This window comes from Sorex fumeus, unplaced genomic scaffold, assembly GCF_029834395.1.
Source record: "Sorex fumeus unplaced genomic scaffold, SorFum_2.1 ptg000167l, whole genome shotgun sequence".
NCBI lineage: Eukaryota > Metazoa > Chordata > Mammalia > Eulipotyphla > Soricidae > Sorex > Sorex fumeus.
Window position 1 is genome coordinate 389838 of NW_026606224.1, and position 72089 is coordinate 461926.

Here is a 72089-nt window from a genome sequence, read left to right on the forward strand (position 1 = left end):
TTCTTCACCCTCTTAGCTATTTCTTCGAAGATCTTCAAGGCGGTCCAAGCAACTCTCTTCCTCCTGCGTAACTCAGGTGCCAGGTCATTTGTCATGTTGACTTCTAGACCTAGGTACACATAACTATTGCATTCGAAGATGGTCGCTCCATTGAGAGAGAATGGAACATCAGGAACAAGACTGTTTCTCATAAACATTGTCTTCAATAGATTCAGCTGGAGTCTGACCTTTCCATAGTCATGGTCGAAGTCAGCCAGCATTTGTGCCATTTGGCTAATGTTTGGTGTTATTAGAACGATGTCATCAGCAAAGCAGAGGTGGTGTAGTTGTTGAGCATATATCTTCACTCCCATTCCTTCCCATTCCAGTCTTTGCATTACATTCTTGAGGGTAGCAATGAAGAAGAGTTTAGGTGAAATGGTCTCACCCTGCCTAACACCTTTCTTGACATCTATGATCACTTAGAATGGTGAGATCCTGGTAGTGAATCTGTAATATAGCTCACGGAAGATACTGATGTATTGAGTATGAATGCCCTGATTGGGTAGGGCTTCGATGACCGCTTCTGTCTCAACAGAATCAAAGGCCTTCTTTAAATCAGTCAACGTTAGACAGAGTGGCATCTTGAACTCCCGATAAACCTCAATGAGCTTGATTATAGTGTGGATATGGTCGATGGTGCTGAATCCTTTTTGGAACCCCGCTTGCTAGCATGGTTGTCCTTCATCTAGTGCTTTGCACTCCTATTCAGTATGACTCAAGTGAACAGCTTATAGAAGACAGACAACAGGCAGATCGGGTGATAGTTGCCAATGTCGTGGATGTCTTACTTCTAGTACAGTAGTACAGTTCTGCTGGTTTTCCATTGGGTTGGATCCTTGCCCTCAGAAAGGTAGCATGAGAAGAGCCGAACTAGTGTATTGATGAGTTCCGACGGCAGGTTCTTCAGCTGTTCAGGTCTGACCTTGTCTGGGCCAGGAGCTGTTTACTTTTTTACTGACAAAATGGCGTATGGTATTTTGGAATGGAGAACATTGGGAACGACATATCCATTCTGCGGAATTTGGTATGTGGGCAGGTGGGTGTGGCTATTGAAGAGATCTGAGTAGAAGTCATGGATAATCTTCTCCATTGGTCTTTGGGAAGATGTGATAGATCCATTAGGACGTCAGAGGAAAGTCTTCTTGGTCTTATAGTTAGTGAAGAACAGGAGGGCATTGCAAATACTTTTCCCGGCTTCTGCCACATTTGCCAGCATTGCTGTTCTTCTCTCTTTGAGGTCTTCCTTGATATCTTCTTTGCACTTATTTGCGAGTGCAGATGTTCGCTTGCAGTTGCCTGAGACTTGCGCCAAGGCACGTTGGCGAATGAGCTCGAGAGTTTTCGAAGACAGGCATCTTTTTGTGGCTCTCTCAGCATGCCTCACACAGTCTTGGAGGTGCTGAACTAGTCGATCGTATTCCTCGACAATGTTGTCAACGACAGTATCCTCCCATGTTGCCGCAATAGTGCCAAAGAGCTCCCAGTTGCTGGTTATTCTGGGAGTTCTCTTCTTAAACTTTGCAGCCCTTTCTCTCATCTCCGTGAAGTAGAATTTTGCACAAAGGAGACCATGGTCCAATCCCATTTGGAATTTTGTGACAACAGCGACATTGGTCAGGCCATGCCGTCAATTGAATATGATGTGGTCAATTTCATTGTGGAATCGTCCACCGGGAGACTCCCATCTGCAACGTTTAGATTCAGCCTTCTCAAATTGTGAGTTACTATGGACGGTCTTGGTCGACATGATGAACTCAGACAGTTTCTCCCCCTGTTCCTTCCATTCTAGGCCATGGGTTATGATGTGGAGTTCTTTAACTGATCTTTTCTGTCCTATCTTGGCATTCAAGTCACTGACAATGATCTTGTAGAAGGTGTGGTCTTCTATATAGAACTCCTACAGCTACATGTAGAACTTCTCAATTTCTCCTTCTTCATAATTGAATGTTGGTGCATAGACAAGGAAGATAGAAACTGCTCGCAGTGGGCCACATCTATTCAAGTGTAATCATCGGATTCCGGTTGTTAGGAATTCGAACGAATCAATGCTTATGGCCAAGTTCGTGTTGAAAAGGACACCGACACCACTGATGCCTCTTTTTCGTATGTTCCAAGGAACAATTCCTCTCCAGTGTTGAAAACGTTGTGATGTGATTGATGTCTTCTCATCTCAGTCAGACCAATGATGTCGTACTTAAACTTTTGTGCTTGTACCATCAGGTCCTCAATAGATGCATCCGATGCCAGCATACGTGCATTGAATATACAGATAGTCATTTTTGTCATTTTCATTTTGGCACCCTAGGTTTGGCCTGGCCAGGTATAGGTTCTGTTGGCCAGACCAACCACACCAGGAAGGTCACCTAGGTTGAAGCATCTTCCTTGTCCCAATACAAAACCTTTAGGAGTGAAAATAAAAAAAAAACACCCTAAGAACTACATTTAAATTAAGGAGTAATGCTGCTTCAGGGTAAGAAATGTTCATGGAAAATGAGAAAGTAGAGTGAAAATTCATTAACCATGGATTAGACTGAGCCAAGCCAGAAATTCTTGTGACAGTTACACTGACTGTTACGCACCAGGTTTTCCATCTCAATGGGAGAACAGGAGCCACTACACAGAGACATGGAGGGGCAGGGACCTGCCTACATGGAAAAGAACCTGTGGGGGGGGGGCTGGGTTTGGTCATCAGGGACCTGAGACAGGGGGACTATCCTCCCTACCTGCCATTTCCGCCACACCCCCCCAGCAATTCCTGTTTCCTGAGAGCTCCTTAGCACGTTTCCTGTGCTGCAAGAAAAGGCCCGGCTCTGACAGGGCCCCAAGGACAGGCCTGATATCTCTGAGCCACAGTCAGCACCTCTTCCCAGGTAGCCCACACACCAGACTCCCCTTGGTCCCCTCCTTTCTCTACAGAGGCTCCCCTGTGCAAATCTACACTCGGGACCCAGGATTAAAACCATGTTCACACTATCCCCAACTTGCACTCCCTCTCCCCCTGACACAGTGTCTGAGATCATGCACCTCGTGCGCAGAAACGAGCATCAGTGCTGATTGCTCCTCTTTCTGGTGGAAGCTCCCGGATGTGAGTGTCCCTGGACAGAGACTCCACGATGGGCATGGGGCCTCTGAGTCCTTGATTCACTGTGTATCTTTTTCCCCAGGTGTCCTGTCCCATGTACAGCTGCAGGAGTCGGGGCCAAGCCTGGTGACACCCTTACAGAAGCTGTTCCTCACCTTATTAGTCTCTGGATTCTCTGTAACCAGCTGTAGTGTGAGCTGTATCTGCCAGGCCCCTGGAAAGTGACTGGATTGGATTGGTTGTATATGGGGTGTTGGAAGTACTAACTATAACCCAAAGCTTAATTCCTGACTCAGCATCACTAGAAACACCTCCAAGAACCACGTTTACCTAACACTGAGGAACTCAGTAACTGAGGATAGAGATGTGTATTATTGTGTAGAAAACACACTGAGGGCAAGTTCCTGTGAGCCCAGACACAAACCTGCTGAGGGAGACAGGGAGCTGCAAAGGTAGGTGTGAACAACAGGGGGAGCTCTTTGTGGGGTTCAGGGCTGTGGCTAGGGGCAGGGGGAGAGGCACTGTAAGGGGCCCATTTTTTTTTCTCTCTTGTTCACTTAAAAAAAAAACAAACAAAAAAAACACTTCTTTTCCCCCAGCTTTTTGTGGATCATCTTCTTTTGCCATTAAAATACATAACTAGAATTCAGTATACCAGGCCTATGTCTGAGCATTGAATGGGGGAGTGGGGATAAACTCAGCACTGGAATTGGTGCCTATAATGATTCACATTCTTCACAATTCCATATATGAGAATTCACCAACAATCAAGAATGTGTTTGCACCCAGCACAGAAAGTGACTTTGGTTTTGTGCGTGTGGTCAGCACGGGACAAGCATCGTGGATTTCCAACTACACACAGTCCAAGTCAAGCAAGACACGTGCTTCACTGATTTCTCTCTCCCCGGGCTTGCATGCTGGTCCTCCTGACATGCGTTTTCTACATGTAGACAGAAGCTTCAGCTCTGTAGGGAAAGTGCTACTACATACCTGCTTCTCACTCGAGGGCACACTTCGGTTCCATTTATCCTTGATGAACGTCACCACTGATCTCTGACTCCCCTCCCTCCAGCCCCCCAGGCCCCCTAAGCCCAGGACAGCACTGGCCCCTCTCGTGGTTCTGATGCGGCTGATGCCAACACTCTTCCCAGGAGCACTGGCTCCCGAGCTCAGGGTCTGCATCTCTGGGGTCATAGTGGAGAGGAACAAGGTGAGCCTCACCCTGGGGATTTCTCTGCCTTCCATCTCACCTTACAATGCACAGGGGTATCACGCCAACTCTGGGGACCACTGGGGACAGGGGGCAAGAGGAGGGTCGGCCCTGTCAAACACATGCCCCCAAACAGTTTCCCCTTCCCAATACCAGGCTCTCACACCCCCATCTGCTTGTGTTGACAGGCTTTTGGAGAGACATCTGCAACTGACTTATCCCAGGAAGGCTCAACTGCCCCCAGGCCAAGATCTCTTGAACCTGGGCAGGAAAAGGGCAGATCATTTCCCTACCCAACCAAAGGCCCAGCGTTTGACTCACCATCCCAGCTCAAAGCCTGAGGACTGCCACCACCTATGAAGCTGTGCAACAGCCTGAAACTTCACAGGGCTGCCAGCCCAGGAGCGACGTGGAAATTAGAAGGGAATATTGAGTGCAAGCCTGTGTAAACACACAAAAAGGATGGGCAAAGGGACAGCAGTGGCCTATCTCTCCCACCGTCCGTGTTCGGTAGTCTCAGGCAGTTTCTTCACTCCAGGGAGGTCGATGGCAATCGTCAGGCAAAGGAAGGAAACGAGGGCCTGTATGGTTGGTCTTAGAAACAGTTTATTACATGGAAGAAGTGTATGTAATAGAGGCCCTAGGTTATCTCAAGCACGTGCTCACCGTTCTCTCAGCTTCTGTTCCCATTCTCTCAGCCTGTGTTCCCCATCCTCTCAGGCACGTGTTCCCCAGATTCTCTCAGGCATGTGTTCCCAGAGAACCCTAAAATCTCCCTTATATAGATCATGGCACCTCTAAAGGGCGCAATACAGTGATGTCATCAAAAGGAGTTACAGAAAGAACATTGAGGTGGCAAAACATACATTGTTTCTTCACATCTGCAGGCCAGTAATTTTGGCCTCCAGAAAGAAGACACAAAACCAAGATTGAAACATTTCATAAGCTACAAGCACTTGGATTTGCATCCCAAAGACCAGTCTGGTAGAGCTTGGAATCTACATCCCAAATATAAGTACCTGAGCTTTGCATCCCAAAGACTAGCCTGGCTAGAGCCAGGAATCTACATCCCAAAGATCTGGTCTGGATAGCACCTGAGATCTGCATATCTAAGACCAGCTAGGTTTCTGTGAGAAAAGGGAAGCTGCCTCTTACAATATAATGAAATTATTTACTGAAGGCAGATGAAGGGGAGAAATATTCAGTCTCATCCAAGCTAGTCAGGACACACGGGAAAGCTGCTTCTAGGACAGATTCTCATTTAGCAGATCAATCCACCCTAGAACAGATTTCCCTAGATGTGATTCTCCTCTCCTTCTCTGACCAACATATAAGCATACACGATATAAATCATTTTGTATGGACACAGTAAGAAATACTTTAAGCATATAGAATTGCTCTCCTAGGGCCATCTCGATCTCACACTGCAGTACTACTCAGGCCAGATATCTTTCCTATTCTTATCAGGGTCCTAGTCTCGTCGTTACTTTTGGATCATGACAGCATTTGCCTATGATCAAACTCTTAACCTATAGTTAAGAAACGTGTCACCTTGGCGTGGCCAATCTTGATGTCAGGGTAGCACATAACTTACCGGCTTGCCCTGGTTCCATCCAGTCCCACGTCGGGACCCTGCTTTTGGGGGTGCTAGGAAGTGAGGGCAACTAAGGCTTAAGTTGAGAAAGCAGATTCTCTGGGGGTGATTAATATTCAAAGCCAATTAAATCCTAATTCACAAAGCATAATATTAATTGTCTCCCTGTTTTTATACAAAAAGGACATTTTATTAAAGTAGACTATTCAAAAGACATTAGGAGAGGAGAAAGGCAATATTAACTTACAGTGCAACTTCAGTGACTTAGAAGGATGAGACCTTACAAATTGGTTGGGGAAGAGAGCACAAAGAAGTAGTTACAGACAAAGTAAAGGGAATGACTCAGGAGCACTGTGATGGGTGTAACCCGACAAACCTAAGCTCCTTGTACTCCAACATCAGCCTACTGTGCTCATGAAACTCTACCACAGAAGGCCCAAGCACACCTAATAGCTCAGGAAATACTCAGGCTTGGATTGTAGCATCACCATGAGGAGAGAGATGCCTTAACAAACAGTGTAAGGTCAATTAATTAGTGGCTTACAGAGCAATAGAACCGGACCATGGCACTGATGGAGGGTGACAAAGGTAGGAACAGCAGGACCCCTGAGCAGGGATACCCAAGCTCTGATAGATATAAAAGATGTACAGATAAGGACAGAAGCAGAGTGACTTCAGTGGAAACATTGAGATGTGGCAGTTGTAGTTTTATTATTGAAAGTTAGAAAAACTACAGGTTCCATGAAAAATTTAAAGGAAGCATATGGAATAGTTTAAATATAGACTATGACATATGTCTGCCTCATTAGAACGCACGGTAGACCAAAATTCCAAAATTCAAAAATCAGAGAGCCAGAGTGATAGTATATTTCATAGGGTGCTGGCTTTGCCATTGCCAATTGGGGTCATCCCCAGCATCCCGTATGATTCCCCTGATCACTGACAGAAGTGACAGTTTTTTAAAATTTTATTTTTATAAGGTTGTTCACAATATTTGATTACATTTCATATTCAAACATCAATCTCACTACCATTACACATCCCCATTACCATATTTCCATTCAGAATTCCAAACCCTGCCCCCAAAGCAGAACCAGAATAATTTATTTTATATTGCTTGTTATGAGTATTCCACTAAATATGGGACAAATAAATTTCTAAAAGGAAAGTGTTTGAAGATCATTGTATTTCATCCAGGAGCCATTAAACCCTTCTATAATACATTAGTAACATGTTGTTGACGGTTGAGCCTTGTATACTTTATATAGACTTATCACTTATCACTTAACTTCCCGTTAGTCGTCGATTTGCTCGAGCGGGCGCCAGTAACGTCTCCATTTGGCCCTAGTGTAGCTCAATGGCAACTTTTCGCTCTGGGATCATGAAGAGCCTCAAACCGATCGTTCATGATCTTCACAAAGAAGTCTGACCATCTGGTAGTGGGCAGCCACGTGATCTTTTGACATCCCGTGGAATCCAGTCAGTAACAGCTATAGTCCAGCGGTCATCTTTAAATCTCATTACGTGACCAGCCCATCTGATTTTCGACACCTTGGCAAATGAGACAGCGTCCCTGATTCTTGATCGTCGACGGATGTCAGAACTCCGTATTCTTTCTCTCATTTGAGTGAAACGTGATATTCCAAGCATAGCTCTTTCTATTCTTCTTTGGGAGACCTGAATAGCATTCTCATCTTGTTTGCATAGGGCCCAGGTCTCTGAGGCATAAGTTAATGCAGGAAGAACAGTGGAATCAAAGAGATGTGCCCGGAGCCGGAGGTTCTTCGTCCTCTTAGCTATTTCTTCGACGTTGTTGAAAGCGTTCCAAGCCACTCACTTCCTCCTGCACAGCTCGGGTGCCAGGTCATTTGTCATGTTGACCTCTCGACCTAGGTACACATAGCTGTTGCATTCGGAGATGGTCATTCCGTTGGAGCGAATGGGGCATCAGGAACGAGGCTGTTTCTCATAAACATTGTCTTCATAAGATTCAGCTGTAGTCCTACCTTTCCACACTCACGGTCAAAGTCGGCCAGCATTTGTGCTGCTTGGCTGATGTTTGGTGTTATTAAAACAATGTCATCAGCAAAGCTGAGGTGGTGTAATTGCCGACCATCTATCTTCACTCCCATTTCTTCCCATTCCAGTGGACACATGATGTTCTCGAGGGTGGCACTGAACAGTTTCGGTGAAATGGTATCACCCTGCCGAACCCCTCTCCTGACATCAACGATCACTTCTTTGTAGAATGGTGAGATTCTGGTAGTGAATCCGCAATACAGCTCACAGAGGATCTTGATGAATTGGGCTTGAATGCCCTGATTGGCTAGGGCTTCAATGACCGCTTCCATCTCAACAGAATCAAAGGCCTTCTTTAAATCAATGAACGTTAAACAGAGTGGCATCTTGAACTCCCCAGAAACATCAATGAGTTTGGTTATTGTGTGGATATGGTCGATGGTGCTGAATCCTTTGCGGAACCCGGCTTGCTCACATGGTTGTCCTTCATCAAGTGTTCTGCCAATCTTATTAAGGATGACTCGAGTGAACAACTTGTAGATGACAGACAATAGGCAGATCGGGCGATAGTTGCCAATGTCATGGATGTCTCCTTTCTTAAACAGTAGTACGGTCCTGCTGGTTTTCCATTGGGACGGAACCTTGCATTCAGACAGGTAGCGAGTGAAGAGCTGAGCCAGTGTATTGATGAGTATGGACGGCAGGTTCTTCAGGTGTTCAGGTCTGACCTTTTCTGGGCCAGGTGCTGTTTGTTTCTTTACCAACGAAATGGCGTGTCGGATTTCGGAAGGGAGAATGTTGGGAACAACATATCCATCCTGTGGAATTTGGTATGTTGGCAAGTGGACATGGTTATCGAAGAGATTTGAGTAGAAGTCATGGATAATCTTCTCCATCGCCCTTCTGGAGGATGTGATGGATCCACCAGGACGTCGGAGGGCAGTCATCTTGGTCTTGTAGTTGGCGACGGACAGGGGGTTGTAACGAATACTTTTCCCAGCTTCTGACGCATCTACCAGTACTTCTGCTCTTCTCTCTTTGAGGTCTTCCTTGATCGCATCTCTGCACTGCTTTGTGAGCTCGGACATTAGCTTGTGGTTGCCTGAGGCATGCGCCAAACCACACTGGCGAATTAGCTCAAGAGTTTTCAAAGACAGGCATTTTGTTGTGGCTATCTCTCTCTTGGCGATCCTCGCACATTCATGGAGGTACTGAACCAGTCTATCGTATTCCTTATCAATGTTTTCAACAATGGCATCTTCCCATGTTGCCGCAATAGTGCCAAAGAGTTCCTAGTTGGTGGTCGTTCTGGGAGTTCTCTTTTTGTACTTAGCAGCCCTTTCTCCCTGCTCTGTGAAGTAGAATTTTGCACGAAGGAGACGGTGGTCCGATCCCGTTCGAAATTTTGGGACAACAGGGGCATCGGTCAGGCAAAACCGTCGATTGAATATGATGTGGTCTATTTCGTTGTGGAATCGTCCACCGGGAGACTCATCATAAGACACTAAATACCCATCTTCAGGAATTTTCGTACCATATTTGATAGGGTTCAAATATGGTAACACCTACAAGGGTGATTAGATGTCGCCACAAAAGCCTCTATCCCTCTCGGAAAAACTGGCAAGCTATTGAGAGTATTCCGCCCGCACGGAAGAGCCTGGCAAGCTATCCGTTGTGTATTCAATATGCCAAAACCAGTACCTACAACTGGTCTCATTTTATATAGACATTTGTAGAAATATATTTCCCACTGAGATTTTTGCCTTTTACTTTAAACCTTATCAAATTTAGTGTGATACTCTTGATATTTTGGTGGTGTTGTTGCGATCGGGAGTTCCCTAGCTCTGGGAGGCATGGAGAGATCAGACAGACACAATTTCTGCAGGAGTACAAACGGCGTTTATTTAGAGCAGCATGCTGGGGCTCCACAGCGTACCCCAGAGTGGGCAGTGGTTGAGAGCCCCGAGCTTCTTCAAAGGGGGTCTTATATAGGCCTTCACTGGTCGTTACAGCAAAGCCCGCACATTTCATAGCCAATAGATTTGTGACAGCATGTATTTTCTTAACCAATCCATTTAAAAGTACCTCAGTCCTTAGCCTATAGATTCAAAGATCAGCATTTATGTACATTGATTGTCAGCACAAGCAAGGTTATAGCTGGAATCATTAAGCCTTAGGTAATCTCCCTTGACCATCCACATTTTGAGTTATCCTTTACCCAAGTCTGTAGGGTGCCTTAGTGAGACAATACACTCCAGGAAAGGGCAATTTCCCCCAACCACAGCATCCTGAATTATCCTTTACCCAAGTCTGCAGGGTGCTTTACTGAGACAATACATTTCAGGAACAGTAAATACACCTGAATCCTGTCACACTTGGTTTAGAAAGAAGTTATGCCCTGTTCACTTTCCAAGTCCCCTCTCCCCCAGGTGCAAAGCAGCCAAGCAGTTTTACAGAAAGCAATGTTGCAAGTTAGCTGAAGCACGCAAAAATTTGATGCCCTAATATGGATTCTTTCAGTGTAAATTGTGCAATGTCCAGGAATAGATTCACTCCTGGGTGAGGACCATCCAAGCATGTGGGAAGTGGCTTTGAACATGAGAGCTATTGAATTCTAGAGATTTTCAGCTGCCGGAACTGGCTCCATTGGGACCTCACCCGCCCCACTCAGGTTGCCCTGAATGAAACAGCCATTACAGAAGTGATGCTTGAGTGCAAAACTCGGAGTTACCACCAAGCATTACTGACTGTGGCCCCAAAACAAAAATACAAAAATAAAATTCAAACAGGAATTTTCAATAAACTATGTACTTTATAAGAAATTATCAGATGCAACCATATCATAATTTCTTTTTTTAAATGTAGGACTATTGCTATTTATTCAGCCATTGATTATGCTAATTGAATTGGGCACAAACACCTTACTCCCCCCCTTTATTATAAATTAATGAATCACCGTGAAAGCAGTTACAAAGCTTTCGGGTTTAAGTCTCGTTCATACAATGATGAAGCACCCGTCCCTTCACCAGTGTCCATTTTCCACCACCAAAAACCCCAGTTTATACTGTTAGGTCCCTAGGGACACTGAGGGAGATTCAAGAGTTAAAACTCTACAAATTAGTAACTCTCCCTTTCCTGCCCCCTCCCTAGCAGAGCTTTAGAGTGAAACCATTTCTTATTGCAAATTCTGAAACCATTTGTTGACTCTTCCCTGCTGGGATGTAAATTTGGGAACCATTTGTTGGGCCTTCCTTATCAATTACCTCTGTTAGGAACTTTTCCCTTATCCATCTCCACCAGAATGCAGGGTTGAGAATCAAAGGAAGCCAGGTGATAAGCTAATGTCCAGTTACCAGATGTCAACTAGGCACAATGCCTATGTATGTAAATTCTGATCTTTGAATCTATAGGCTAAGGAATGATGTACTTTTAAATGGATTGGTTAAGAAAGTATATGTTGTTACAAATCTATTGGCTATGAAATGCGCGGGCTTTGCTGTAACGGTCAGTGAAGGCCTATATAAGATCCCCTTTGAAGAAGTTCGGGGTCTTGCCTCACCTAATTGACCTGTGTGTCTGTGTAGGTGGCTTGACCCTGGCTAGCCAGTCTTACAATAAATCTTTCTTGCTGTCTGCAGTCTCTGGAGTCTCTGCTGTCAAAGAGAGATCACGATCCGCACCCTAACATACACCCCATCCCACATGCTCCCCCTAACTGTGGGGTAGATAATTTCCACGTTACTCAATCTACTTTGTTCACATTCAATATTTCAACACCAGACACACCATTATTATTTGGGATTTTACCCCAACACTCAGATCTGCTGAAAAAGGCAACATTAGACAATTTGTTTTCTATTGCTGATTATGAATAACATATGATGTCACACAGACACTGTAGTGGCCGAGCAATTTTGGAATTCCGAAATTTTAACAATTAAATTGGACGGATTTCTGCCAATACCTGCTGGATTCTGAGATTTGTTCCTTAGTCTCTGGGATCATGGCCATCAAGCAGCTTGATCAGAAGCCAGAGAGGCCACTCATGGGCAGCAACCTGGGGTCTCATTGGGGCAGGGAGAAAGGGCCGGTTCCAACTCTATACTGTGAGGCCCCGTGTCTTGTTAATGCTGGCCCAAACCTGACTGTACAATGGCCTCTCAAAGATGGCAGCCACCGAGCGGCCAAGGGGGAGCAGGCAGAGGGACAGCACCCTTTTCCACCTGGAGTGACCTGGCATTGGTAACCTAATTTGGGGACAGGACACACATCTGCCAAAAACTGCTGGGTTCTGAGATTTCTGGGATTATGAATCTCTGAATCTCTGGGATTATGGCCGTTAAGCAGTTCGATCAGGAACTAGAGAGGTCTTGCTCCCAATTATATATCTGAGGTGGTTTGTGGCTGTGTCTCCCACATACCTAACTTTTGGCTGTTTACTTTCTTGGCAAATTTGGCCCCAGGTTGTTGGTCTGGCCAAAGGCACAGCAGCAATTTTGGGGTATCTGGACATCTGAAGGTGCTATCAGGCACAGGTACAGATTGACTGCTGGTGGCACCATACACCACTATGTGATAATTTCTTTATGAAAATGGGCACTGGTGGAGGAATGGGTATTTGATCATTGTATAATTGAGACCCAAGCACAAAAATTTGTAAGTCTGCAACTGTAACTCGTGATGTCTCACTAATAAATTTTTTTTTAAAAAAGAAAGAAATGTGTACTGGGAAGGGCAGTTTTTGTTTGGATATTATTTTATAGAGAAACAGATATGGAGCAAAGTTAACTACAATTATGATTATAAATATTCTAAATGGTAGTTATATTAAAAAGATTTTTGAAACATAAACAATACAAACTATTTTCATTAGCAACTTGAAATTGAAATGATTGTGATAATTTTAACTTATCTAAGACAGATTATTAAAATAAGTGAGGAGCCTCCTATGACCTGTTTTAATGCGCTTCATTGTCAAGTGCACAATCCACCAGACAGCGTGTGTGAGATCAGTGCCCCAGTGGGACAAGGAGCCCGAGGTAAGAAAGTTTCCCCTTATAACAGACTGGGTCACCTCATGCAAATCCCTCTCCGGCTCTGGGGTCAAATGCTCTCTGGGCTGTGGAGCTCACAGCTGTCTCCTCACTCAGGGCTGAGTCTCTGGGGTAGGCAGAGCTGTGGTCAACAAGATGGTTCTGTGGGGTCTTCTCCTATGCCTGGTGACAGCCCCCCTGTGTGAGTGTCCCAGATGTGACACGGTCTAGGGGACTGAGTGACTGCAGGGGCTGACAGTGACTGATTCTTCTTGTCCCCAGGTGCTGTGGGACCCTGCAAGAGTCGGGTCCAGGACTGATGCCCCCCTCCCAGACCCTCTCCCTCACCTGCTCTGTCTCTGGGGGCTCTGTCACCAGCAGTTACTACTGGAATTGGATCCGCCAGCGCCCTGGGAAAGGGTTGGAATGGATGGGGCTCTGGACAGGTGGTACCAGTTACAACCCAGCGTTCCAGGGGCGCATCTCCATCATGGCTGACACATCCAAGAACCAGTTCTCCCTGCTGCTGAGCTCAGTGACCCCCGAAGACACAGCCATGTATTACTGTGCGAGAGACACAGTGAGGGGAAGTCAGGGCGAGCCCAGACACAAACCTCCCTGCTGGGAGAGTGTGGACTGAAGGAGACCACGGCCAGCAGGTGGTGCTATGGCCACTACCTAGAGGAAACATCTCAGAGTAGTAGGAGCTGATGGGTGACTGTTTTCCTGCCTCTCATCTAAGGTCTATCCAGGGAACGTTTCTAGCATTCTGACTCTGTGTCTTCCACTGTTGTCTCCGAATTTGATACGGCACGTTTACTTCACAGGACTATATCAAAGAAATTCGGTACCTTAGGAATCACAAGAGAAACATGCCTGCTATTAACTAATTTTTATTTCTTTGTTTTTGTTTTACAGAACAAGTTCTCTCTGCATCACGAGTACATAGAGGTTTATCCCTCCAAAGAGCCAAAAGACAGTCTCCTGGAATCCTCAGGGCTACAGATGGATTAAGACGTGATGTCCTCAGGTTGCGGAGGGCACTTATTCTTCATGCTAAAAAATGAGGTTTATGATGGTCAGAGCATCGGCTCATCTTCATCCACCTCCTTCTCTTCATCACTTCATCACTATATCCACCATAGTGTTTTGCTGAAGCCTCCTTTCTTCTGCCATATTTTCCGTCATATATCACAAAGGACGTCACTTTTATGGTTAGAGTCCCCTTCACAACAGACGATGAGCCCATGGTTGTCCATCCCACAGATGGGCCAGGTCGGTGATACCCAGTCATGGAATATGCATGACAACAGCATCTCGTGTATCCTTGGGTTTCAGAGAGACATTCACTTAGAGTGTGGGCCCAGTGATCAATCTTTAATGCTGGTGACTTTTCCCATTGATACTCTATTCTTCACACGAGCAACTCTGAGGGATAAGCATTGCACAGAGAGCAGTCTCTTTCAGAGTGACCTAAGGAAGGGTATCAAGTTCATTTAGGTCACAACAACTGGCTACGGGAGCAGTCTCTTTCAGAGTGACCTAAGGAAGAGTATCAAGTCCACTTAGATCACAACAACTGGCTACGGGTAAGAGTCATCTCAGATGAACAAGGTTTATCCTTGATAAGGGGCCCTTGAACTTCCTCAGCTCCCTCCTCAGTTCTGGGCTTGAGGCTTCACATCAGAAAAGCATCCCCAGACTTCCTGGGGAGCAGGACATGGACTCTCTGTTCCTGAGTAGGGAACAGGCATTGCCCTCGCCAATGTTATGGAGCATCTCATCTTCATACTGTGGTGCTCACGGACCCCAGATACCTGCTGGGAATAGCAGCATCTCAATTCCTACATGCCTGTGTGTGAACATATGTGCATTCAGGGAAGGGAAGGGTCACCATTAAAGTACATACCTTCATTAACTTACCTGGCCTAAAAAAGACCAACATTAAACAGAAAATAGCAGTACTAGGTAGTAAGCTAAAATATTCATTATTTGATGTGAATGAATACCTCACATAGCAATAGAGAATCTTTCCCATAGTGAACAGTGAACATAGCAGCAGGATTCCCATGAGCCACAATTTCTCACCTTACTTTCCTCCATTCCTATGACTCCCCAGATCATTCTAGATCTACTAATTCCCTGGTGTTCCACAGTCCCAGTTCTAACGCATACTCTCTCTTCATGTGTTACCTATTGACACACAGCTGAGATCACCCCGTCTGTCTCAATCTCACCCCTCACCTATAATCAGCCAATCCCTCACTGTGACTCTGCTTCTCTCCCTCCGTCTCTCCTTCAGTCCCTCCATGGTCTCTGTTTTGCGTCCTCCAAACCCGTCTGTTATTAACATCAACAGCATGTCTTTGGAGTTCTTCAGAATTGCTGTCACTCACATCTCTCAGTCGATTCAGGTAAATGTCAAATTTCTCTATTTAAAACAAAATCAGTGAACAACCACTCAATCCTAAATATTAAGATAACTTTTAGAGATATAAGAAAATTTTGGAAATTCTCTATACTAAGAGCTATTGTCAGTGCAGCAACGGTGATTAATATTGGTAAACAGGTCAGTTATCTAAGTTACACAGGGGGAAGGATTAGTGAAATAATGATATTCCTGGTTATGCTGATGGGGAACACACAGACATAGAGGGTTTATACAGATATACAGGCCATATTAGTGGTCGTGCGACACCTAATCTAGCTACTGATGTACCAAGAGTAGCACACCACATTGGATGAGGTGTAAAGTAGAAGGTAACCTATCTCAGGGAGATAAAAGTACATATATATATATATATATATATATATATATATATGCACACAAGTCTCACCCTTTAACAACATGCTAGTAATCTCTTATGCAAGGCCTTATGGCACAGGGGGAAATACAACAATCTTTACACACTTTCTCTAAGGAAGCTTTTTTGGATCATTTTCAGTGGACTAATATAACAAGCAATCACTGTCACTGTATCACTGTCATCCCATTAATCGTCGAATTACTTGAGCAGGTGCCAGTAACATCTCTATTGTCCCAGCCCCGAGATTTTATTTTAATTTAAGTTTACTTATTTATTTATTAATTTTTATTAGTGAAACACCATGAGGTACAGTTGCAGACTTATACAATTTTGTGCTTGGGTTTCAATTATACAATGATCAAATACCCATCCTTCCACCAGTGCCCATTTTCCACCACCACGGATCCCAGTATCCCTCCCACCTCCATCCCTCCCATCTCACCCTGCCTCTGTGGCAGAGCATTCCCTTTTGTTATCTCTCTCCTTTTGGGTGTTGTGGTTTACAAAAGAGGCATTGAGTGGCAATCATGTTTGGTCTATAGTCTACTTTCAGCACGCATCTCCAATCCTGGGAGGATCCTCCCAATACACTTTATTTGGTGCACCCTTCCCTATCTGAGTTCCCTTTTCCCCTAGCATGTGTGGCTGGCCTACAAGTCTTGGAGCAAATCTCCTGGTACTGATCTCGGCTACTCTTGGGTGTTAGTCTCCTATTTTGTTACTTTATGTTCCCCAGTTGAATGCAATCTTTCTATGTCTATCCCTCTCTTTCTGACTCATTTTGCTTAGCATGATACTTTCCATATAGTACCACTTGTATATAAATTTCATGACTTCATCTTTTCTAACAGCTACATATTACTCCATTGTGCAGATGTACAAAGTTTCTTTAAGGAATCATCTGTTCTCGGGCACTCAGGTTTTTTTCCAGATTCTGGCTATTGTAAATAGTGCTGCAATGAACAAACAAGAGCAGATGTCACTTTGACTATACTTATTTGCCTCTCTGGGATATATTCCCAGTAGTGGTATTGCTGGGTCAAATGGAAGCTTAATTTCTAATTTTTTGAGAATCGTCCATACTGTTTTCCAGAAGGCCAGTCCTGAAATTTTAGCAGCCTCTTCTTATTTGTCTTTTCCCAACAATTGGAAGCTCTTTCAGGGTCAGGAGAATGAGACCTATTGTCGTTACTGTATTTGGCATATCGATTACGCCATTGGGAACTTGCCAGGTTCTGCCCGTGCAGGCAGAATACTCTTGATAGCTTACCAGGCCCTCTGAGAAGCATAAATGGGTAGGAAGTGTTTTATAATGTGTTGTGCAGCTGCAAAGCGGCCACGTGGTCCAGAAAGCGACTTGGAATGTGGCGGTGGTTAGGCAGTGGAGGTTGGCTGCCAGGTCCTTTGGGGTGGGGAGGGCTCTTACCCACCCCACAGCCTGGTGCAGAGTCCCACGGCATGGCTCTGGTAGCCTTCTTTTATAGCCCGGTCTGGGAAGAGCATCCGTGAGTTCTGGAGGGTGACCGATGAGACCATCTGGCACGAGGAGGGTGTGGCTTATGGGTGTGTTCTCTGAGCCACCCCAGACTGAGAGAAACAGGCAGAGGATCTCTGTTCCTGGTCCCGTTGAGTCTAGAGTCCAAGGTCACAAAGTTCTGCATTTGTGACCTATCCGATAACAAGCCAAACAAAATAAATTATTTAGGACCTGCCTTCGGGGCAGAGTTTGGGGGTCAGGGTAGAAACACTTAAAATATGGTAGTGAGAAGGTGTAATAGTAGTGGGATTGGCGTTAGAATACTAAATTTAATAAATTGTTGTGAACAAATTCATAAAAATAAAATAAATTTAAACAATAAATATAAACAAAACTTTTAAATAATAAAAAATATTTTCCTGGTTGTGCTGGTGGAGGCCAGGAGGCTCCACTATAGTTTTTGAGTTGACACACGTGTGTGAATCAGGTCAATATTTTGGGCCAACCCAGGCCCGGTCAGTTATCAGGGGAGTTGGGCCCTAACAGGGAGCTGAATGAACCCTTGGACAGCATCAGGGGCAGAGAATGCAGGGTGGAGTGTATGGCTGAGGCCCCATTCTGCTTGGCCCTTGACTTCCCTCCTGCTGTTCTGTCCCAGTAATGTTGAGAACTCTCCCTCTCCTTCCCCCTACGTGTCACCTCTGCGTCTGAAATAAGAACCATTTGTGTAACACCAATACTGAAGAAAGACATGAATTGTATGGTTGTGTCATCCGATATTTCAGATGACCTGCTTATGTATCCAATAAGGAAAGATGAGAACAAACCAATTCATCTACACTCTGGGCAACAAGAAAGACACTACAACAAAAATGGCATTGATAAAAAATTCAGTAGGCGAAATGAAAAACTCAGTGGCCTCAACATCAGTGACACAACAGGGGAAGCCAGAACCAGTGAGCTTGAAGCTGAGATGCAGAAAACCTACAAGAAACAACTACCACAGAAACCTCAAAATAACTCAAGGGCAGAAAAGAGAACTATGGGATGAATTGAAGAGCAGTAACATAAGAATCCTCAGAGTCCCAGAGAGACAGGGAGGTAACCCCAAAGAGGCAGTAACAGTTACAGACATCTTTACTGAACAGTTCTCAGAGTTGAAGAACACAGGCACCCAGATTCAAGAATTACAAAGGGCACCAGCTAGAAGGGACCCTAACAAAAAGGCTTCAAGACATATCCCAATCAGAAGGACTAATACCGTAGACAGATATACAATACTGAAAGCAGCAATCTCAAAGAAGAAAATTACAAATAGAGGAACTGCCCTTAGATTTGCAGGAGATAAATGGAATGAAACCCTCTGGCCTGAGGTCAATGGTAAAATACAGTTAAAAACAATGGAATGGAACTTCACCAAGAATACTTTACCCAGCTAGACTCTATTCATATTTGAAGGAATGATTCACAAATTAATTCAAGAATAAAAAAATCAGGAACGTCATATAATCCAACCCAATTTTGATAGAACAAGAGGAATTTCTGGGTAAACTGGTCAGCTATGTGCAATAAAAATGAACTCAGACTTTTATCAACATTATGCAAAGAAGTAATATTAAAATGACTTAAATAACTTAACATCAGATTTGAGAACATAAGACACATGGAAGAAAATGTAGGCAAAATCGTGAAGCTAAAGGCACCTTCAAACATAAAACACCACAGACCAAGCAAGTGGAAGCAAAGATAAACAAAGGGGACTGCTTTAAACTAATGAGACTGCTTCTGCACCTCAAATGAAATGGTGTTCAATATACAAAGACAGCCCACAGAATGGAATATTATTTATGCGTAACCTATCTGATAAGTACTTAATACCAAATACATACATATATATATATATAATGCAAGTTTGTCCAAACTTGCAGGCTATCGAATGTAGCCTGCCCACAGGGCAGAGTCTGGCAAACTGCCCGTGGCGTACCAAATATGCCAAATACCAGTAACAATGATGGGTCTCATTCTCCTAAATAGCCTTGAATATAATCTCAGGGCTAGGATGAAAGAGACGTTACTGGGGCCTGCTCGAGGCAATCGACGAATAACAGGATGATGAAATGAAAAATATATAATGCATTGTTGAGCTTTACAAGAAAAAACATCGAAACCCATCAAAAATGGGGAGAGAAAATGAACAGAAACTTTCTCAAAGAAGAAACTCAAATGGCCAAATGTCCCAAGGAAAAATGCTCTACATCACTAATCATCAGGTGTAAAATCTTATCACACCGAAGGTTGTGTGTTCACGGGCTCACTGGACGGCACTGTCTCACTGCCTGCATTCGGTGCTCTTGAGCCGCTCTGTGTGGCCTGAATCGGAACGGCTGTTGGCCAAGGGCAGACGGAAGAAGAAACAGGGTCCAGACCAGTCTATATCAATAGTAGTTTATTCCAATCCTCTGCACTCCTGTTTTCTCTGCCTCCTTCTCTCCTGGGCCCCAGTCTTGGAAGCTCTCTCCTTCTGGCTCTGACTCTGGAACTCTGGAGCCCGAGCTCTCGCTTCTGACTCCCTTTCCGAGCTTACGTCTTAGTTTATATAGCAGTCACATAAGGTGGTGACATAAAGGTGGGTTGAAAACTGACGAATCAACAAAGAGAGGTAAGACCACTCCTCCAGGAGATTAACTCAAGGATAAAATCTCATCTACAGAGATTACTTCAGATTACTAGGAGATCTACCCAAGGGTGGGATCCCAACAAGGGTGTGTTCTTCCCTCAGTTAGTAATCTACTTAAATAGTTGTAATAAATCTACTTCTAATATTTCTAGCAATGTCATTCTGTATGAGCACAGTAAGAGATATAAATTTAGTTTGGTTCTTCTTGAGAACATCTCACTATACATTTCGCAGTCCTCAGGCCAGGTTAATCTTCCTAGCTCCAGCAGGGACCTAGTCTCCTCGTTACTTACTTTTGGATCATAACAACATTTGTCCATGATCATGCCCTCAACTTATAGTTGAGTATCGTGGCTCTTTGGCCTGGCCCATTTCGATGCCAGGGTAGCTCACTGCTTTCCCTGGGTCCATTCAGTCCCTCGTCGGGACCCTGCTTTTGGGGTGCTAGGAACTAAGGGCAACTGAGTCAAGAAATCAGATGCACAGGAGTAAATATTATTCTGAGTCAATCAACTCCCAAGTTACAAAGCATAATATTAACTGTCTTCCTGTGTTCACACAGAAAGGACATTGCTTACAATACAAGTTCAGTGTCCTTAGATGGGTGTGAACTGACAAACCTAAGCTACCTGAGGAAGGACAAAAGAGTGTTATCCTACAATCAGGGAGACACAAATCAAGCAACAATGAGATATAATCTTACACTAAAGACACTAGCACACATGCAAAAGAATAAGAGCAACCAGTGCTGGCACAGATGTGAGGAGAGGAGAGAAAAGGGTTCTCATTCACTGTGGTAATACCAACGAGTTCATTATTTGAGGAAAACAATATGGACGTTCCTCAAAAAACTATAAATTGAGTTCCCATTTGACCCAGCAAAACCACTCTGGGTAAATACTCTGGGAGTCGAAACACACAGCAGAAATGCCATCTGCATTTATATGTTCACTGTAGCACTGTTCACAATAGCCAGAACCTGGAAACAACCCGAGTTTCCCAAGAACAGATGATTGGATGAGGAAACTATGGTACATGTAAACAACGGAATACTAAGCATCCACTAGGAAAACTGTTGTCATGAAATTTTCTTATAAATGGATGGACATCGACAGTGGCATACTATGTGAAATGATTCAGAAGGAGAGAGACAGACATAGAATGACTGCATTCATTTGTGCGATATAAAAATAAAATAGTATGAGCTAATATTTAAGCCCAGGAAAAAACAGGGGCCAGAACTGGTTCACAATTTGAAGACAGCCACAAGTGTGGGGACACACAGGGCAGTTAGGATAGAGAAGGGATCAGCATGCCAATAGTAGTTGGAATTGATCACTTTGAACAGGAACTGAGTATTGAAAGTAGGTAAAGAAATATACCTGATTACTTTCAGTATCTTTATTGAAGACCATAATTCCAAAAGGAGATAGAGAGACAGAGACAGAGACAGAGACAGAGACAGAGAGAGAGAGAGAGAGAGAGAGAGAGAGAGAGAGAGAAGAATATCGCCTGCAATACAGGCAGCTGGGGTGGGGGAAGGAAAGACTGAAATTGGCACACTGGTGGTGATAAGTGTACCCTGGTGAAGGAATGGGTGTTGGAACATTATATGAATGAAACCCAATCGAAAACAACTTTGTAACTTGTATCTCTCTGGTTGAATTACAAACTTAATACATTTTATATTTTTAAATTATGGATATCTAATCATTACATAAAAATTATTTCCAAATATTGATAATCTGTGTTTTTTTTTACTTGGTGAATACACCTGAAGTACTCTGTGTTTGTTTGCTATCTGTGCCCTGGTTCTACCTACAGTGCTCAGGTATCAATTTGTGGTCCTGGAAAATGTTCTTGGGACACTCATGTGGAAAGCATTTCATTGAAAACGCACAAATTGTCATTATGAACAAAATTAAAAGCTAATTTTTCGTGCCAGGAGCGTCTAAAAAAGAGAATATACAAAATGAATGATCTAGACTTTCATTCATTTCTAATTTATTTCTTGCTTTCTTTCTAATAAATTACTAATAATAAACAAGGATATTTTTAGCATTTATCTCTAAGACTTAAACACACAGAAAATGGGTCAAGAAGCATTGAAAAAAGAAATTAATCTTATTTATTATACTGAAAATAATTTTTAAAGTATTTTTTTCACGATCACCATCACGATCATCCTGTTGCTCATCAATTGTCTCAAGCAGGCACCACAAATGAGAGAGAGAACAAAAGGGAGTGCCCTGCCACAGAGGCAGGGTGGGATGGGGAGATGGGGGGGTGGGAGGGATACTGGGATAGGTGGGGGTGGAGAATGGGCACTAGTTGTAGGATAGGAATGCCCTGCTACAGGGGTGGGTTGAAATGGGGGGATGGGAGAGCGGGAGTATCTGTGAGGATTCACCATCCTGGACTTGCAGGCGTTCTGGGACAGAGCCACAGTGAGTCATGAGCTTTATATAGGAGAATGTTTATTAATCCTATTAGAGACACGTTCTACATGAAGTGTAATATTCATCCATCTCAATAATCTTGTAGCCTGAATTGCTTTTTCTCTATCTTTGTGTTTATTTTTAGTATAATTTTGTTGAACTAGTTTAGTGTTTTGAAAATTTTAATACTTAATGCATAAGTTTTTAAAACGTCAAATGATAACACAAACTCTCTTGTCCCCTAGATTTAACCGAACCCTCTAGTGTTTCATGGATTAGTGGTATAGGATGTGACACAGACTGTGTCTCAGTTCTATGAATTTGGGGGCAATATAGAGCCTCATGTGTCATTGCTAAAGGCTTGCACAGTGTACTTGTATAGATTGTGTGAGTCTTTGCACAAAGACCAAAACTCTGGCCCAGTAGATTGTGTGCTGAGGACCCTTTACTGTGTCTTTCTAAGCATCATACAGGGTTAGAATTCTTCAGTGAGGAACCCCAAGATAAAGGTCCTGAGGTTCATGATCATCTTTTGGACACTGAGTGGTACATAGGACAGAGCAGGTTTAGATGCTATTGGCCAGGGAAACTACACCAGGAAGGTCACTGCACAGAAACATCTTCCTTGTCCCAGTATAAAAGAGAAGAAACAAATCCACTCTAATAACCATCTTGGATAATAAGGATGAAACTGCCCCATGTGAAGAAATGTTTATGCAAGATGAGAGAGTAAATAGACTGAAAATTAAATAACCATGGATTGGACAAGAACAAGTCATAATTTACTGTGACAATTACACCGTCTATAATGTGCGAGTATTTTCTTATGAAGTAGGAGAACAGGGACCACACAGGGACACAGAGGGGCAGGGGCCTGTCTACAGGGTAGAAGCCCTGGGGGTGGGAGCTGGGTTTGGTCATCAGGGACTGAGACACAGGGACTCTCCACCCCAACTGCCATTTCCTCCTGAGAAATTCCTGTTTTCTGAGAGCTCCTCAGCATGTTTCCTGAGCTGGAGGAAGAGGGCCGGCTCTCACAGGGCCCTAGGGACAGGCCTGAGTGCTCTGAGCCACACTCAGCACCTCCTCCCAGGGAGCCCACACACAAGCCTCCCCCGGGTACCCTCCTTTCTTTACAGAGGCTCCCCCATGCAAATATGCACTCAGGACCCGGGGTTAAAACCACGTTCACATTCGCCCCCAACTCAGGCTCCCTCTCTCCCTGACAGTGTCTGAGATCATGGACTTCATGGGCAGGAACATGCATCAGCCCTGGTTCCTCCTCTTTTTGGTGGCAGTTCCCAGATGTGAGTATCCCCTGGACAGAGGCTCAAAGGCGGGTATGGGGCCTCTGAGCCCGTGATTCATTGTGGGTCTCTTTCCCCAGATGTCCTGTCCCAGGTACAGCTTCAGGAGTCGGGTCCAAGCCAGGTGACGCCCTCGCAGACACTGTCCCTCACCTGCTCGGTCTCTGGATTCTCTCTATCCGACTATAGTGTACACTGGGTCCGCCAGGCCCCTGGAAAGGGGCTGGATTGGATTGGTGTTGTATGGTATGATGGAGACATAAACTATAACCCAAGTCTTCAGTCCCGAGTCAGCATCTCCAAGGACACCTCCAAGAACCAAATTTACCTAAAACTGAGCAACTCAGTAACTGAGGGCACAGCCGTGTATTATTGTGCAAAGACACACAGTGAAGGCAAGTCCCTGTGAGCCCAGACACAAACCTGCTGAGGGAGACAGGGGAGCTGCAGGGGTGCGTGTGGCCATCAGGGGGCGCTCTGCTCTTGGAAATCCTGGCAGGTGGAGAGGGGCTTTAAAAAGGATCACTGTTTCCTCTTTTGTTGAAATATATTTTAAAAATTACTTTATTCACATAAATAAATTTTAGTCATTATTTTCTCTTCTAGTTCAAAATTGTTTATTCTCTGTCTCATTGTCTATTGGAGACATGTGTGTTTTTCTGTAAGGTATGTTTGATTTTCCTTCTTAAATAAATAGCTTTAAACAAATGACTGTCTTACCCCTTTCATTTTTGTTATTTTAACTTAGGAAATAGTCTGAGTGTTGAAGCTCGTGCATTCCAAACTCCCTGAACTTCTCCCATCACCAAATCCCCTCAGACCCCCACACTCTGTGGTGGCCCCTGTGCTCTGGCCTCTTCTTCCCAGTGATCTGAGCCCCCACCCAACTCCTCTCGGCAAACCCAGAGTGTGGTCCCAGATGCAGGGGACCTTATCATTGGATCCTGTGCATCCTGACACTCTGTTTTCTATGTACCACAGGTGAATGAGAATGTTTGAATTTTTCCTTCTTCCTGTGACTTAGTTCATTTAATATAATATTCCTAGTTTGATCCATGGTGCAGAAAACAATGATATTTTGTTGTTTATTATAACTGCACAGTATCATATTGTGTATGAATACCACAACTTCTTATCCATGAAACTGTCATTAGGCATTAGGATTATTTCCATTCGCTAGCCACTAAGCTAAATGTTGCAATGGACATATGTTTAGATATATTTTCTCAAATTAATTTTTCATGACGTTCATTGATTTAAAAAGGGCTTTAATTCTGTTGAGACTGAAGTGGTCATCAAAGCCCTAGCCCAAATAAGGCGTTCATACTCAGTACATCAGGTTTCTTCGTGAGCTGTATTACAGATTGATCACCAGGATTTCACCATTCTACAAAGAAGTGATTATCAATATCAAGATGAGGGTTCAGCAGGGTGATACTATTTCACCGAATAGTGCCACCCTCGAGAACGTCACGTGACAACTGTAATGGGAAGGAATGGGAGTGAAAATAGATGGTCAGCAACTGCACCAAATCTGCTTCGCTGGTGACTTAATCACTTAATCACTGAACTTCCTGTTACTCGTTGATTTGCTCGAGCGGGCGCCAGTAACGTCTTGATTTGTCCCTGTCGCGTGCTAGTGTAGCCCAATGGCATCTGTTCGCTCCAGGAACATGAAGGGCCTCAAACCGATCATTCATGATCTTGACGAAGAAGTCTGACCATCTGGTAGGTGGGTGGCCACGCGGTCTTTTGACATCCCGTGGAGTACAGTCAGTAACAGCTCTAGTCCAACGGTCGTCTTTAAATCTCATTACGTGACCAGCCCATCTGATTTTCGACACCTTGGCAAATGAGACAGCGTCCTTGATCCTTGATTGTCAACGGATGTAGAACTTCGGATTCTTTCTCTTATTTGTGTGAAACGTAATATTCCAAGCATAGCTCTTTCTATTCTTCTTTGGGAGACCTGAATAGCGTTCTCATCTTGTTTGCGTAGGGCCCAGGTCTCTGAGGCATATGTTAATGCAGGAAGAACAGTGGAATCAAAGAGATGTGCCCGGAGCTGGAGGTTCTTTGTCCTCTTAGCTATTTCTTCGACGTTCTTGAAGGCGTTCCAAGCCACTCTCTTCTCCTGCACAGCTCGGGTGTCAGGTCATTTGTCATGTTGACCTCTCGACCTAGGTACACATAGCTGTTGCATTCGGAGATGGTTGTTCCATGGAGAGTGAATGGGGCGTCAGGAACAAGGCTGTTTCTCATAAACATTGTCTTCGTAAGATTCAGCTGTAGTCCTACCTTTCCACACTCACGGTCAAAGTCGGCCAGCATTTGTGCCGCTTGGCTGATGTTTGGTGTTATTAAAACAATGTCATCAGCAAAGCAGAGGTGGTGTAGTTGCCGACCATCTATCTTCACTCCCATTCCTTCCCATTCCAGTCGTCGCATGATGTTCTCGAGGGTGGCACTGAAGACTTTTGGTGAAATGGTATCACCCTGCCGCACCCCTATCTGCACATCAACGATCACTTCTTTGTAGAATGGTGAGATCCTGGTAGAGAATCCGCAATACAGCTCACAGAGCATCCTGATGTATTGGGCTTGAATGCCCTGATAGGCTAGGGCTTCAATGACCGCTTCTGTCTCAACAGAATCAAAAGCCTTCTTTAAATCAATGAACGTTAAACAGAGCGGTATCTTGAACTCCCGAGAAACCTGAATGAGCTTGGTTATTGTGTGGATATGGTCGATGGTGCTGAATCTTTTTGCGGAACCCTGCTTGCTCACATGGTTGTCCTTCATCTAGTGTTCTGCCAATCCTATTTAGGATGACTCGAGTGAACAACTTGTAGATGACAGACAATAGACAGATCGGGCGATAGTTGCCAATGTCATGGATGTCTCCCTTCTTGAACAGTAGTACGGTCCTGCTGGTTTTCGGAACGGAGAACGTTGGGAACGACATATCCATCCTGTGGAATTTGGTATATCGGCAATGGACATGGCTATCGAAGAGATTTGAGTAGAAGTCATGGATAATCTTCTCCATTGCCCTTCTGGAGGATGTGATGGATCCATCAGGACGTCGGAGGGCAGTCATCTTGGTCTTATAGTTGGTGAAGGACAGGTGGGCGTTACGAATACTTTTCCCGGCTTCTGCCGCATCTACCAGTACTTCTGCTCTTCTCTCTTTGAGTTCTTCCTTGATCGCATCTCTGCACTGTTTTGCGAGCTCGAACGTTAGCTTCCGGTTGCCTGAGGCATGCGCCAAACCACGCTGGCGAATTAGCTCAAGAGTTTTCGAAGATAGGCGACTTTTTGTGGCTATCTCTCTCTTGGCGTTCCTCGCACATTCATGGAGGTGCTGAACCAGTCGATCATATTCCTCGTCAATGTTGTCAACAATGGCATCTTCCCATGTTGCCGCAATAGTACCAAAGAGTTCCCAGTTGGTGGTCATTCTGGGAGTTCTCTTTTTGAACTTTGCAGCCCTTTCTCCCCGCTCTGTGAAGTAGAATTTTGCACGAAGGAGATGGTGGTCCGATCCCGTTCGAAATTTTGGGACAACAGCGACATCAGTCAGGCAAAACCGCCGATTGAATATGATGTGGTCTATTTCTTTGTGGAATCGTCCACCGGGAGACTCCCATATCCAACGTTTAGATTCTGCCTTCTGGAACTGTGAGTTACCATGAATGGTCTTGGTCGACATGATGAACTCAGAGAGTCTCTCACCCTGTTCGTTCCATTCTAGGCCATGGGTCCCGATGTGAAGTTCTTCAGCTGATCTTCTCGGTCCTATCTTGGCTTTAAAATCACCCACAATGATCTTGTAGAAGGTGTGGTCTTCTTTATAGAAGTTCTCTAGCTCCATGTAGAACTTCTCTATTTCTCTTTCATCATAATGAGATGTTGGTGCATAGACAATGACGATAGAAACTGCAGGCAGTGAGCCACATCTATTCAAATGTAAACGTCCGATTCGGGTTGTTAGGCATTCGAATGAATCAATGATCTTGGCCAAGTTTGTGTTGACAAGGACACCGATGCCTCCAACACCTCTTTTATCGCATGTTCCGAGGAACAATTCTTCTCCAGTGTCGAAAACGGCATGGTGAGATTCGTGCCTGGTGACACGAATTCGTTCGCTGCTGACATTGTTCTAATAATACCAAACACTTAAGCTGCACAAATTCTGACCAACTTCGACCCTGAGTGTGGGAAGGTCGGACTACTGCAGCTGAATCTCATGAAGGCAATGTTCATGAAAAATGGACTCGTTCCTGATGTTCCATTTGCTCTCAACAGAACAAACCTCTCCAAATGTCGCAGCTATGTGTACCTAGGTCAAGAACTCAGCATGATAAACGATCTGGTACTTGAGCTGCACAGGAAGAAGACAGTGGCTTGGGAGCCTTCAAGAGCATCAAAGAAATAGCTAAGAGGATAAAGAACCTCTAGCTCCGGGCACATCTCTAAGATTCCACTGTTCTTCCTGCACTAACATATGCCTCAGAGAACTGCACCCTATGAAAACAGGATAAGAACGCTATTTGGGAACCCTAAAGAGGAATCAAAAGAGCTATATTGGAGTATCAAGCTTCACTCAAGTGAGAAAACGAATCTGGAGTTCTGATCTCTGTCTACGATCGAGAATCAGGGACGCTGTCTTTATTTGCCAAGGCGTCAATAATCAGATGGTTAGGACATTTAATGCTATTTGACTAGACTAGAGCCAGTATAGACTGGATTCCATGGGACGTCAAAAGAATGCATGGCTGCCCACCTACGGGATGGTCAGACTTCTTTCTCAAGACCCTGACTGAATGGTTCAACACTTTTCGTGTTCCTGAAGCAACCAGACATCATTGGGTTACACTCGCGTGCAATAGAGATAAATGGAGTCATTACTGGTGCCCGCTCAAGCAAATCAATGAATAATGGGATGTCAAGTGATCAAGAATGTTTTCATGCTTGCATGAAGGTTGCAAAAATAAAAAAAAATCTTTTAACTTGAAAATTTTTAGACAAATCTAATAGTGGTTTTTATTTTTTTATTATTTTTTTATAGTTTATTTCTTTATTGAATCACTTTGGGAAAAGTTACAGAGCTTTCGGGTTTAGGTCTCAGTCATGTAAGTATCAAACACATTTCCCTTTACCAATACGTATTTTTAACCGTGAACCCCAATAGAACCCCACCTCCCACCCCTCCCAATTCCTGTGAGGCAGATGAGTTCTAGTTTATACTCTATCTACTTTTGACTACATACATTGTTTCGATAGATGATGAACAATTATTGTTTAGAGTTTACGACCCCCCCTCCCCCAATCAGATATGCTGAAACAGCATTGTGAAATGATTTGCTTTCTACAGCTTTGTTTAAGAATAAAATGATGTCATCATTTTTGGTTTTGGATTTCTGCTGTTTTACTTATTAACCCTGGAAGTATTTCTATTAAAAGTTAGATAGTTAAGAGATTGGTCTCTGTGCTCTGGAGTCGTGGCCGTGCCGGTTTAACACATAGTCCATTTGCTTTTCTGCTCCAAGCGGCTGGCTCTCTGTGCTAAGTACTTGTGCCTCCGGGACCGTGGCCGTGCCGGAGAGCCGCTCGTGGGGGGCAGCTGATGACCTCGGTTGGGCGTGAAGGACGGCCCAGAACGCCCCTCTTCCCATGAGGCCCCTGCCGCCGCCCACCCCCGGCTCAAACCTGCTGTCCACAAGGCTCCCGTGCGGCCGCCATCTTTCTTTCCAGAGAGGAGCGGGCGAGCGGGACAACACCCTTTCCCCTCTGGGCAGGCTTGGTGGCACGGTTTAACACATAGTCCATTTGCTTAATAGTGTTTTTTAATAGATAAGTTCTCACAAACATAGAAACAGTATCTTCCTTGACAAAGTTCCAATATCAATTGTTTCCAGTATATTTGATATAAGCCACTCTCATTGAGAGATGATCTTCATTATCCTTTTTATTAATATTTCACTCATACTAAATGTTGATCAGCATCTTTTCATATGGTTCTGGGCAATGGGAATATTGCTTTAGGAAAGTATTGTTTATTTTCCACATCCTTTAATGGGGGTGATTTGTTCCAATATTGAGCTTGGTGAGTGCTATGAATATCTTAGATATTAGGTTGGCTCTGATGTTCGGTGGGCACACGTTACTCCCAGTGTGTAGGGTAACATAATTTTAATGTCATTTACGTGGCCTTTAAAATGTTTTAATTGATTTAGTCCCATTTATTTATTTTAGTCTCTTTTCTCTCTGCCAATAAAGTAAAACTGTGGATGAGCCCTCTAAGATCAGTGTCATGGAGAGACCGGCCAAGGTTTTACTCTGTATGTTTTAAGGATTCTGCTGTCAACGATGGACCATAAGCACACTTTTAATTAAATTCTGTATCTATTCAAATGTAAACGTCCGATTCCAGTTGTTAGGCATTCGAATGAATCAATGCTATTGGCCAAGTTTGTGTTGACAAGGACACCGACGCCTCCAACACCTCTTTTATCGCATGTTCCGAGGAACAATTCTTCTCCAGTGTCGAAAACTGCATGGTGAGATTAGTGCCTTCTTGTCTCGGTCAGACCAATGATGTCGTACTTGATCATTCGAGCTTGTACCATCAGGTCCTCGATGGATGCATCTGATGCTAGCGTACGTGCATTGAATGTAAAGATGATCATTTTTGTCTTCCTTCATTGTGGCAGCCTAGGTAGGCCTTGAGATTTTGTCAGCCTCTCCTTTCTCATCCTTCTCAGTGCTGCATGTCGGTGAAGCCTTCAGGGTCAGGTGAATGAGACCAGTTGTAGTTACTGGTTTTGGCATATCTTACGAAGACAATGTTTATGAGAAACAGCCTTGTTCCTGACGCTGCATTCGCTCTCAATGGAACGACCATCTCCGAATGCAACAGCTATGTGTACCTAGGTCGAGAGGTCAACATGACAAATGACCTGACACCCGAGCTGCGCAGGAGAAGAGAGAGGCCTGGAACGCCTTCAAGAACATCAAAGAAATAGCTAAGAGGACAAAGAACCTCTGGCTCCGGGCACATCTCTTTGATTCCACTGTTCTTCCTGCATTAACTTATGCCTCAAAGACCTGGGCCCTACACAAACAAGATGAGAACGTTATTCAGGTCTCCCAAAGAAGAATAGAAAGAGCTATGCTTGGAATATCACGTTTCACTCAAATGAGAGAACGAATCCGGAGTTCTGACATCCGTCGACGATCAAGAATCAAGGACGCTGCCTCATTTGCCAAGGTGTCGAAAATCAGATGGTCTGGTCACGTAATGAGATTTAAAGACGACCGTTGTACTAGAGCTGTTACTGATTGGATTCCACGGGATGTCAAAAGACCGCGTGGCCGCCCACCTATCAGATGATCAGACTTCTTCGTCAAGATCATGAACGATCGGTTTGAGGCCCTTCATGTTCCCGGACCGAACAGATGCCATTGGGTTACACTAGCACACGACAGGGACAAATGGAGACGTTACTGGCGCCCTCTCGAGCAAATCGACGACTAACGGGAAGTTAAGTGATTAAGTGTGATTAAGATGTGGCTCACTGCGGCGGGGACCTCATGGGAAGGGGGGCTTTGTGGGCCGTCCCCCACACCCCACCGAGGTCACCGGCTGCCCCCCACGAGCGGCTCTCCGGCTCGGCCACGGCTCCGGAGGCACAAGGACTTAGCACAGAGAATCAGCCGCTTGGAGCAGAAAAGCAAATGGACAATGTGTTAAACAGCGCCACCAAGCCTGCCCGGAAGGGAAAGGGTGTTGACCGGCCCGCCCGCTCCTCTCTGGAAAGAAAGATGGTGGCCGCACAGGAGCCTTGTGGACAGCCGGTTTGAGACGGGCTCGGCGTGAGCGGCGGGGACCTCATGGGAAGGGGGGCTTTGTGGGTCGTCCCCCATGCCCCACCGAGGTCGCCGGCTGCCCCCCATGAGCGGCTCTCCGGCACGGCCACGGCCCCGGAGGCACAAGGACTTAGCACAGAGAACCAGCCGCTTGGAGCAGAAAAGCAAATGGACAATGTGTTAAACAGCGCCACCAAGCCTGCCCGGAGGGGAAAGGGTGTTGACCTGCCCACCCGCTCCTCTCTTGAAAGAAAGATGGCGGCTGCACGGGCACAGAAACCAATCTCTTAACTATCTAACTTTTAATAGAAATTCTTCCAGGGTCAATAAGTAAAATAGCAGAAATTCAAAACCGCGTGGCCGCTATCGCGGCCGCGCGACATCATTTTATCCTTAAACCAAGTTGTAGAAAGCAAATCATTTCACAACGCTGTTTCAGCATATCTGATTGTGGGGGGTGGGTCGTAAACTCTAAACAATAATTGTGCATCTTCTATCAAAACAATCTATCTAGTTAAAGTAGATAGAGTATTAACTAGAACTCATCTGCCTCACAAGAATTGGGAGGGGTGGGGGAGGTGGGGGTCTCTTGGGGTTGGGGGTTAAAAATAAGTATTGGTAAAGGGAAATGTGTTTGATCTTTACATGACTGAGACCTAAACCCGAAAGCTCTGTAACTTTTCCCACAGTGATTCAATAAATAAATAAATTAAAAAAAAAAAAAAAGATGTGGCTCACTACCGGCAGTTTCTATCTTTGTTGTCTACTCACCAACATCCAATTATGATGAAGGAGAAATTGAGAAGTTCTACAAGGAGCTGGACAAGTTCTATAAAGAGGAACACACCTTCTACAAGATCATTGTCGGTAATTTCAATGCAAGAAAGGACCGAGAATCAGCCGAAGAACTCCACATCGGGACCCATGACCTAGAATGGAACGAACAGGGTGATAGACTGTCTAAATTCATCATGTCGACTAAGACCATCCATGGTAACTCACAATTCCAGAAGGCCGAATCTAAACGTTGGATATGGGAGTCTCCCTGTGGACGGTTCCACAATAAAATAGACCACATCATATTCAATTGGCCGTTTTGCCTGACTGATGTCGCTGTTGTCCCAAAATTCCGAACAGGATCAGACCACCATCTCCTTCATGGAAAATTCAACTTCAAAGAGCAGGGAGAAAGGGCTGCAAAGTTTACGAAGAGAACTCCCAGAAAGACCACCAACTGGGAGCTCTTTGGCACTATTGCTGCAACATGGGAAAATGCCATTATTGGCAACATTGAGAAAGAATACGATCGACTGGTTCAGCATCTCCATGATTGTGTGAGGAAGGCCAAGAGAGAGATACCTACAAAAAAAAAAAAAGAGCCTGTCTTCGAAAATTCTTGAGCCTATTCGCCAACGTGATTTGGCGCATGCCTCAGGCAACCACAGTCGAACATCTGAGTTCGCCAAGCAGTGCAGATATGAGATCAAGGAAGACCTCAAAGAGAGAAGAGCAGTAGTGCTGTTACATGCGGCAAAAGCTGGGAAAAGCTTTCGTAACACCCTTTCGTAAAAGGATTTAGCACCATTGACCATATCCACATGATAACCAAGCTCATTGAGGTTTCTCTGGAGTTGAAGATGCAGCTCTGTCTAATGTTCATTGATTTAAAGAAGGCCTTTGATTCTGTTGAGACGGAAGTTGTCATTGAATCCTAAACCAATCAGGGCATTCAAACAATACATCAGGATCCTCCGTGAGCAGTATTATGGATTCACTACCAGGATCTCACTATTCTACAAAGAAGTGATCATCAATGTCAAAAGAGGGGTTCGGCAGGGTGATACCATTTCACCGAAAGTCTTCAGTGCCACCCTCGAGAACATCATGCGACGACTGGAATGGGAAGGAATGGGAGTGAAGATAGATAGTCAGCAACCACACCACCTCCGCTTTGTTGATGACATTGTTTTAATAACACCAAACATCAGCCAAGCGGCACAAATGCTGGCCGACTTTGACCGTGAGTGTGGAAAGGTAGGACTACAGCTGAATCTTACGAAGACAATGTTTATGAGAAACAGCCTTGTTCCTGAAGCCCCATTCGCTCTCAATGGAACGACCATCTCCGAATGCAACAGCTATGTGTACCTAGGTCGAGAGGTCAACATGACAAATGACCTGACACCCGAGCTGCACAGGAGAAGAGAGTGGCTTGGAATGCCTTCAAGAACGTCGAAGAAATAGCTAAGAGGACAAAGAACCTTCGGCTCTGGGCATATCTCTTTGATTCCACTGTTCTTTCTGCATTAACATATGTCTCAGCGACCTGGGCCCTACAAAAACAGGCTGAAAACGCTATTCAGGTCTCCCAAAGAGGAATCAAAAGAGCTATGCTTGGAGTATCACATTTCATGCTAATGAGATAAAGAATCCAGAGTTCCTACCTCCATTGACGATCAAGAATCAGGGACGCTGTCTCATTTGCCAAGGCATCAAAAATCAGATGGGCTGGACACATAGTGAGATTTGGAGATGACTGACTGATTAGAGCCGTTACCAACTGTTATCCACAGGAAGTCAAAAGACCTCGTGACCGTCCACCTACCAGATGACCAGACTTCTTTGACAAGACCCTGAACGATCAGTTTGAGGCTCTTTGTGTTCCTAGAATGAGCAGAAGCCATTGGGGTATATTAGCACACAACAGGGACAAATGGAGACGTTACTGGCACCCGCTCGAGCAAATCGATGATTAACAGGAAGTCAACTCAAGTGATCAAGTGATCTGATGTGAGATATGAATTCAAGTATATTTTCTATTACTGTTTTGATATGTGGTGTTGTTTCCTAATACCATTTGTTGAAGAGATTTTTCTTTCTTTACTCCATAGTATGGAATGCTTTCCCAAAGATTTACCATAAAAGATCTAAGGATTTAGTCTGGGCTCTCAATTTGATACAGTTGGACTGAGAGTTTATATTCCTGAAACTAGAGGCTAATTTCTATAGCTTCATGATATTCTTGAAAATCTGTTTCCTAGGAGATGTGACAGGTCTCAGTGATGCCCGTCAGCACCAGAACCCACAGTTATTCCTGCCACCTGGCCTCTGGCCATCTCAGGCCCACTGAGAAAACACCAGAGGCTTTGTGGCTGACAGAAGTTACTGGAGTCACAGCCTTAGATGAATAGAGCGGTGAACTTCACCCAATCTGTGCCCAGACAGCCGAGCACTTACACCCTTAGCTCTCACAGAGCACCAGGAACAATGAAAACATAGTTGCTTTAATGAACGTGGACTGAATCCAGGTAAGAACATCAGAACATCCGATGCTCTGTGGGTGTGCATAGAGCAACTATCCTCTCAGTGCTCTCTGACCTGAATAAAACACTGACAGGGAGACTCAGAAATCTTAGGGAAAGAAGTAAGGAAACAATGATCACTGTCCTTGAAATAGAACTGAAGGAGAGAAAGAACGGACTCCAATGGTGAATGAGGAAACACAGACAGAAGTGGACGCTGCGGTTGTGTGTTGTGTGTGCATATTGGCTACTGTACTTAGTACTGCTGTGAACACGACTATGATCCTCTCTTGTATTTAATGCTTTGGGGTTTCCAGGAGCACATAAACTACTCGAGGCTCAGCTTTGTCTGAAGAGGAAGTGCTGAGACCTGGAGAATCTCTGAGAAGGCAGTGGAGAGTGAGTCCAGAGTCGATTTTGTTTCGCCTTGTGCTTGTGAAAGGAGGAACCACATCCTAGGACCTTGCTGTGTGCACAGAGACTTAGTGAGGCCCTGCACAGTGAAGACACGTGAGGTGTGTCCAGACTCTGAACCTGCAATGATCCACACACATTGATCACAATTCCACCTGAGGACTCACCAACTCTTTAGGCTGTTTGTACACCCAACTCTGAAAGTGACTTTGTGTTTATGATTGTGGTCAGCCTGTGACACATGTTTCATGTCAACAACACACAGTTACTCTCAGCTGAGTTGAAACACGCGGTCTATGTCTTCCTGATTCAATTTCCCTCCTGTAAACTAATTATTTGGGGATCAATGTTAAGCCAATGTTTTCATCCATTTCATGCCTTTAGTTTTTAGTCTTTCTGCTTTTAACAGCCCAATCATTGTAAATGAAAATATGGCCAGAATAAAAAGACAACAAAATAAGTGAGAAAAATATCTGCTCACCTCATCTGATGTAGGATAAATAAAACATATATCAAGCACATGTAGATCTTACAACAAAAAATGAACCCATTCTAAAATGGGGATTTTAAACAAATGCATCCTTAATGTAGACTTTGATGCAGAGAACTGTATAAGTTAATTCTCCCTAACACTATTCAGAGAAACGTAAATTAAAATAATTTTGAGATATCACTTCATACCAAGGGAGAAGGGCACAAATCTCAAAGAATCAAAATATTCTGTATTAGCATAGATATGGGGAAAATGCAATCATCATACTCTGCTGGTGGGAATGGCAATGAAATTGACCTCGTTTGAAAAAACTTGGATAATGCCCAACATACTAAGAATTGAGCTTTCATTTGACCCATAAATTCCTTCTTGACATTGACCCCAAAAGCCCCAGAATAATAATTTGAAAATATATTTGCAGACCCATGTTTACTGCATCACAATATTGTATTCAAAAGAGCCAAATCTGAAATAACCCGAGTGTCTGAGAATAGTTCACACGATCACGACCATCCTGTTGTTCGTCGATTGCCTCGAGCAGGCCCCAGTAATGTCTCCTTCATCCTAGCCCTGAGATTTTTTAAAAAGTGCCATATTAAAAGCTCTTCTAGGGTTAGGAGAATGAGACCCATCATTGTTACTGGTATTTGGCATATTGGGTACACCACGGGAAGTTTGCCAGACTCTGCCTTGTGGGCAGGTTACATTCGGTAGCCTGCCATTTTGTCCAAAGTAAGAATGAGATAATAAGGTGTCGCACGGCCACGAATGTGGCCGCACTTTTCTGGGAGCTGGGTTTTATAATCTCTGGGTCTTGGCCTTTGATGGGATTACACGGCGCCAGAGGGCCAGTTGGTGGGTGTGACCCTTGACTACTGGAATTTGGAGGATCTGCGTGGAGGATGTTCAGCCCCGATCAGAGCAGGCTTGGAGATCTCAGCCCCGGGAATAGTTAACTCTATGATATATACCACATCTACACAACGGAATATGATGCGACCACCAGAAAAAGTTAAATCATAAAATTCACGTATAAATGGATGAACATGGAGAGTATCAGGCTGAATGAAATGAGTCAGAGGGAGAGGCACAGATATAGAATAATTGTATTCTTTTTTGGGACTTAAACTTTTGCATGAGATTAATATTCTGTGCCAGGAAACACAGGGGCCAGAAGGACTTGTCAATGGTTGGAAGTTTGCTCCAAGTGTGTGGGAGGAGAAAGACAGAGAAGGACCAGTATGACAGGAATAGTTAGATATAGTCACTCTGGAAAGAACTGAGTATTTAAAGTAGGAAAAGGGAAATGCATGATAACATTTCAGTGTCTGTATTTAAATCAATAGATCCCATAGAATGTGAGAGAGAAGAGAGAGAGCAAGAAAGAAGAGAGAGGAGAGAGAGATAAAAAATGTATAGGATCCAAGGGATCAATAAAGGAGAAGGATGACTCATATGATAATGACAATATTCTGTGTGTGGGTTTTCTTTGTAAATCCTATGCCATCTCTCTCTTTCTCCTTCCATTACTCTAAGTAATTTTTTAAATAGTACTATTGTGTATCACTGAAAAAGTCAGAGTTCAAGTCATATATTCAATAAAACTTTATTTATTTTATCGTATTCATTTATTTACTCATATTTGTCCTACTAATACAGTTGCATAATAAACTTGTTGGCAGCTGTGTTTGACTTATGCCTGGATTTTTAAAAATTCTTCATGAATTTAACAAATTTAATATATGTTTGTTTATATTAAAGCCTTTACTGAAAGACTTAAATTCTCTTTTATTTTGATAGTTTTTACTATTTTTATTTGAGTGAATTAAGTGTTTGTTGTATTACTTTTACATAATCTCAGCAAAGAACACTCAGTGTCACCTTTCAATTTTTAGATACATAAGTACTTGATTTGTCAATATTTTCCTAAGATGCATCTACCTGAGCAATTCCAGAGCACAGAGCCAGAAGTATACTTTCAGAACTGCCTGCTGTGGCTCAAAACCAAAACAAAAGGCCTAGAAAAGAATATGACTCCTGAACAAGGCTTCTGAAGTGAAATTCCAGGATTCAGACCTGTATTAGAGACACCAAAGGTTAATGTCTCTGAGAGGGTAGAGGCTCTCCCTGAAGAGTCGAACCAGGCTGCAGGGGGCATCAAGTTCCAAGAGCACCCAGTTGCAGGCCTGAAGGGGGTGTAGAGATGAAAATAGTTTCTCTTCAGAAACAGGAATACTTTATGACTGAAATCAAATCACAAACAGCTTTGTAAGCGTCTAGCTCGTAGTGATTTAATGAAAAAATAAAAAATAATTAAAAAACCCAGAATACTAAATTTTGCTTTGTTGAGAAAACCAAAACACGAAAGGTTAAATTGTGTATACTTCACCGTTTTGGGAGAAACATTTATCATATTATTAATGCAGTAAAACCGGTATACAGGTGGTGTTTCTGGACTTCTTAATATCTCCAATGGAAAACACTGGGACATTACAACGTTTTTGTAGTCTCATTGTAGTATCCCTTGGGAGGTTATCCCTTGGGTAGTATCCCTTGGGGAGAGAGAGACAGAGAGAGAAAGAATCCCAGAAATAACCTCAAAGCCCAGGTGTGTCCAGATGTGTCCATGCCATACAGTTGTGGGGAGCCCTGAGGGGAAGGTCCTAAATGGCTTGGCCCTCCAGAGGGGAAGCTTTGTGTGCACAGAGTCTTGGGACAGGGCAGGGTCTCATCTTGTCAAACAAGGATCAGAACGTGGACCTCTTCACTTCCCTTGAGGATGGACCCAGTAGCTTCCACCAGCCCCTTCTCAGGTTGGACCAGGCCTTCAGCTATGAATTCCACCTCCTCATGAATACGCAAATTACACGAGGGACACTGAGTTAAATACAGATGTGTCTGTGTCCTGACAACCTCACACAACAGGCACACCCACACCTTCAGGAACCCCTGGGTGCACAGTCCCCACCATGGACTGGACCTGGAGTATTCTCTTCCTTGTGGCAGTGGCTGCAGGTAAGAGTCTTTGGGCTGAGGAAACAGGGCGCATCAAGTGGAAGCCCACCACTCCAACTGACTACTGTCCCCAGGTGTGAATTCCCAGATGCAGCTGGTGCAGTCGGGGGCTGAGGTGGGAAAACCTGGGACATCAGTGAGATCTCCTGCAAGACATCCAAGTACACCTTCACCAGCAACTATATTCACTGGGTGCGGCGGGCCCCGGGACAAGGGCTCGAGTGGATGGGAAGGATATACCCTAACTCTGGTGGTATAGACTACGCACCGAAGTTCCAGGGTAGACTCACACTCACTGCAGACAAGTCCAAGGACACAACCTACATGGAACTGAGCAGGCTGAGCACTGAGGACATGGCCGTGCATTACTGTGTGAGACACGCAGTTTGACAACCACATCCTGAGTGTGTCAGAAAACCGAGGGGAAGACAGCTGTGCCATGTGAGGAGATGACAGGGATTCTGACCTTCCTGACTTCCTCCTCAGAGAGTCAGGGTCTGAGACACAGAATGGGGCTCACAGGTTCAGGCTTCATCTGTGAGAAAGGCTCAGTATCTCTCTCTGTCCACCAATAGACAAGAGAAAGATGGCTTCTCTCTAGAACATCTATAGTCACTCATATATTCTTGTTATATTCTTGTTGAATTGTACGCTGGAGTTTCACAGACTCCACTGGAAGAACTTGTAATTACTTGCTGGGGATTTTGCAGGTCTTGGACTGTTTCTTCTAGAACATTCATTGACTCCTATTTCCTTATGGCTGAGCTCCTTGTGTTTCACAGTTACCACTGGAATTAACACATGTCAGTTACCACTGGAATTAACTTGTGTGCTGAGATCGATGCAGGTTTGGGGCCATAGTTTCAGTCCCAGGAAAATCCTTGACTATTCTACATTGTTTTTGGCAAATAAACCATATTCTTTATTAAATGTAAATACATGAAAATTGATGCTGAGCTTCATTTTCACTTCTCAGCACCACACGTGTGGCACTCGGCAGGACATGGGGACAGAGGGCACTAGCTATCATAGAGGATATACTGACTTAAATACAGACAAATGTGTTCTCTGAGAACATGTTATAAAAAGTATAACTCTTTCTATGTAAGCCCAGCGAACCCTCCAACACAAACCTACATGAACCCACACCTATGACGGTTCCTATATAATTGTTTCCCACTGAAAACGGCTGTTGGTAAAGGTCTCCTGTCCTGGACTGAAGAGACCAGGACCATCAGTGGAAGTCCACGCCTCATTTCCTCTCACAGGTAAGCATTCCCAGGCACAGCAGGTGCCCTGTGGGGCTGAGGGGATTATTCCTGGGATATCTCAGAGAGTCTCTGAGTCATCCTGGTCCCCCTTTACCAGCTTCTCTATGCACAACGTCAGCACATACCAGGCATGGTTTTGGGGGAATGGGATAGACCAATCCTAGTGACAGGGACACTGGTAAGCACATGAGTTTCTGGGAAGCTTTTCTTGACTTTGGACATGTCTCAGCACAGCCTACACGGAGCTGAGCATCTGATATCTAAGGTTAGGCTCTGAGTCATGGAACAGACCAGTTTGACACCCACATATGCTGGACACCTGAGGGAGAGACAAGCGTGAGGGGGGAGAGGAAGGAACAGTGACAGACTGACTTCCTACTGAAGATAGTCCTGTCTGAGATGAAGAACATGCACAAGACTCAGATTTATTATTAAGGAAAAGGATTCAGAGTATCAAGTGACTAGTGGATAATATCTCAGAGTTGAGCTTGACCCAAAATGTTAATATATGTATTCATATTTTCTTGAAGAGCTCATGGAGAAGTCTCATGTGAATATGTGTTTATTATAAATGAGTTTCCTAGAATTTAGGTCATTTTGAGGAGACACTATAACTTCCAGTATTTATGAAAGTCTCTGTATTATTCATAAAAGAAGCTGAGGCATCAGTATATATTTTCACTTTGCTCTCTGTCCCACGGTCATTCACAGGACTCTGTGGCAGGAAGTTCAGGTCACAGGGAACAGCCCTGTGTGTACGTGTGAGTTAGGTGCAGTGGGATTCTGTCAACAGCTCAGTCTCCCAGTTCTCAGGGGAGAGTCACTGAGGACCTGCATTCCCGAGGAGGGAATTGTTTATCCCGTTCCATTCCCTTGCCTGAACTATATCCCTGTGACTGTGAAAAGCACACACACCTGGGAGGGAAAGAGCAGATGATTTTTCCACAGCTCACAACACGACATTACATTTTCAAGAATAATGTCAGATTGATGGAACTTTTGATTCCTGCAAATGGCAGCTTTAGAGTCATAACTACTTTCAAATTATTTGTCTCTCATATTCATAAAATGCTGCTTTAAACACCAAAGATAATGAGTTGAGGGTAGACGTCACTGGAAATTGTTTACATGCTAAGAGTGGAGACCTTATGATTGGGGTTAGAGTCTTTGTAAAACTCACCCAGAGTGCTGACTTGATCCTTTCCATCATGTGAATATCAGTGAGAAGCTGTCCATACGTCAGGAAGACATTCTTCTCCAGAGGATGGCCCTAGAGGAGCTGAATTCCTGCAAAAGCGCCTCCATAACTGTAAATATACATGTAGCACTGTAGCACTGTTCTCCTGTTGTACATCGATTTGCTCTAGTGGGCACCAGTAACATCTAACAACAAATTGTGAAACTTGTTGTTACTGATTTTGGCATATCGAATAGGTCACGGGTAACTTGCTAAGCTTTGTAGTGCGGGCGAGATACTCCCGGTAGCTTGTCCGGCTCTCCAAGAGGAGTGGTGGAATAAAACCCGGGTCGGCCACGTGCACTAGGTTTGCTGTCATGTATGTTGTGTATCATTTACCCCATCTGTACATTTGTGCAGGAACCCCAGCAGAACAGAGCAGGAATAGCTGCCCTTTCCTCTCCATGTTCTAGGGTTGCACGGCACCTGCCTTCTTCATGGCCCTTCCTTCCATGTCACAGCTAGAGGACGCCCCTACCTCTGGTTATATTTACTATTCCTCACCTCCAGTCTAGTCTGATTTCCCCTGTAACTGTCACTGTCCTCCCATTGTTCATCGATTTGCTCGAGCAGGTCCAGTAATGTCTCCTTTGGAGACTTTGTTGTTACTGTGTTTGGCATATCGAATACATCACGGGTAGCTTGCCAGGCTCTGGTGTGTGGGCGAAATAGTCTCGGTAGCTTTCCAGGCTCTCCGAGAGGGGCGGAGGAATCGAACTTGTGTCGGCCATGTTGGCTGCATGCAAGGCAAACGCCCTACCACTGTGCTGTCGCTCTAGCCCATTCAATGTGGCTGCATGAGAAATACAAAAATTTTCAGGGAGCCATCTCTAAATTATTATGATGGCATCATTCATTTTCCTTATATGATGATTCGCAAATTCCAGAGTACCTCAGACTATAATAATTCATTTTCAACCCTTCTGGGACCAGAGATAATACAGGGTTTAAGGTGATTGTCCTGTATGTTTCCTTCTTCAGTTCAATCTCTGGTATGGCATATGCTCCCCTGTGAATTTCTAGTAGTAATCCCTGAGTGAAGCCAGGAGTGAGGCCAGAGTACATCTGGGTTTGCTCTGGGAATGTTGACTTTTTACATATCATTTTAAATCATAGCTGTTACTTAGAAAAGAAATTCATTAGATAAGAAATTTATAAAATGTTCAATTTTGTTGTATAACATTTGTGTAGACAACCACCTCTGATTGTTCAGCTCATGTAATTTGTTGAGCTCTGCGTGTATTTTGAATAATCTCTCTTGTCATAATGTGAAACACCTTGTTCTAATTCTAAGCTGATTCTTTTTGAAAATGGTGGTTTATTTTGTTATGCTTTTATTTCTACTGATTATAACTTAATGGATTATCTTTTATATCCTCTTATTGTTATTTAGATTCCAAATTAATTTCCGATGTTGAGGTCCTGAAAGGTAATATTTGTCATTTCACCAATGCATGTGTGATTTTTGTCTGAACCCCAGATGCTTACTGCATGTCGTGCTGTCTGTGACCTTTCTTCCAGTGATCTAAAGTGAACACTAAATAGCCAGTTCCCAGCACTCATGATCTTGAAGATGAGGTGTGCCTATCCACGCTGTGGAAGCGATGCGCTGAAGAGCACTCAGGTGTCACCTCACCCTGCTTCTCTCAGGCTCTGCTACTGAAATCATGCTGTGTCAGTCCTATACACTTCCCTAAGAAATCAATTTCATCATGAAAATATCCAGACCATAATTGAGGATATAAATCTACTCTTTCAGTGGCTATTTAGTGTTAGTGGTTGTTTAGTGCAGAGTTTTCTGCCCGCGCACCAGGCTGTCTTCATCAGGTCCCCTCAGAGGGGGTGGGTTGAGTTTCCCTCCCCTCTCTGAGCAGAACCCGGCAGCTGCAGACTTTCAGTATCCAGCCACAGCCATTCTCTAAGCTACTCTCCACATGCTCAGATGAGCCTCACGCAAGAAGGAACCAGCAGAGGAACCCAGGTGCATGGGTTCAAGGACTGAAATCTTCAAGCCTGCTCAGATAAGGACTGGGCCTCCTCCACCCAGATCCCCCATCTTCCAGTAGCTAGGCTTTACACCCACCAACTGCCCCCAGCACAATGTAATCCCATCAACGGTCAAGATCCAGAGATCCAACGGTCAAAAACCAAGCTCCCTTATAGTCTAGTTGCACTTCTTGGAGAACCCAGCAAAGTATTGAGAGTATCTTGCCTGTACAGTAGAGCCTGGAAGGTCCTGTGGTGTACTCAATATGCCAAATACACTAACAATGTATTACTCTGACCTTGAAAGAGCCTCCAGTTAGGCACGATTGGGAAGGACAAGTAAGGAAAGGCTGCTAAAATCTCAGGGCTAGGATGAATGCAGATGTTACTGGTGCCCGCTCGAGCAAATCGATGAATAATGGGATTTCAGTGATACAGTGAAATCTGCTGTGCCTGATGTCCTGATTCACTGTCTAACAATACTTTGTGTGAATCGCCTAGAAGTACTACACACTAGTTGCCCTTCAGACTAGTATTTGGACTTGTGTCCTGACCATATGATCATCTTCTAATTGTGTTCGATCTGACAGTCATGACCTTCATTGACGTCCAAAGCCATCAAAACCAGAAGACACTTTTGAAAGTCTGGTCCCATGGATGATGGAAGGGTCCCATAGACTTCCCGAGTCTCCCTAACCAGGTGAACAGGACAATGCCCAGAACATTCCACATGAAGTCTGAGTTCTTCTGGGTTCTTCTGGTTGTTGGATAGGAGGTATCGTGTGGAGGAAAAGAGGCACTGGAACTGTGAGTGGATGGGAGTGAAAAATAACTTGATACAGTAGTTGGCACAACAGTACCGTGTGGTTACAATTGACTAGAGAGAGGTACAGCTGGTGGGGTCTTCGGGACACATGGCATGTTAGGGGTATCTAAGACACTCAAGTGCTGCCTTTGGACTGTCTGGATCCAGTTCCAGAGGTTATCACAGGAGCTGGGTCTGCTCAGCACCTGGAGCAGTGATGACTCAGTGTTGCAATCATACTTGGTACTGGCAGTAACTCACCTTCTACTGCCCCACTGAAGGGCCAAAGCACCTACTTCAGAAACAATGTCAAAAATATGTGAATCTGTGAATTGACCATTTAGAGGCAAAGACAGAACATAGCTGTATGTTATCTCTGAGGAGAACTGCTTGAAGGAAAACTGAGTCAACCCAGACCTGAGCCCAGCGGGGTCTCTAAGGGACCCTCTGGGGAGAGACACGTCTCAAGGCAGCGGGCCCATGGGGAGCAGCCGGGTCTGTCAGAGTCGGACACGGGGACAGGGACCTGGATCTGCTGACCAGGGGCCTCCTTCCCTAGGGGCATGGTCCGGCCTAGGCATGACAACCGGGAGGTCCAGGGCGGCGACACCGAGGTTCCAGCCTGACCCTTGGGAGACCGGAGACCCTCAGGACCTTCTGGCTCCTTCCATGACCCACAACAACAGTGGCAGCAGCCGGGAGCAGCTGCCCACAGGCCGGACATAGCCTTGAGGGTCCCTCGTGAGGTCGGCCTGTCCCCTTCTGCGGGATAGAGAGAGAATGAGGGAGAGGGGGAGAAAGAGAGAAAAAGAGAGAGTGAGAGAGATAGAGGGAGAGATAGAGGAAGAGAGAGAAGGACAGAGGGAGAGAGAGGGTGAGTAAGGGACAGAGAGAGGGAGAGGGATAGAAAGGAGAGGAAGTGGGAGAGAGAGGAAGAGTGAGGTAGAGAGAGGGAAAGAAAGTGAGAGACACACAGAGAACCCGTATAGGGTCCAAGGGATCAATAAAGAAGAAGAATGGGTCACGTGTTGATGAGCAGATTCTGTGTTTGGATGTCCTTTCTGTCATAGTCCTGTGCCATCTCTCTCTCCCTCTCTCTACATCTCTCTATCTGTCTCTCGCCCTCTCTCTCACTATCTCTATCTCTCTCCGTATTTCTCCTTGCATTTCTAATTAAATTTCTTTAGATAATAGTATTTTACTTTCCACTAAATCTCTGTTTTCCTAGTATTCACAGAGAGACAGAAAATGAGTCTCTGACTTTCACTTGTTCAGGTTTTTGATTGTTCTGGTGGGAAGATGATTTCCAGACTTCTAACATGTCTGACCAAAACTCAAGGATTTTTCCATTTTGGAGAAGCCCATGTGCTCTTCTGAACATGTCTCTCTCTGTCTCTCCCCTTACATTTCTCTAAGTAAATTTCTTTAAATAATACTATTGTGTAGCACTGAAAAATTCAGACTTCAATTCATATGTTTAATAAGCACTGTAGCACTGTTGTCCCATTGTTCATCGATTTGCTGGAGTGGGCACCAGTAACATCTCTATTGTGAGACTTGTTACTGTTTTTGGCATGTCGCATATGCCAGAGTCTGCCATGAGGGCAGGATGCTCTCGGTAGCTTGCTAGGCTCTCTGAGAGTGACGGAGAAATTGAACCCGGGTTGGCCACGTGCAAGGCAAACGCCCTACCCACTGTGATATCACCCTAAAACTTTATTAATTTTATCCTATTCATTTCTTATTTAATTATATTTGTCCTACTACTACAGTCATATAATAAACTCGTTGGCAGCTGTGTTATACTCACACCTGGTTTTTTAAAAAAGGGTTAATTAATTTAACAAATTTAATGTATTGCTTATACGAACGTCTTTGTTTAAGACATATATCCTCTTTATTTTGATGCTTTTTACTGTTTTTATTTGAGTGAATTAAGTATCATTGTATTACTTTTACATAGTCCCAATAGAGAACACTCACTGTCACCTTTTAGTTTTTATATATATTTTTACTTGATTTGTCAATATTTTCCTGAGATGCATCTACCTGAGTGACTCCTGAACACAGAGCCAGGAATAAGCCCTCAGACCTGCCAGGTGTGGCTCAAAGCCAAATCAAAAGGCCCATAAAAGAGAAGGACTCATGAGGAAGGCTTCTGAAGTAAAGACCCAGGACACAATCATGTGTTAGAGATGCCAAGTGGTTGAAGCCCCTGAGAGCCCAGAAGCTCTCCCTGCAGGGTGGGGACATGGCTGCAGGGGGCGCCAATCACAAGAGCACAGAGTTGTAGGCTACAAGGGGTGCAGAGATGGGAGAAATGAATGCAGAGAGGCAGAAATCTCCTCAGAATGGATTTCCTTCTTCAATAAAACTAAATTTTGCTTTCTCAAGAAAACTAAAATAAAAATATGTATACGACAAAAAGGTTAATTGTGCATACTTATGGTTTGGGGAGAAACATTGATCAGATTGATAAGGCAGTAAAACTTGTATGCAGGAGTTGTTTCTGAACTAATTAATATATCCAATGGAAACCACTGGAGCTTTGGAATGGTTTTGTAGTCTCATTGTAGTATCCCTTGGGAAGTTACAGGATCCCAGAAATAACCTCAGAGTCCAGGTGTGTCCAGATGTGTCCAAGCCATACAGATTTTGGCCCTGAGGGGAAGATCCTGAAAGGGGTTCAGAGGAGCTCTGTGTGCACAGAGTCCTGGGACAGGGCAGGGTCTCATCTCCTCAAACAAGGATCAGAACGTGGACCTCTTCACCCTCCTTGAGGATGGACCCAGAGGCTTCCACCAGACCCTACTCAGGTTGGACCAGGTCTTCAGCTATGAATTCCACCTCTTCATGAATATGCAAATTACACAAGGGACACTGAGTTAAATACAAATTTGTCTGTGTCCTGACAACCTCACTCAGCAGGCACACCCATACCTTCAGAAGCCCCTGAGTGCACGTTCCCCACCTTGGACTGGACCTGGAGAATTCTCTTCCTGGTGGCAGTGGCTTCAGGTAAGTGTCCCCATGCCTTGGGCTGAGGGAATGGGGCCAGTAAGGTGGAGTCCACCCACTCCTGTTTTTTGTCCACAGGTGTGAACTCCCAGGTACAGCTGGTGCAGTCGGGGGCTGAGGTGGGAAAACCTGGGACATCAGTGAAGATCTTCAGCAAGGCGTCCGGATACACCTTCACCAAATACGGGATGCACTGGGTGAAACAGGCTCCAGGACAAGGGCTTGAGTAGATGGGAAGGATTGACACAAAGACTGGTGGTACAAACTACGCACCAAAGTTCCAGGGAAGACTCACACTCACTGTAGATAGGTTCAAGGACACAGCCTACATGGAACTGAGCAGGCTGAGCACTGAGGACACGGCTGTGTATTACTGTGCGAGAGACACAGTGTGACAACCACATCCTGGGAGTGTCAGAAACCTATGGGGAGGCAGCTGTGCCGGTTGAGGAGATGACAGGGACACTGATTCTTATGACTTCATCCTCAGAGTCAGGGCCTGAGGCACAGAATGGGGCTTACAGCGTCAGGCTTCATCTAAGGGAAAGGCTCAGGATCTCTCTCTGTCCTTCAGCAACAGCCAAGAGGAAGATGGCTTCTCTCGAGAACACCTGGTGTCCCTCATATTTTCTTCTACGATTTTATGTGGAGCGTCCCAGATGGAACAGGAAGAACCACATGGAAGTTTGGGCTAGTATCATTGTATGTTCCTGAACTGTATGTTTACAAATGGCAGACTCCCAATGTTACACTTTTATAAAAAAAAATTCTGTGTTTCTGCAAGAAACCCTTTTCTCTCAGACGAAATCCTGCTGTTGGCCCCATGCCTCTTCTGGAGTTTCTGTGGAGCCCTGCCCCTCTGTGCATGTTTGTATCTCCATATTCCTGAGCTGGAATCCTGCCATGAAAAAGGGACAGTGGAGGAGATGACCCTCTATGAAAGGGACCATGGCCTCATTTTTCCTATCACGTGGTGGTAAGAAAATGGTCAGGGTCAGAGTCTGTGAAGACCTTGTGTTGGGGGTATCTCAGCCCAACTTGAGGGAAGGTCCTGATTCAAGCACAGACACACGGTCTGGGGTGTGCCCAGGAGGACTGGCAGTAGCATGGACAAGCAGACAGGATCTAGAGTGAGGCCTCAGGGTCTGCTCCCTCCACCCCAGGATCATGCATCCCAGATGAGTATACCTGGGTCTGACCTCAACAATTGACCAATATTCCTGGGAAATATGTGGTATTGAGTGAGATTAATTTTTGTGCATGACTTATAATCTTGGAATAAATAATCACAATTTGTCATGTTTTCTTATTTGATATTGATGACATAGATCTATGGACACATATCCATACACAAATGCATAAATCTCACACAGTCCACCAGGAACATCTGTCTCCACACTCCCTGCCCACCTGCTGTACCATGGTGGAATTGACCTCAGACCCCCTTTGGAGCCCTTTCCATTCCTTGTTCCCCGGACGATCACTGCCCCATCACCTGGGAAAGCCATTGGGACCACCTGAGCACATGGCACCCCAACAATTTCCTCCTTGCATCTCAAGGTGCCTCAACGTAAGGCTTGAGAGAAGCCGTGTCCACCCAGAGGCCACCTTGACAAGAGATATTTGGTACCAGCTTCCATCGATCTGGGCTCAGCGCCCCACACCGGGCTGCACACAAGTCCCCCCCAAACCACTCCAGGTGTGCAGAGCCCCAACTCATGGAGTCACATGGTCCAGCACAGCTTCTACACATCTGCCACAGTCTTCAAGATACAGTTTCCCAGTGTGTCATTCACCCTAGGGAGATGTCTGACAACACTAGGAAACAAAGAGTTACATTTTAGGATAGAAGATGGTAAATACAAAATGCTGCTGAGGATGGAGGAGGTGTCTGGCCAGGGTCCTATAAACGCTTTATGCTCTTTCTCCCAAAGGAAACAACCCTGAGATAAACCCACTTTAGAGACGTTGCCCCTCAGTCCTGCAGTGCAGAGACCCTTTTACAGGGAGCAGCTTCCCTGGGCAGGTGAGCAGGGGAATGTCTGTAGTTGCCGCCCCTGTGCTTCTGATGGCCATTGGTGTAGAGCAGTGAGAAGGGGCGAGTCAGGACTCAGTCCACGATCCTGTGAGCCCCCGACCCCATGCTTCTCTCTCGCATGTTTGTCTTGTTTTCCTAGTCCTGGTGGTGACCCTGCTTCAGCTCCATTTCCCGGGGATCGGTTCCCTGCAGGTGTGTGCTGACCCTCTGTGGGGCCTGAGGACCACTTCCTGTTCTCATCCCGCAATTGAGATGCGGCTCAGTTCCTCACTGCAGTTGCCTGTCCTGCTCCAGACCTTCCGCAGGACCCTCTCTTGTCTTGGGACCTGACCCCACTGTCCCTCCACAAGTTTCCATGTGCGCTGAAGGACAGGAACAAGATTCTTTGCTCAGGGGCAGAGCAGTGGAGGGACGACACCCCCAGGTATGAGTCTGTGTTGTGACTCTGTGGCTGGGATGCTCATCATTCCTTGACACAACCCGTTTCCCCGAGTTTCCTTGGCCCCTTCCCCGTTGCTCCTCTTCTATCTTCTCTCCCCTCCCCTTCAAACTCTGGGGCCAATCCTTTAAATTCACCTTTTAAATCATTGCATTTCCTCATCCAGTTGAGAGAAACACCACATATAAACATGTCACCCTGTGTTCGTCGTTCTTCTTCTGACTACTTCATTTAACATGAGGTCTTCCACTTCCATCCGTGTTGCAGCAAATTGCATAATTTCTTCATTCCTTTTAACAATATTAAAGTTTTTCTGTTTTTTCAGAGTGTTTAATAATGAGAAAAAAACAAAATGAAAGATCTATACTTTCATTACTAAGTTATTTCTTTCAGGGCGTTCCCCTTACAAGCGGCCAACATGGCCGACCCGAGTTTGATTCCTCCACCCCTCTCGGAGAGCCCTGCAAGCTACTGAGAGTATTCGATATGCCAGACACAGTAACAACAAAGTCTCCAGTGGAGACGTTACTGGGCCCGCTTGAGCAAATCAACGATCAATGGGAGGGCCTTTACCTACCTTACCTTATCCATAATATATTACTAATTATGATCCAGAATATTTTTACAATAAATATATTATAAACAATATATTTTACTTAGTTTCCATCTGAAAGCATGCAACACCCATGAAACATATCAAGAATAACTGAGAAAAATTATGTATGCAATTTAATGAAAATAAAGCAAAGAAGGTTAAAAAATCTTAAAGTTGGTGGTTGGAAACCCTTTTTCACAGAGTTAAGAAGTGTCTGTTGCTCTGTTGCTGTAGCTCTAGTAAAGATCCCCGATCCTGTCATTTCCGTCCACTCTGCTGTCCTTCCTGAAGTCCGAGCTCCCTGGAAACTGCTGACTGAGGTGGACACAGAAAGAGGCAGGTGGGTCAGTCTGTGAGGATACACGTTCTTGGCTCGCAGGTGCCTGGAAAGACCCGGGGACAGGGGCCACCGAGAGTGAGAGGCTTTATATCAGGGAAACTCAGTACCTCTGTCAGAGACACCTAGTGCGGGAAAGGGACGGTGTGTTGGCCCTTGCCTACACACAGCCCACCAGAATTGACACCAAGCGCCCATTCCGGTCCCTGAGGCCTGAGGAGGGTCCTGAGGGCAGAGCCTGGAGTCACCTGAGCCCTGCCCCGTGACCCCAAACTAAGAGGAAACGCGGAGAGTCAGAATTCTGTGCACACGGGCCATGCGGTGTCGGAAGCTCAGGGAAGGAAACTGAGTCACACCCAGGTCTGAGCCCTGCCGGAGTCCCTGAGGGACATTCGGGGGAGTCAAGTCGCTTGGCCGCGGGGGCCTGGGGAGCAGCTGGGTCTGTCAGATGCAGACGCGGGGACAGATGCTGACCTGTGGCCTCCTGCCCAAGGGGGGATGGTCCGGCCTCAGCGTGACACCTGGGGAGAGTAAGGGCGGCAACACTGAGGTTCCGGCCCGTCCCTGGAGACCCTCAGGCTCTCCCGCCCCCCACCCCGCGTGACGCTTCCCAAGGCCAAGCTACCCACAGCTGGACACGGCCCTGAGGGGCCTCCGCGGGGTCGGCCTGGCCCCTCCTGCGTGCGAGAGAGAAAAAGAAAGAGAAGGAGAGAGAGGGAGAGGGAGAGAGAGACGGAGAGAGGAAGAGAGAGAGGAAGAGAGAGGAAGGGAGGGGGAGGGAGGGAAGGAGAAAATGACAGAGTGAGGGAGAGAGAGGGAGAGAAAGAGGGAGAGAGGAAAAGGGAGCGAGAGCGAGGGAGAGAGAGGGAGAGAGAGGGACAGAGAGGACAGACAGAGGGAGAGAGAGGAACAGAGAGAAGAGAGAGAGGGACAGAGAGAGGGAGAGAAAGAGGGAGGGAGAGAGAGAGAACCCATATACAATCCTAGGGATCAATAAATGAGAAGGATGACTAATGTGATAATGACCAGATACTCTGTTTGGACTGTCCTTCCCGTCATAATCGTGTGCCATCTCTCTCTCTCTCTCACTATCTCTCTCTGCCTCTATCTCTCCATCTCTTTCTCTCCCTCTCCTTGTGTCTCTAAGTAAATTTCTTTAGATAATACTATTTTACTTCTCTCTCCATCTCTCTTTTCCTAGTACTCACAGAGAGACAGAAAGTGAATCTCTGAGTTTCACTTGTTCAGGTTCTCACATGTGCTGGGTGGGAAGGTGTTTTCCAGATTCTAACATGTCTGATCGGAAATCAGAGCTCAATTTCCCATTTGGAGAAGCCCATGTGCTCTCCTGAACATGGCTCTCTCTTTCTCTCCCCTTGCATTTCTCTAAGTAAATGTCTTTAAATCATACTCTTGTGTATCACTGAAAAAGTCATAATTCAAGTCGTGTGTTCAATGAAACTTTATTAATTTTATCTATTGATTTCTCATTTATTTGTCCTACTACTACAGTTACATAATAAACTTCTTGGGGGCTGTGTTTTATTGTAACAAATTTAATATATTTTGCTTCTATTCAAGTCTTTACCTAAAGACTTAAATCCTCTTTATTTTGATGGTTTTTACAATTTTTATTTGAATGAAAGAAGTATTTATTGTATTACTTTTACATGATTTCAGCAAAGAACATTCATCATCACCTTTTAATTTTTAAATATAAAGCTACTTGGTTTGCCGACATTTTCCTGGGATGCATCTACCCTACGCAAACAGAATGAAAACGCTATTCAGGTCTCCCAAAGAAGAATAGAAAGAGCTATGCTTGGAATATCATGTTTCACTCAAATGAGAGAAAAAATCTGGAGTTCCAACATCCGTCGACGATCAAGAATCAGGGACTCTGTCTCATTTGCCAAGGTGTCAAAAATCAGATGGGCTGGTCATGTAATGAGATTTAAAGACGATCGCTGGACTAGAGCTGTTACTGACTGGATTCCACGGGATGTCAAAAGACCGCGTGGCCACCCACCTACCAGATGGTCAGATTTCTTTGTGAAGATCATGAACGATTGGTTTGAGGCTCCTCATGTTCCCAGAGTGAAAAGATGCCATTGGGCTACACTAGCATGCGACAGGGACAAATGGAGATGTTACTGGCACCCACTCGAGCAAATTGACGACTAATGGGAAGTTAAGTGATTAAGTGATTAAGCATCTACCTGAGAGATCCCTGGAGCACAGAGCCGGGAGTAAGCCCTTAGCCCTGCTGGGTGTGGCTCAAACCCAAATCAAAAGGCCCATGATGGACCTGAGTCCTGAGCAAGGCTTCTGAGTGCGTCTCAGGACTCAGGCCTGCGTTAGGAGAGCCAAGAGGCTGGAGCCCCTGAGAGCAAGCGCAGACACACCGCTCGGAGAGGAATATGACCCTGGAGCTGCGTTGCAGGCCCGGCTAGAAGAGGGAGCCAGGCTGTACGGTTCCGAAGGGACCGAAGTGCAGGACATGAGGCTGCAGGACTAGGCGGTGACCGGATGTCCTCTTCGCCGGACAGCAAATTCCTCTGCAGTTCCCTGCGCTGAGCCAACCAGGTGGCTTCCATTCACGCGGAGACCTGGGGCCCAGGGCCTGGCTACGGGTGGTAGATCGAGCTCTGACAGCATGCAAGACCCCGTCCAAACCCCCTGGCCTGAGACAGGGACCCCCTGCTGCACACTCCCAGCCCTGCCACCTGAAGGCACCTGGAAACACGCTTCTCCCAGGCTGGAAGCGTCGCAAAGCAATGGACAGTCACGACCAAGTTCTGCTGTGTGGAGTGCACGGAGGCTGATCCAGAATACTGGCCAAAGGCTTGAGATTTCCGCTGGGGGCCAGGTCTGCATCGGTCACGATGGAAAGTGCATCTTTGCTTTGTGTTTTGATCATTTCTTCGAATGCCCGCGATTGACTCTGAATGTGGTTGACTAATGGGTTGTCACTTTAGTTTCTCATTCATCAAGGCAATGCTGGAACGCCATCCTTTAGACTCTCGATTTTGTTTGCATAGTCTCTGTACATCTCAAAACCTAACCGGTATTTTATTCCATTACAGGGATTCAAAGCTGGAGCGATAGCACAGTGGTAGGGCATTTGCCTTGCACGCAGCCAACATGGCTGACCCAAGTTCGATTCCTCGACCCCTCTCGGAGAGCCCGGAAAGCTACCGAGAGTATCTCGCCCGCACGGCAGAGCCTGGCAAGCTACCCCTGATGTATTTGATATGCCAAGCACAGTAACAACAAAAGTCTCCAATGGAGACGTTACAGGGCCCGCTCGACAAATCGATGAACAACAGGAGGACAGTGGCAGTGACAGTGACAGGGCTTCAATGCTCCTAGCACATTAACTTATTGAGGAAAATCTAGATGTGCACAGTAATTCAGAAGTTGAAATGACGTGATTTCAAACGTGGATTCAGTTGGCTAAATCAGGGTGTTTACCACTAGCTTGAGGTGATTTTCTAGTAATCACTATAGCACTGGCCTTATTAGAATCAAATTATCACTAGTTTACCGCAAATTTGAAATTCACTGCTTCTATTAATCTATTTACTAATATGGACTGATAAACGTGAATAATTATATATGACTTAGTATTAAATGAAAAGCAGGTACTGAAAAAGTTCTGATTCCTTGTTTGCCACAGTAAGTCAACTAAGAAGACAAACCGCTAGCAAATGAGTGTGGAAATTTTTCCAATATATTTAAGCACACGAGCAAATGTAGAAATAGGTGTCTTTATTTTTTCTTACCAAAAACACATCTTCAATAAATATGATTGAAAATGAAGATGAGTGATCTGCGTGGGACAGGCACGGAGGCCCAGCTCTGGGCAACAAAGCTGAACGGCTCCTATTCCAACGAGGTACAGCCCGCCCCCAAGGGCCTGGGACCTCTTTGGGCATGAGCAGCTAGATCCATCTCCTAGAAAGCCGGTTTTCTCCCCTAATCTGCGCGGGATGGGCATGGAGGACAAGCTCTGGGCAACAAAGCTGAACGGCTTCTCATTCCAAGCAGGAGACGTTCCCAACTCCTCGCCCAGTGCCAGGGACTCTATCCGGAGCCACGGCCACTAATGCGGCCGTGAAATATTTTCCCAATACATATGCCATAGGAACCATAAGCTACCTTCTTAGATGGAAACTTCTCTAGTTTAGCTCAGCCACTAGAAACACAGTAGCCAATAACTCATAAGCCTATCTTAACTCACACTGCATATCAAGCAGAATAGTAACAGTGAACGTGGAGGCCTAAAACACACTTGTCACAATGGTAAAGCAACGCAAAAACCCACCAAACTTTCATATTGAAAAGTCTAGCCCAGATGACACCAACAGTACTGTAGTGTTAGACAACCTCTCTGACAAGGAATTCAGAAAGGAGCTACTTAGGATGCTTAGGGAACTAAAAGAAACAATGGAAAGCAATGCCAATAGAAGACAAGAGGATTTGAAGGCAGAAATGAGGAAAATGCAATCGGAAATGTCAGACCTGAAAAATCTCGTAGGCGAATTGAAAAGCTCAGTAGAAGGCCTCAGCAGCAGAGTAAGAGCTCCTGAGAACAGAATCAGTGAGCTCGAAGATGAAGTTCAGAGACTCTCCAGAAAAGAGCAGAAAATGGAAAAGAGACTCACAATTCGGGAACAGATGGCAAGAGAAGATCGTGATGAAGCCAAGAGGGGTAACATAAGAATTATTGGAGTCCCAGAGGTACAGGAAGAAAACCTTGATGAAGAAGAAACTGTCAAAGACATCATTGCTACAACGTTTCCAGAGCTGAAGAAAACTTGTGACCACATTCAGGAGGCCCGAAGGGTACCAGCTAGAAGAAATCCGAATAAAAATACCCCAAGACACATTCTGATCAAAACGACCAAAACCTTAGACAGAGACAAAATTCTGAAAGCAGCAAGATCGAAGAAAGAAATCTCTTAAAAAGGAGCATCCTTAAAACTCACAGCTGATTTTTCTGATGAAACCCTCATGGCCCGAAAACAGTGGTGGGACATAGTGAAAAAACTCAATGAAATAAATGCCTCCCCAAAAATACTTTTCCCAACCTGACTCTCATTCATAATAGAAGGAACAACACACAGTTTCACAGACAAACAACAGCTCAGGAACTTCATAGACTCAAAACCATGGTTACAAGAACAACTAAATGGTCTACTTTAAGGCAAGAAAGGCCCCTCAAATACACCAAATTTCAACAGAACAATGGGACAAAATCCCATAACAATAATCTCTCTCAATGTCAATGCGCTAAACGCACCAATTAAAAGACATAGAGTGGCAGGATGGATTAGAAAATTGAACCCAACATTCTGCTGCCTGCAAGAAACACATCTCAATAGTCAAAGCAAACACAGACTCAGAGTCAAAGGCTGGAAAACAATCCTACAGGCAAACAGCTCCCATAAAAAAGCTGGGTTAGCCATCCTAATATCAGTCCACATCGATTTCAGAGTGAGAAAGGTCATAAGAGACAGTGAAGGCCATTTCTTATTGATCAAAGGATCTGTACAACAGGAAGAACTTACAATAATAAATGTATATGTACCTAATGAGAGACCAGCAAAGTACTTAAAACAACTACTCATAGATTTGGAAAAAGACATCAGTAGCAACACAATACTAGTGGGAGACTTCAACGCCGCTTTGTCACCTCTTGATAGATCAACCAGACTCAAGCTTAGCAAGGACATACTTCATCTGAGGGAAACAATGGAAGAAAGGGACTTAGTACATATATACAGGACACTTCATCCTCAAAAAGCTGAATACACATTCTTCTCAAGCGTACATGGAACATTCTACAAGATAGACCACATGCTGAGCCACAAAACATGCCTCCATAAAATTAAGAAGATAGATATTGTATCAACAATCTTCTCAGACCATAATGTGCTGAAATTAGAAGTAAATCACACACAAAAGCAGAAAACTAAATCAAACACCTGGAAATTAAACAGTGCACTATTGAACAACGAGTGGATTAGACAGGAAATCAAAGAGGAAATCAAAAGATTCCTAGAAACGAATGAACATGAGGACACGAGTTACCAAAACTTATGGGACACAGCAAAAGCTGTGTTAAGAAGAAAGTTTATAGCTCTACAATCATTCCTCAGAAAGAAGGAGCGAGCACACATAAGTAACCTAAACTCACAGTTTAAGAGCTTAGAGAAGGACCAAAAAAAGGAGCACAACCCGAACAGGAGAAAGGAAGTAATAAAATTCAGAGCAGAGATTAGCGAGATGGAAACCCAAAAAACAATCCGAAAGATCAATGAAACCAAGAGCTGGTTCTTCGAGAAAATTAACAAGATCGATAAGACTCTCGCAAAACTCACAAAGAAATGGAGAGAGAAAACCCTAATAAACCGAAACAGAAATGAAAAGGGGGTCATTACAACGGAAACTACAGAAATTCAAAGGATCCTCAGGGAGTACTTTGAGAAGCTTTATGCCACGGAACATCAAAACCTCGAGGAAATGGATAAATTCCTAGGCTTATCCAAGTGTGTGGAGAGTGCTCCCAGCAAGGCCTTGGCTGGGCCTCAGTGGTTTTCAGCTGTTGGGCCCTGGTGGAGACAGTCAGGCATAGGGTAGGAGACTCTGTCTTGTTCTCTCCCAGGAGCTGAGTGTGATGATCTCTGGATCCTGGCCGTTGTTGGAGTTACAGGGTAGTTGGTGGGTGTAACTGTCTAGTTACTGGCAGGTCCAGTCCCAAACTGTACAGGCTTGGAGATCTCAGCCCCGGGTCCCACACACCTGGGTTCCTCTGTCAGTTCTTTTATGCGTGAGGCTCATCCAAGTGTGTGGAGAGTGCTCCCAGCAAGGCCTTGGCTGGGCCTCGGTGGTCTTCAGCTGTTGGGCCCTGGTGGAGACAGTCAGGCATAGGGTAGGAGACTCTGTCTTGTTCTCTCCCAGGAGCTGAGTGTGATGATCTCTGGATCCTGGCCGTTGTTGGAGTTACAGGGTAGTTGGTGGGTGTGACTGTCTAGTTACTGGCAGGTCCAGTCCCAAACTGTACAGGCTTGGAGATCTCAGCCCCGGGTCCCACACACCTGGGTTCCTCTGTCAGTTCTTTTATGCGTGAGGCTCATCCAAGTGTGTGGAGAGTGCTCCCAGCAAGGCCTTGGCTGGGCCTCGGTGGTCTTCAGCTGTTGGGCCCTGGTGGAGACATTCAGGCATAGGGTAGGAGACTCTGTCTTGTTCTCTGCCAGGAGCTGAGTGTGATGATCTCTGGATCCTGGCCGTTGTTGGAGTTACACGGTAGTTGGTGGGTGTGACTGTCTAGTTACTGGCAGGTCCAGTCCCAAACTGTACAGGCTTGGAGATCTCAGCCCCGGGTCCCACACACCTGGGTTCCTCTGTCAGTTCTTTTATGCGTGAGGCTCATCCAAGTGTGTGGAGAGTGCTCCCAGCAAGGCCTTGGCTGGGCCTCGGTGGTCTTCAGCTGTTGGGCCCTGGTGGAGACAGTCAGGCATAGGGTAGGAGACTCTGTCTTGTTCTCTCCCAGGAGCTGAGTGTGATGATCTCTGGATCCTGGCCGTTGTTGGAGTTACACGGCAGTTGGTGGGTGTAACTGTCTAGTTACTGGCAGGTCCAGTCCCAAACTGTACAGGCTTGGAGATCTCAGCCCCGGGTCCCACACACCTGGGTTCCTCTGTCAGTTCTTTTATGCGTGAGGCTCATCCAAGTGTGTGGAGAGTGCTCCCAGCAAGGCCTTGGCTGGGCCTCGGTGGTCTTCAGCTGTTGGGCCCTGGTGGAGACAGTCAGGCATAGGGTAGGAGACTCTGTCTTGTTCTCTCCCAGGAGCTGAGTGTGATGATCTCTGGATCCTGGCCGTTGTTGGAGTTACAGGGTAGTTGGTGGGTGTAACTGTCTAGTTACTGGCAGGTCCAGTCCCAAACTGTACAGGCTTGGAGATCTCAGCCCCGGGTCCCACACACCTGGGTTCCTCTGTCAGTTCTTTTATGCGTGAGGCTCATCCAAGTGTGTGGAGAGTGCTCCCAGCAAGGCCTTGGCTGGGCCTCGGTGGTCTTCAGCTGTTGGGCCCTGGTGGAGACATTCAGGCATAGGGTAGGAGACTCTGTCTTGTTCTCTGCCAGGAGCTGAGTGTGATGATCTCTGGATCCTGGCCGTTGTTGGAGTTACACGGTAGTTGGTGGGTGTGACTGTCTAGTTACTGGCAGGTCCAGTCCCAAACTGTACAGGCTTGGAGATCTCAGCCCCGGGTCCCACACACCTGGGTTCCTCTGTCAGTTCTTTTATGCGTGAGGCTCATCCAAGTGTGTGGAGAGTGCTCCCAGCAAGGCCTTGGCTGGGCCTCGGTGGTCTTCAGCTGTTGGGCCCTGGTGGAGACAGTCAGGCATAGGGTAGGAGACTCTGTCTTGTTCTCTCCCAGGAGCTGAGTGTGATGATCTCTGGATCCTGGCCGTTGTTGGAGTTACACGGCAGTTGGTGGGTGTAACTGTCTAGTTACTGGCAGGTCCAGTCCCAAACTGTACAGGCTTGGAGATCTCAGCCCCGGGTCCCACACACCTGGGTTCCTCTGTCAGTTCTTTTATGCGTGAGGCTCATCCAAGTGTGTGGAGAGTGCTCCCAGCAAGGCCTTGGCTGGGCCTCGGTGGTCTTCAGCTGTTGGGCCCTGGTGGAGACAGTCAGGCATAGGGTAGGAGACTCTGTCTTGTTCTCTCCCAGATACTTATATATCTCCTATTCATGTCCACTGGGAAGGCTCAGACAGCATGACTCTATGATCGGCTATCAGTCATGTATACCACAGTATTACTGGGAATATATGTGCTTCTGTAGTTGGACCATAACCTTTATTTCTTAAGTCGTATCCCAGATTCATACCTGCACTTTCAATAATGTTACCAGATTTATCAAAACTGTCAATTTACAAAAAGTGAGCAAAACTCTTCCCAATGACAGGGAAAATGCCCATATCTGGTGTGAAAGTACTTTCATTCCCTCCTCTAGGAGAACATTGAACATAAATGAATCAAGATGACCCTCCAAATCCTGAAGGCACAATATTGAGAAAAATTCCAACAGAGATAAATGTAGAGCACAGAAGCAGGGGATCGACCTGAAGGCCAGCGTGGATTGTCAATGTGGGTAGAGCAGAAAGACACAGACAGATTCCCGGGACAGGGCAGTTCAGAAGTCAGACCTCAAGGATTGTTCTCAATGCACCCTTCCTGACTCTGAACAGAGCAGCCGCCTAGATGGGGCTCCTTGATGACTCGACTGCTACCTACAGTTCTGGAGTGTCAGACTGTTCTAAGTACCCCCACTGTCATCTGTGTGTATTGACAACTCCAAGTCACACCTGGGAATGCCACGTTCTCAAATCACCAACGACTCTCCTAGTGCTACACACTTCCAGCTGAATCCAGAAAGTCTGGGGAATTGCCCTGAAGACATTTCACTGATAACTTTCACATTCATGAGGAACACCTAGAAAAAGTCCTAATCCTCTCTATCCTCTGTGGGCCTTACCATTCTTACTGAGTTGAAAATCACTGAACTTTCTGTAATATCGAAAAAACTAGAGGATAACATGCTGAGTGAATCATTGCAGGAAATGGAAAGATATAGAATGATCTGTCTCATAATATGGAGCTTAAAATGTCCACAGCAAGGTAGCAGCAAGGGCTAAGACCAGCTCAATGGGAGAACTGTTCCTCACAGTTGAGTATTTTGGGGAAAGTGGCTTTAACCCTGACTTCAATCTCTGAATCCTCATAACATCCTATTCCCTGAACTCCAAGACTTGAACCTGTTTCAACCTCCCAGTCCCCGCACCAATTGCCAGGGGCACAGCGTGTTTGTCCCAGCTGCACACAGACAGGGCACTGGGACATGAATTGCTCCTTTGTGAGCAGAAGTGTCCTAGCCCTGACCCAGGTCTAACCATCCACCTGTGTCCTGAGAGGGACAGGAACCTCAGTTCCCCTCAGTCAGTGCCTGAAGGAGACTTTCAGTTTCCTGTTCTGGGGAGGTCCAAGGCTACACAGGTTCCTGTGTTCAACATCTCCTTAGGGGACCCTCAGGTCATATTTGAAATGACAAGAAGAAAGGAAATTCTTTGGCTGACACTGGGGGTATGTTTTCTGCCCTTTATATTTTCTCAGGAAAATTCTCTCCTCCCAAAGGTGTTGAGTTAAAAAATCCCAGAGAGTTCATACCATTGATTCATGCCCTGTCTTCCCTGATGAGGTTTCATCATGAAGTGAGGAGCATCTCCGTGGGACTGGGGAATATCCACCTTGCAGAGGCCATTGATCAAATACTTGGACCCGATGTCTCCCTGCATGTAGTTACCTTGTAACTCTGGGAACAAGGAGCTGGTCTATCCAGTAGATGTTCAAAGATTTATGAGTGCAGCATGGCTGAGACATAGCAACCCGCATGGGCCCTTGACCCTTAGTCACATGACAGAGTTTATTGGGAGAGCAATGGTCCATAGTGGTTGAGGGAGGATGCCTGTGTGCACTAAGGATCAGGTGGCAGAGAGAAGAAGGGGATTGTTATGACTGGAAGAAGCTGCTGGAGCACTGACCTTGATGCCCTGAGGCAGAGGCAATGTTGAAGTATTGCTGACACCAAAAATGTCTCTTTCCCAAGTCTCAAGCCATTGGGCACCAGCAAATCAAGGCCAATTAATATACACAATATTCTTAGAAATGTCACAAATTGGGGCCTGGGGAACTCTCTACAGTCCCAATGTCTTCTAGTGGCCAACAGGCTATTCCAGGGAGAACGGCAACACCTCCAGGCACCCAGTGGGACACTTTCCCCTTAATAATGAGCCTAACAAGGACTTAATGCAGAACCCGGCAGCTTGCGGCAGTAGAGTGAATGGACTATGCGTTAATCCATGCCACCATGCCTGCCCGGAGGGAAAAGCATGTTGCTCCCTTCTGCCTTTTTTCCTCTGGACAGCAAGATGGCGGCCGTCTCAGAGCTTTTTGGAAAGCCAGGTATGAGCCAGGCATGACAGGGTGACTGAAACCTCATAGGAAGGGGGGAATTCTGGGCTCGTCCTTCACACCCTACCGAGGTCACGAGTTGCCGCCCACGAGCGGCTCTCCGGCATGGCCATGGCTCTAGAGCCACAGAAATCAATCTTATAATTATCTGACTCTCAGCAGAAATACTTCCAGACTGAATAAGTAAAATATCAGAAATCCAAAATCCGCTATTGCAGCCACGCGCCATCATTTGATTCTTGTAACCAGCTATAGAAACAAATTATTTCACAATGTCTTTTCAACAGGTCTGATTTCGTCTACAAAATAATGATGCATTTTTTGTCAAAACAATGAATCTAAGCAAAGTAAAGAGAGTGTTAACTAGAATTCATCTGCCTCACAGACATTGGAAGGGTTGGAAGGGAGGTATATGGGGTTCTTCTTGGGGAAAAATAAGTACTGGTGAAGGAAAATGTGTTTGATGATTGAATGACCGAGACTTAAACCTGAAAGCTTTGTAACTTTTCCCACAGTGATTCAATAAATAAATAAATTGAAAAATAAAATAAAATAAATGAAAAAGAAGGAAAAAAATAATGAGTCTAAAGGGGTGGTCCCCTGAGAATTCTGTGACTAATTAAAAGAATTCTAAAGAAGGCAAGATTCTAGAACTCTCAGGGCTGTGCTACAGACAAGAATAGTGTAGGAAATTTCCATCATTGCGTCATGCTTTCAATGTGATTGCTGGTTGTGTGATAACCCTAAGGCCACTGCTGTGTGAATATCCCAGTCCTGCTCTTAAGCTATGGAACTCTTCTCAGTGTTTGTTGGATATTAACTGAAAATGTCTTAGGCTTCCTCTTTGAATTTCCCCTTTCCTCCTCCTTGAGAAGCTTGCTAGCATCTCTAATTAATTTAAAGTTTATTCTGAACTTTGTATTTGTACTGCTTTGCATTTGAAGTGGTGCGTATTTGTACCTGCTCTTCTACTTCCCCTACAGCCTTTTTATATGTTTACTATAGAGTAATGTTCTTTGGTTAAACACAGAAAGACCTTTAGTGCTATGCTTCTAATATTTGGAAGTTGATTGAATCTGAAATATGTCTACTCCTGAGCATAATTACTTGGTTATAATTACTTGATTCAGGGATTAGTTGTTGTATTTCCTAATGCCCCAAAAGTGAAGTCCCACCTTGGGACTGGGATGGACCCGAGGCAAGTGGCAAAGCTACCCTGGCATCAAAATGGGGCATTCTAGAAAGCATAAATGCATGATCTTGATGCAAGCTGTTACAACTTAAGAGACAGGACCCCCATGGGAAAATACAAGCTGAACTAACTTGAGGACTTATTCTGGAATTTCTGGTAAAAGCCTTGCTTGCTTTCAGAGCTCAGAGAACTAAGTATTGAGATCTTTGTTTCTTACTGTGCTCATGGAAATAACTGCAACTATTGGTAACTTATACAAGTAGAGGGAAAGATGAAAGCAATATAGATGTGGCTGAGAGACAGAGCGTCTTCTTGAATCAGGCTGTGTCCCGCTCCCGCCCCCACATTTGAGGAGGCTTGGGGAGGTGGGGAGGTGGCTCTGGGCTAGGCCACCAAACCCACAGTCATCTCAGCAGTGGCCTTGACCTTATACTCCAAACTGGGTCCAGAGAGATGGTACATGGGCAGTGCCTTGATTTGCATTCGGCCTAATCAATCTGTAGATGATTTCTGTCACTGCCACCCCCCTCCCACCCCTTCCCCCAAAGCCTGAGCCCCACAAGAGTGATAATTAAGAACAGAGTTGGAAATAAGCCCTGAGAACCACTAAGTGTGTTCCATATTTTTAAAAAATCAATTAAAAAACTTTCCAGGCTATTTCCTTGGTCAAGGCAGTTGAGGCTAGCTTGCAACCAGGACATGTGACACAGAGTCTGTCAAACGTTTTGAGACTGTCCCTGAGGGACAGAGGACAAAGGCTCCATAGTCTTGGGCTTTATAGTGGTAAATTTAAACAGCATCTGAGTTTTCACATCTCTACTTTGAGTTTGCACCATGACTTTATTTCTCTGAGAAGTGAGAGATACTTCTTCCTTAGCTGCTTCATAACATTATTCTGTTTTGATTTTCCATAATGCTAGTAACTTGTCTTCACCTATCCAAATCTACAGAGTGAGACGATATGTCTTTATAACATATAGGCACTGAGCAAATTCCAGTTGAACATCCATGCGTGGAGAAACAAGCTCAATATGTTGATACAGTGGATCACACCTCAGCAATGAATCAGTGTCTATCTGACCCGTCTAACCTGCATGCATGATCTCGCTGCATGTGGGAAGCTGGGTAGGGTGGGAAAAAGGAATTACTGGGACAACAGAAATCATTGAGGTGAGTGATCAGTACACTGTTCTGTGGAAATGGTTGCACAGAGCCAGTGCTGGAAACAAGATCTATGTGCAGACTTTATGGCATTTCTAACAATTTTTTAAGTTAGTTATAACATAGGTAATAGAATTTGAAAGTGTCAAAGTTTATGGGATCAGTGTACAGTTAGTGCACACCATGGTTACCAAGTGTCTGTTACCCCACTAGCCCAACCATATTTGATTGACGTGGACTGAATCCAGACAAGTGAAAATTCAATGGGACAATGACACAGTATGATGGGCCCAGGATTTGCACAAACAGTGGTCCCACCAGGGTCCATGGAGAGGCAGGGCCCAAGAGGCTGTGGGGGGCTGGGTTTCCTCATTAGGGACCTGAGACACGAGGACTCTCCTCCTCAGCTGCCGGTTCCCCCTCAGCAATTCCTGTTTCCTGAGAGCTCCTCAGCACGTTTCCTGTGCTGGAGGAAGATGCCCGGCTCTGACAGGGCCCCAGGGACAGGCCTGAGTGCTCTGAGTCACAGTCAGCACCTCCTCCTAGAGAGTCCACACACCACCCTCCCCCAGGTCCCCTCCTTTCTCTACAGAGGTTCCTCCATGAAAATATGCACTTGGGATCCAGGGTTCAAACCACGTTCACACTCACCCCAACATAGGCTCCCTCACCCCTGACATGGTTTCTGAGACCATGGACCTCATGGACAGGAATGTGCATTAGCACTGGTTCCTCCTCTTTCTGGTGGCAGAGACCGCATCCCCTGGACAGAGGTTCCAAGGTGGGCATGGGGCTTCTGAGTCCTTGACTCAGTGTGGGTCTCTGTCCCCAGATGTCCTGTCCAGGTACAGCTGCAGGAATTGGGACCAAGCCTGGTGATGCCCTCGCAGACACTGTCCCTCACCTGCTCCATCTCTGGATTGTCTCTAACCGACTATGGTGTGATCTGGGTCCTCCAGCAACCAGGAAAGGGACTGGGTTGGATTGGTATTATATATGTTTACAGGATATGTTTACAGAATATGACCCAAGTCTTCAGTCCCGAGTCACCATCTTCAGGGACACCTCCAAGAACCAAGTTTACCTAAAACTGAGCAACTCAGTGATTGAGGACACAGGTGTGTATTTTTGTGCAAGATTCACACAGTAAGGGTAAGTCCCTGTGAACCAAGACAGAAACCTGCTGAGGGAGACAGGGGAACTGCAGGGGTGCGTGTGACCTCCAGGGGGCGCGCTGCTGCTGTGACTCCAGGGCTGTGCCCATAGGCAGCGCGAGAGGGGCTGTATATGGGTCGGTTTTTTTTTTTTTTCTTCTTATTTTCTTGTAATTCTTTTTCCCTATTTTGGGAGATCATTTTATTTTTTATTACAATATGTAAGCTATATTTAGTAAATCAAGTATAAAAATTTAGGTTATTATTTCCCTGTCTAGTACAAATCTGTTTATTCTTCTTCTAGTCTCACAGTGCACTAGAGACTGTTCTATTCCTTTAGGTCAGATGTGGTCAGTTTTCCTTCCTATAAAGATCGCTCGTTTGTTCACAAAAGGAGGATTTTCCCCCTTACCTTCATTATTGTCACTGAGGAAACACAATGACAATAGTCTGAGAGTTGATGCTTGTCAGTCCCAAACACCCTGTGCTTCTCCCAATACCAAATTCCCACAGACCCCCACACTCTGCTGTGGTCCCTGTCCTCGGCCTCTTCTTAAAAGTGATCTGAGCCCCCACCGAACTCCTCTCGGGACCCCCAGAGTGTAGTTAGGATGCAGGGGTCGTTATGATTAGATCCTATCCATCCTGACACTCTGTTCTTTGTGTACCATGGATAAATGAGATTGTCTGGATTTCTTCCTCTGACAAACTTTACTTATTCTGATATCCCCTAATTCCATCCATGGTGCAGAAAACTTTGATGTTTTGTCTTTTCTTATAACCACACAGTATCCCATTGTGTATATACACCACAACTTCTTATCCACGAAACTCTCATTAAGCATTAGGATTGTTCCCATACCATGGCTACAACTGACATACGTTTACATATATTTTCTCAAATGACTGTTTTCATGCATGGGAAAAGGTACCAAAAATACAAACACTTGTAACTTGGAAGTACTATTTTTACTTTTTAGGGAATTCTCTTAGTGTTTTCCATAGATAGATTCCCAGAAACATAAAAAGAGTGTTTCCTTTGACAATGTCCCAACACTGGTTAATTCCAGTACTTTTGATGTAAGCAATTGTCACTGGGGGGAGATGTGTTCATTTACCTTCAAGTTGACATCTCGCTCATAGTAAGCATTGAATAAACATCTTTTCATAAGCCTACAAAAATATCTGTTTATTTGCCATACCACTTTCTGGTGAGTGATTTTTTCTTATATTGCTCTTGGTGAGTGCAATGAATTTTTAGATATTAAGTTGGATCTGTTGTTCAGTGGGTACACGTTTTTTCAAAGTCAGTATGGTACTTTAATTTTAATGTTGTTTACACTGTTTATTAAAATATTTTAATTAATTTAATCCCATGTTTATTTATTTTAGTTTCTCTTGACTCTGCCAATGGAGTGGAACTATAGATTAGCTCTCTAAAATCAGTGTCACGGAGAGACTGGCTGAGATTTTCCTCTGTGTATTTTAAGGATCCTGCTCTCAAAGCTGGACCATGAGTCCACCTGAAATTAAACTCTGTATCTGGCGTGAGATATGGATTAAATTCTAATTTTTATTGTTCCTTTTTGTTTCTTTACTGGTGAAATGGCATGTCGGATTTCGGAAGTGAGAACGTTGGGAACGACATATCCATCCTGTGGAATTTGGTATGTGGGCAGGATATTTGAACATTCGCTTGCAGTTGCCTGAGGCATGCGCCAAACCACATTGGCGAATAAGCTCAAGAGTTTTCGAAGACAGGCATTTTTTTGTGGCTATCTCTCTCTTGGCATTCCTCACACAATCATGGAGGTGCTGAACCAGTCTATCATATTCCTTGTCAATGTTGTCAACAATGGCATCTTCCCATGTTGCAGCAAAAGTGGCAAAGAGCTCCCAGTTCGTGGACGTTCTGGGAGTTCTCTTCTTAAACTTTGCAACCCTTTCTCCCCACTCTGTGAAGTAGTATTTTGCACGAAGAACACTTTCGATCCTGTTTGGAATTTTGGGACAACAGCGATATTGGTCAGACAAAACCGTAGATTGAATATGATGTGGTCTATTTTGTTGTGGAACCTGCACCGGGAGACTCCCATGTCCAACGTTTAGATTCTGCCTTCTGGAACTGTGAGTTACCATGGATAGTCTTGGTAGACATGATGAACTCAGAGAGTCTCTCACCCTGTTTGTTCCATTCTAGGCCATGGGTCCCGATGTGGAGTTCTTCTGCTGATCTTCTCGGTCCTATCTTGGCATTAAAATCACCCACAATGATCTTGTAGAAGGTGTGGTCTTCTTTATAGAAATTCTCCACCTCCATGTAGAACTTCTCAATATCTCCTTCATCATAATTGGTTGTTGGAGGATAGACAATGAAGATAGAAACTGCCGGTAGTGAGCCACATCTATTCAAATGTAAACGTTCAATTCGGGTTGTTAGGCATTCGAATGAATCAATGCTCATGGCCAAGTTCGTGTTGACAAGGACACTAACACCTCCAAAACCTCTTTTATCGCATGTTCTGAGGAACAATTCTTCTTCAGTGTTGAAAATGGCGTGATGAGATTGGTGTCTTCTTGTCTCAGTCAGACCAACCATGTCGTACTTGATCTTTTGCGCTTGTACCATCAGGTCCTCGATGGATGCATCTGATGCTAGTGTACGTGCATTGAAAGTACAGATGATCATTTTTGTCTTCCTTCATTGTGGTAGTCTAGTTCGGCCTTGAGATTTTATCAGCTTCTCCTTTCTCATCTTTCTCAATGCTGCCATATTGGTGACGCCTTCAGGGTCAGGGGAATGAGACCCATTGTAATTACTGATTTTGGCATATCTAATACACAACGGATAGCTTGTGAGGCTCTGCCGTGCGGGCAAAATACTCTTGGTAGCTTGCCAGGCTCTCAGAGAGGGATAGATATTATTATTCTGGAACGATAGCACAGCGGTAGGGTGTTTGCCTTGCATGCAGTCAACATGGCTGACCCGAGTTCGATTCCTCCACCCCTCTCAGAGAGCCTGGCAAGCTACTGAGAGTATCTCGCCCGCACAGCAGAGCCTGGCAAGCTCCCCGTGATGTATTTGATATGCCAGCCACAGTAACAACAAAGTCTCCAATGGAGACGTTACTGGGCCCGCTCGAGCAAATCGATGAACAACGGGAGGGCCTTTACCTTACCTTTACCTTTACCTTATTAGTGAAACATCATGAGGTACAGTTGTAGACTGACAAATTTTTGTGCTTGGGTTTTAGTTATACAATTATCGAATACCCATCCCTCCACCAGTGCCCATTCTCCACCACCACCAGTCCCAGTAGAGGGATATACATTATTGAAAGATATTCCCCAGGAGATGTCGCAGGCCTCCTAAGATCCTGTCAGCACCAGAATCCACAGTTATTCCTGTCAACTGACCTCTGGCCCTCCCAGACCCACTGATAAAACACCACAGGCTTTGTGGCTGCCAGAAGTTAAAAGAATCACAGCCCTAGCAGAATAGAGTGACGAACTTCATCCAATCAATGCCCAGACCACCGGGCACTTACACGCTTAGCTCCCATGGAACACTAGGAATAATTAAAAATAATTCTATTATTTTAATGAATGCGACTGACGCCAGGTAAGAACATCAGAACATCCGATGCTCTGTGGGTGTGTGGACAGCAACAATCCTCTCAGTGCTCTATGACCTGATGAAGAAAACATTTACAGGGAGACTCAGGAATCTCATGGAGAAAAGGAAGGAAACAATGATCACTGTCCTTCAAACAGAACTGAAGGAGAGAAAGAACGGACTCCACAGCTGAATGAGGAAACAGAGAGACAACTGATCGCTGTGGTTGTGTGTTGTGTGTGCATATGGTTACTGTACTTGGTGCTGCCATGAACACGATTTTGATCATCTCCACTAGTTAATACTTTTGAGTTTCCAGGAGACACATAAAGTACCCAAGGCTCATCTTAGTATGAAGGGGAAGTGCTGAGTCCTGATGACTCTCTGAGAAGGCAGTGGGGAGTGAGTCCAGAGTCACTTGTTTTTCCTTGTGCTTGTGGAAGTAAGAACCACATCCTAGCACTTCACTGTCTGCAAAGAGGCTGAGTGAGGTCCTACTGTGAAGACACATGAGGTGTGTCCTGACTCTGAACCTGCAATGATCCACTCACATTGATCACAATTCCACTTGAGGACTCACTTACTCTCTCGGTAGTTTGTGCACCCAACATTGAAGGTGACTTTGTGTTTGTAATTGTGGTCAGCCCATGTGAAGCTTTTTATGTTGCCAACAAGCAGCTATTCTCGGCTGAGTTCAAACACATGTTCTCTGTCTTTTTGTTTCAATTTCCTTCACTTTACCTAATTATTTTGGGATCAAAATGAAGCCAATTGTTCTCGTATTTCATGCTCTTTGTATTGTCAGTCTCTCTTTTTTTTTAAATGGCCCATTTAAAGGCTCATTCAACTACAATGAGTGTAAATGAAATGATTATCAGAATGATACAGACCCTAGACCCTCTCTATATAGCTCCGGAGAACCCCACTGGTCTTAAAAAACAACCAAAAAGCTGGTGGAAAATATCTGTCAACCCCTCATTTGATGTAGGATTAATAAAACATACAAAACACTTGTAAAAGTTAACAAGAAAAAGTAAACTTTATATAAAATGGGGGTATTAAACAGAAATATCCTTAAAGTAGACTTTGAACAGAGAATTTAATGGAAAAACTCTCCACATCTCTTACCATAGAAATGCAAATTAAAATAATAATGATATAAAACCTCATACCAGGGATAAGGGCACACATCACAAAGAACCAAAACATTCTGTATTGGCATAGATGTGGGGGAAATGCAATTCTTATTCTCTGCTGGTGGCAGTATCCACGGGATAGATCTCTTTGGAAAAATCTTGGATACTGCCCAAAATATGTAAAATTGACCTTCCATCACTTGATCACTTGACATCCCATTACTCATCTATTTGCTTGAGTGGGTGCGAGTAACATCTCCATTCATCACTGTTGTGGGTTAGTGTAGCCCAATGGCATCTGCTCACTCCAGGTACACAAAGAACCTCAAATCATTCATTCAGGGTCTTGAAGAAGAAATCTGACCATCTTGTAGGTGGGTGGCCACACATTCTTTTGACGGCTGTGGAATCTAGTCAGTAACAGCTCTAGTATAGTGGTAGTCTATATGTGTATATACTATACTATATGTGTCCAGCCCATCTGATTTTCGATGACTTGGCAAACGAGACTGCATCCCTGATTATCGATCACTGACAGAGGTCAGAACTCTGGATTCCTTCTCTCACTTGAGTGAAGCATGATATTCCAAGCATAGCTCTTTCGATTCTTCTTTGGGAGAACCGAATAGTGTCCTCATACTGTTTGCATAGGGCCCGGATCTTTCAGGCATATGTTAGTGCAGGAAGAATGGTGGAGTCGAAGATATGTGGCCGGAGCCCTAGTTTCTTCGTCCTCTTAGCTATTTCTTCGACGCTCTTGAAGGCGTTACACACCACTTCCTACATCCTGTGCAGCTCAGGTGCCAGGTTGTTCCTCATGTTGAGTTATCAACCTAGGTACAGATGACTGCTGCATTCGTAGATGTTTGTTCCATTGAGAGCAAATGGAATGTCAGGAACTAGTCCGTTTTTTAACACCAATCATTAGCCAAGTGACACGAATGCTGGCCGACTTTGACTGTGAGTGTGGAAAGGTCGGAGTGCAGCTGAATCTCATGAAGACAATGTTCATGAGAAACGGACTAGTTCCTGACCTTCCATATGACCAAGAAATTTCACTGTTGTATCGAACCCAAAGGATCCAAAACACTAATTTCAAAATATATTTGCAAGCCTATGTTTACTGTATCACAATATTGCATTAACAATAGCAAACTATGAAACAACTAGAGTGTCTGAGAACAGGCAACTAGATGAAATATAGTACATCTACACAATGGGATACTATGCAGCCACCAGGAAAAGTGAAATCATGAAATTCGCTTATAAATGGATGGACACGGAGATTTCAGGCTGAGTGAAATGAGTCAGAAAGAAAAGGATGATACAGAATAATTGCACTCTTCCATGGGATTTATACTTTTCTAAGAGATTAATATTCAGTGCCAGGAAACGCAGGGGCCTTAATGACCAGTCAAGGGTTGGAAGCTTGGTTCATGTGTGTGGGTGGTGAAGGACAGAGAAGGACCTTTATGACAGGAATAGATAGATATGATCACTTTAGACAAGATGAAAGTAGGAAAAGGGACATACATGATAACCTTTCAGTGTCTGTATTATAATCTATAGACCAGAGAGAATGAGCGAGAGAGAGAGAGAAAGAAAGAGAGAGAAAGAAAGAAAGAACCCATACAAGATCCTTAGAGATCAATAAAAGAAAATGATAGCTAACGTGATGATGATCAGGTGCTGTGTTTGGACTGTTCTTCCTGTCACAATCCTGTGCCATCTCTCTCTCTGTCTCTCTCTCCCTTTCTCTCTCTCCCCCATCTCTCTCACCTTCCTTGCATTTCTTTAAGTAAATTTATTTAGATAATACTATTTTACTTATCTCTCCATCTTTCTTTTTCTACTATTCACAGAGAGACAGAAAGTGAATCTCTGAGTTTCACTTGTTCAGGTTTTCACTTATGTTAGGTGGAAAGAAGTTTCCAGACTTCTAGCATGTCTGACCAGAAATTAGAACTCAAGGATTTTTCCCATTTGGAGAAGTCCATGTTCTCTCATGAACATGGCTCTCTCTTTCTTTCCCATGGCATTTCTCTAAGTAAATTTCTTTAAATAATACTATTCTGTATCACTGAAAAGACAGAGTTCAAGTCATATGTGAAGAAACTTTTATTAATTTTATCCTATTCATCATATTTACTTGTACTTGTTCCACTAAGACTACTATGTAATAAAGTCGTCGGCAGCTGTGTTAGACTCAAGACTGTTTTTTAAATTTTTTTCATTTAAGTTAGCAAATTTAACATATTTTTTATATTAAAGTCTTTATTT